General features: G+C 37.9%; 1 long non-coding RNA gene across 1 annotated transcript; it reads left to right on the top strand.

Annotated features, from left to right (window-relative positions):
- The first annotated feature begins 28,774 nt into the window (after positions 1-28,774).
- On the top strand, positions 28,775-59,360 carry LOC136014412 (uncharacterized). The gene is made up of 3 exons (XR_010612684.1): positions 28,775-28,842; positions 57,773-57,854; positions 59,284-59,360. It is a non-coding gene; the product is annotated as an uncharacterized LOC136014412 (long non-coding RNA).
- Positions 59,361-72,089: the final 12,729 nt, after the last annotated feature.

Genomic DNA, 72,089 nt, shown 5'->3' with positions numbered 1-72,089 from the left:
CAAATCCTATCAAAAAAGTAAAAATACAGCTCTTGCTAATGCACGTTTATAAGAAAGGGGGTGATGGTCTCTTCACTGTAGTTTTAGTCCTTTACTTTTAGACTATATCATGAAATTAAGAGCTCGTATGAGATACTAAGAGAATGGCACTCACTCACACCCTTTAACAGGCTTCATACCAAAATGTGTGAAAGTTAGCAAACCATAATTTAAGTCTAAGAACTAGAGCTAATCAATTGTTCAATTGGTATGTCTTTAATTATTGATTTAGTTAATGCTTATTGCTTAATATTAATTAATATTTTAATTTTGTTTAATAATTAATACTCTTTATTAGTAGTTGATACTGACAAATTCAGCCAAAGAGAAGAGACTTCTAAGCTGTGATGCATATTTTATTAAGCCTTTTGTTACATGAGATGGAAACCAAACACACACTTCCCCTTCCCTCCCCACCCCAAGATATTATTTTATTCTGGGATCCATAATGAAGGGCTGATGATATTAAATCATTACTTTCTCTCTATTAAGTCACATATTTTTTCCAATACATGGTGACTTTACTCAGATATTTTCCACATTTCCATTAAAAACATTAATTTTTTCTTTACAGTGATTCTTTTAGGTTCAGCACAATCTTACTGTCCTCTTTCAATAGCAAAGGTAATTTTAGCTTCTGAACAAGATTTTGAACTAATTTTAGCATTAAGTGCTACTAAAATATATGGCCCAATGTTTATCTTGTCTTTTGCAGCATCAGTTTTGTATAATACATATTTTCCTGAAGCTGTTAATCTAATGAGACAATGCCTATTTTGCAATTTTACTCCAACTTTTTGGGAGTGGGAAACTAGTTTAATATAAAAGCTGCATGACTGACAACCAGTGTTATTTTGCTGCTTAGCAAACAATTGGGCCAAAATTTAAAATTAACCCAGGACAAGAGCTTGTCCTTCTGAGTTGTCATTCAGGGTAAGCAATCTGTTGAAAATGAGTTGGTTTTCCTGGCCCAATTCAATCCTATGTATGCGAGCTGTGTATTGTAACTGGTGGGAATCTTAATCCCCTTGCATCAATGAATGAGATCAGGTCACAACCTGGCTGTTATAATTCTTTTCCTGCAACTTGAATATCTTCCTGTAATTATAAAGCAAAAAATGTTAAAGAACTTGAGTACGATTTCCAGCTCTGGGACTTCCGACAAGAGGGATGTGGACCTGTTAGAATGAGTCCAGAGGAGGGGCACAAAGATTATCAGAGGACTGGAGCATCTCTCCTATGAAGACAGGCTGAGAGAGCTGGGCTTGTTCAGCCTGGAGAAGAGAAGGCTCAGGGGAGACCTTATGCCTGCTTTCCAGTACTTAAAGGGGGTCTAGAGGAAATGTGAAGGCAGATAGTGATAAGACAAGGAGTAATTACTTTAAAGTGAAAGATGGTAGGTTTATACTACATATAAGGAAGATATATAATAAGATAAAAATAACATGTATTTTTCACTATGAGGGTGGTGAGAGACTGACAGAGATTGCCCATAGAAGTTATGAATGCTCCATCCCTGGAAATTTTCAAGGCCAGTTTGGATGGGGCTTTGAGCAACCTCATCTAGCGGAACACAGGGGGGTTGGAACTAGATGATTTTTAAGGTCCCTTCCAACCCTAACCATTCTATGATTTTATTAAAGTGAGATATAAATCAAAAGATAAAACTAGTCAGACTAGCTTTTGATTGGTTGGATTGTGGTTTTAAAGCTGTGGTTATCTACAGAAAAAAAAATAAAATTTTCATTCTCTGTTTTTATTTCAAATTTCAGATATCATAAGATTAATATTTGAAATAGTTGTTTCTCTTTTTCTCATGTCTGACTGTACAAACACCAGAGATAGCTTTGCTATTTAAATGCAGTCAGTGTTTATTACTCTATGCATATATTGACAGTAATAATTAATCGTAATATTGAACATCATTAGAAGATTTTGAAAGAATATTAACCCCCCAATGACTAATATTCTTATCCTCTGTATATGGGAATTGGAGGCACAGACGAGAAAAGATTTTGTCCAGAATCTCACAGTAAACCAGTTACAATGAAAACTAGAACATAGTTTCCTTGACTCATATCTCTGTTTTAACCAGGAGGTGACCCTAACCGTGTGAGCAAAGAATATGAAACACACATATCCAAAATATGTATTTTTTTCCAGACAGAATGCTTTGTATACAACTGTTGAATTTAAAAAAGCAACAAGCAAAGTGTTTTCTCTTAATGGATAAATTCACTGTGGATAAGAGTGAGAGCAAAGGTATGGAAAGAGACATGCTTGTTTTAAAGATTTTTCTCTCAATGATGTCTATTATAGTGGTGTAAAACAAAAGAGGCCCCCTATCTTTAACCTTTAACTAATATCTATGTTAGAATACATTACAAGTAGAGTTAGGTGGATGACTACATATATAGCAAGGTAAATTTATTTAGAGCTAAGGTAAGACCTTGTGAAGAATATATTTGGAAATATAATTGTACTGTTTTTAAAATACTATATTCACTCACTGTCTCAAGCCCCAAGCAGCAATGAATTTATTGTTCCTTCACTGGAGACCCATTCATAAGATATATGGTGGCAGAAACATCTTTCAATTTTTCTTCAGAATTGGTCTATAGGGATACAGAACTACGCACATGAAATTTTATTGTTGGTTTTCTTACAGAATTTACCATGTAGTTTCCCCCTAGAGACCAGATAGTGACTCAGTCTGAAAACTCCATAGTTATATGATTAAGCTTCCTTTTTTTAAAAACATCTTTTTCCATATATATTTGTCTTTTATTTTTTTTACCCCAAGAATTATTCTAAGGAATGTTAAGTTACTTGGAGGACTACGGAGCAATAGAGCAAGGTATTCAGAATTTCGGAACAAGCTGTTTGCAGAAATAGGTTGTGATATAGTGGGAAAGTTTCTAATTATTTTAGTGGGCTTTTAAAAGCACATGGCTAAGTTCATAGAATCATAGAAAGATTTGGCTGGGAAAGGACATTTAAAGGCCATCTAGTCCAACTATCCTGCAATTAGCAGGCACATCTTCAACCGGATCATGTTGCTCAAAGCCACGTCTAATCTGACTTTAAATGTTTCCATGGCTGGGGTATCTACCTCCCTGCACAACATGTTTTAAGGTAAGAGTGTTTCAACACCCTTAAAAAAATTTCTTCCGCATATCTAGTCTGAATCTACACTCTTTTAGTTTAAAACCTCTATGCATTGTCCTATTGCTACCATTAAAAAGTCTGTCCCCATCTTTCTGATAATCCCCCTTTAAGTACTTAAAGGTCACCAAAAAGTCTCCCTGGATCCTTCTCTTCTCCAGGCTGAAGAACCTCAACTTGTCAGCCTTTCTTTATAGGAAAGGTGCTCCAGCCCTCAGATCATCTTCATGGCCTCCTTTATTTTTCCATAGAGGCATATGAGAAAGTGGATCTATTCGGATCCACTAAGATCAAATTTAGCCACAGTAACAAGGCTTTGGGTGACTGCTATCATGCATATTAATTAATCTAGGTAAAAGATGATACACTTAAATAAGATCAATGGGTTCAACATGCAACATCAGAAGTGCTTGAAGGTATATTCTGACTAAGCTTGTGAGATCTGTCCCAACATGCTCAATACACAAGTTATGCCATGTAAATTACACATGCTTGGGACCATCTTCTCACACTTAGCTCAGATTCTTACCGTAAGACAATCTTGGCCTCCACAAAAAAGCAGACACGTATGCTAGTGTCTGGCATGGGGATGATCCTTGGGCTCTGAATTGTTTAAGAGAATGCTGGTCGTATGGATCAAAATTTTGTCAGAAAATATTCACACAGTTTTATAGTATAGATGATTTAAGTCTCCCTGTGTGGAAAACAAATGCCTGCTTTCAAGTTAATTCACTAATAAAGACATTTCCAAAGAGATTTCAGCTGCCAGTATGTTCTCAGAGAGAGGTTTATTTGATGGTGAGAGTGTGCACATGGGTATTTCATTAACTTGCTGGAAAGCCATATTCCTGCTTGCCTTGTCATGTAATCATACATTATATTGTTACACATAAGTTTCTGTTCTGCTTTCACTCTCTCTTCTTGTTCCACTGTCAGGCTGTGTATTCTCTTGATACAGCTCTTTTGACACTTATTTCATAAGGGTAGGTGTAAACATTTCTCTTTTTTTGCCCAGTAAAATTGGTTCCCATCTTCCTTGGTCTTCCAAGAGGTAAAAAAAACCCAACAAAACAAAACGAGAAAAAAACCCAATACTATTAAAGAAAGAAAAACAAACAAACAAACAAACAAAAGTAAAAATAAACTATTTCATCTGAAAACAAAATTTGAGGAGTGGAAACAAGTGTAATTGTTACATAATTTTTAGTTAAGAAAGAAATGTTCTGTTAATTTCAGGTTTGAGTGTTGCTTCAGCTAACAGTTTTTAATGTGCTTCATATCTCAGTACTGTTGATTGACCTTGCACTTAGCTTTTTGCAATACAGGGCATCATACCAACTTATTTCAGAAAATAAAAAGAGCAAAAAGAGAAAGAAAGTACCTTTTTATACATGTACAGCAGCACTGAACTTATGACACCATGTCAAACTTAGCCCATGGCTATACTTGAACCATAATTAATCGTAAATGAAATCGCTGACATGAGGAAATGTAATTGCAGAATCTTCTAATTTATCTTGAAGACATTTTAGCTTCTAGGCTAAATTTTCAAAAGTTTCTAAATAAAACAGAATATTATAGATAGAGTTGGATGTGTTGTTCCAGCTGGTGCTGATCTAGGTTAAGAGGTGACTACAGCCTACTGACAGCTCCTCATTATTATCCCACACAAGTGCTGCCTGCTGTAGTTTGACACCTGCACCATCTGAAAGTATAACTACAGAGGTAACTACTTCCCACATCAAGTTCAGCTTTAGCAGTTCTAAAGCAAGTGTCATTTGTTTGCTTGATGCTGTTAGGAAAAAACCAAGGGTGCTGGACACTAGGTAGGATGTGTCTTAAGACCTTATCTGAATGAGGACATTGAACTAGTTTATAATAATGTCTGCTTAGTTAAATTAGTGCAGAAGGCTGTACAGACTTGTTTATTTCAATCTACACCTTTGAAGTGTAGACTCAATGGCTTTGCATCCAAGGTATATATAGGGGACTTATGAAAACGTTTTGATCCAACAGGCTGCTGGATCAAAAGCTCATACACTTTTTTCAAAATACTGATCCAGCATTATTGTAAACTTAAGAGGAATAGGTATCTCTAGAAGGCAAATGATCCCATTCCAAGAAATAAAAAAAAAATATTATTATTTGGAGGTATTATCTTGGAGGTATCCCATATTAGGTGACATGAATTCCACCGTTGAGGTGCTGAAGCTTGATGAATCACCAATTCTTCTCTGGAGGCTTTCAGTAGGATTTAACTTGAATACTCTTCATGAAAACAGAGGAAACTTTTGAGAGGATATTTATACTATAATCCTAAAGTTGAGGTACATTCAAGGCATTTGAATTGGGTGGGCTGGATCTCACCCCTAAATTTACTATTATATGCTCATTAAAATAATACAAGTGTACACATTGATGACAAACAATATTGAATGCATCTCTCAGAATGTTATACAAAAATTCTGAATGCTTACTCTCTACCAACCTAGAAAAAATTTGTATTAAGTGCTAAGCATAGGCTAATAAGAACCTAAAACCAGAAATCCTTCCCTGCAGGAAAGCACCAAACTCTCATTTTTTCAAAGACATAGAAAGGATTCACACAATTTAAGCTAAACTATGATGTTTTGGTATTTCTCATAATTTTTTAAATAGTCAGTTGTAAAGGATTAATCTAGAATGATGTACTTATTCTCTTCATTTTAGTGGAAGAGTCTATAAGCCTCTTTACAAGGCAGCATCTCTTCTTAGCAATGGAAAGTAGCAATTAGTTCCTTGCTGGCGCAGACATAAACAAAGAATTTAACCTCTGTATTTACATAAAGTCACATGCAAAAAAAAGGAACACACAGAGGCACATGTACAGGGGAAAAACATGATAGGTCGATAAGCAATTTTGAGAATCTAAAGAACTTTAAACTTGGCAAAATGAAAGTCTGATGTGCTACGGTTGCTGTTTACAAATACAGAGGGGTAAACATGGGGAAGGAAAACTGAATAGAAGTTCCAGATTGAGTTACGCCAAAGATAGGATGAGCAGAGATCTTCCTACAAGGCAGAGATTTAGTAAGTCTACGCTTGGCATAGGACATCAGCTGCCAGAAGTCAACAGTTAAAGAGTTTTTAGAAGCTACCTTAAATTGCGTACCTGCACAAGACTAGAAGCAAGTAAACACCATCCTGCATCAGTGAGAGATTCCAGCACAGACATATACTTTCCAGAGAAGCAGCATAATCTTAATACAATTGAAGTTGACCTGAGCTCTATTTGCTACATATTGACCCTGAGACAATATGTATTCATCCTAACAGAATTTGAATAGCTTGCCGAACTTGGCCCTAGACTTCTCAGTTTGTGTCACCATCTGGAAGAAGCTGTTTAGAGGGGAAGCCCGCAAAATTGTTCCTCCCCAGTAGAAGGAACAAATGGAGAGTCAGTCATGCTACTGCAGTGATATGATTGCATACAGGCCCTGATTACTCAGACAATATGTTGCTAGATGATAACATGAAAGCCTTATGTAGACAAATACAGTGAAAACACTGCGCTCTTATACTATTTCTACAAGAGATATTATTTTTCACATGAAAATTATAGTAAAAATATAAAAGCACTGTCTTTGCCAGTGGCGTGATATCTTCTTGCTGGGACAAAAAGCCAAAAGAGAAACAAGGTGACAATCCAGCAATTTCTCATAGTGACCTTTGAAACATTAGATATATTGGCACTAATCTGACTGAGACACTTTCATCCATATACAGTACAGCTTTGTTTCACTCTGCCACTCGCGACTAATGGAACTAGCCTACAACTGTGTAAATAAATTACGGAGGTTTAAGGAAAGCCATGCTGCGTTCTAAACCACAGTTTTCATTCTCCTTAATTGAGCTCAGTACCTGGTAGTTCATTTGAAAATAACCCTCTTTCCTGTGCTCTAGAGGCTGATGGCACCTCTTTTTGGCTTTTTTTTTTTTTTTTTTTGCTTGCCCGGGGCACTTGCTGCTGCTTCATTTTAAATTTGCTCACCTGCTGTGAAAAGTCTAAGCAAAATTGTTTAAAAAGTAAGATTCCTGGTTTCAGTGCCATGCAAATGATATCGAAGTCAAACCTTGGATGACCCTGGCTTAAACGCCAAGTCTAACCTTCTCTGGGTGATTCATTAGTGGAATCTCAGAGGCCATGAGCTCTGCTCTCCCCCAGGGGACCACCTGCCTTTGTCCATATGGAGAAAGTCTTTCTGAAGGAAGATCTGTTTAATACCTAGAACAATATAAACTTGACATTGTCTTTAATCACAATCAAGAAGAAGAGTTGATATTGATTAAATACCATTAAATACCATTTCTGTGTAGTTGGTAAGATGATTTCATATTATGAATCATGTCTCAGACAGCCTTCTGCCTGATAAAACGTCTCAAATCATGTCAGTTTTTAAAACTTTTCTCCAGTGGTAAGCTTGCAGTGTTTTATCAAGATGCTTGATTTGTCCAGATGGAGTGCAAGCTCCTTCACAAAACCCATTATAGGTGCAAATATGAGACTAAGTGGGATGGGGGTTGCTAAGAAGGAGCACAACCTGAAGCTGTACTGTTTTGAAAAAAACTACAGTCTATAATTGGAATAGAATGAATTAAATTCATTATGGTGTGAGTCCGTCAATATCAGTGGAGTTATGCATGTAATAACATTATATGAAGAAAACAGTTTGCCTTTCCTTAACACAAGTTATTTATATTTCCCCAATTGTATCTGAATTAAAATCAATGAGGTTTCTATTGAATAACCAAGTAGATTTTCATCCAACATCCTCTTGTACCACAGCCATTTAGAAATTTGTGAGCTCTTTGTAAGTTGTTAAACTCAATGAAAATAATATTAACCATTTTGATTTTTGCACATATATTCTTGAATAAATGAAAAAATGTTAGTGTCTTTCTAATTTTTCAGGGATCCATCCATATATACTTTTATTATTCATAGATTTTTTCCTCATGGCCAAAGGATATCAGAGATATCCAAAATCAGAGTGAGCTGCAACTGAAGTATCCTCTAATGTCATGTTTTATGAAGAAAATCCTGATTGCAAGAAGTATTACGCTATTTTCCCAGAACAAGTAATCTTTTTCAGTCTCTAAAAGAAGTTCAGTTGCTTGCTAAGAAGAATGGTAGTCATGCCACAGTTATTTAAAAACTTGTCTTCACTCCTCTGCCAAGTAAATCAAGCAGTGGTAAGTAATCTAAAAAGGGAAACAAAGAGTTTGTCTGTGTACACTGAAAGTGCTGTGTAAGCATCAAGCTGGCAAATTCTAGTGTCATTAGTCTTTTTCTACAGGGCTTCCTGTCACCATCTCTGTGTTGGTGACACATACTCAAGTCTGCACTGAGAATGAAGAACCACTTCGCATTGTTTTGAAATCTGTCTGGCTTTATGGTTGAAAAAATTCTCCTTTTTACCCTGGCAAATCAAAACAACTGGATGATAACAGATCATACATTTAGCTAGTAGAATGTTTTTTACCCTTCTGCTTCCCAATGTATCATAGTTCAGTTCTTGTCTACTTTAAAAAATATTCACTATAGCTTAATACAAACATGTTAAAGTTTGGCAAGTCTTCAAGCAAGGCTATATGAAAACAAAGGTACATCTGTTTCATTTCCATTTACTGGATGCATACTCTAGTTCATCCCTTTGTGTCCTAAACTTTTTTTTTTAGTTGCTGCTACCTAAAAGTAGTACAAATTGAAGTGCTTAGTATCTAGCTTTTAATGGTCTTTTTATTAGTCAAAAAAGCATGTAAGTACTATGATTATAATGAATTATAAAATGTAGCCTTTTCCCCAGTCCTTCATCAGGCTGCTCTATTCTTTCCAAGAATGATCCATTTTAGTCTCCCATGTGGAAGGGTAATGTAAATATCACAGCAAAAGCAGCAGCACAAAATGTGTTAAAATCCTAGAATGATACCAATGGGTGGATTACCTATGTAAAGTACTAAATTTCTTTATTTGCATTGTGCTGTCAGAGCTCACACCATTCAGGAAAGTTTAATTGAAGATGATTATTGGAACACATGAGCCATAGGATAAAAATTATATTATTCATGATGTCAGATAGGTAACCTGGGCATCTCTGAGTCTTGAAACAAAGTCCATTATTACTCTTACATACTAAGAAATATTCATTAAAATATTTAAAAGCAAAGTAGACAGATTTTAGGAAAAATGGAAACTAATCACACCCTGGTAAAACAAGACCATTCAGTAACTGAAGAAGCTAGAGGAAGTTTTCCTTTCTCAGGAGATATATCCAAGCTTCATTATGGAAAAAAAAAAATAATACATGCTTATCGTCAAGTCTGTCCATTAAACAAAACCATATTGCCTTGGAAACAGAAATATGCATTGGTCATGAGTAAGCCAAAAAAATGAGGTTCTGGGGAGGCAGCACATGTTTCCTCAACCTATCATCAGAATCCCCACTGCATGGCCAGAACAGTGAAAGAATGAAATTAAGTTAAGCAAAGTTATTCCATGCATAAAACTTGAGAATATCAGGCGTTATATTTGATCCTCCACCTCCTGGAAAGATAAACAAACAAAAAATGTAACAATGAGTAAATGCTCAACAACATTTCACAAGATTGTCACTTAATTTTTTTGTGTGAAAATGCTTATCTGTGACATAGATCAGTCAAAGTTAATACAGACAATAAATACAAAGACAAAAAAATCATTTGTCTTATTTCAGTATGTCTTGGTGAGTGCAAAGATCCAAAACATCAGAGAAGATTAAAGGGATTAGCAACAAAACCCTGGTCTCCATTTCTTTGGTAAATTATTCTTTCCTGTGATTTATATTTATACCATGAAACATTTATTTATAAATATCTATAGATATTTGTCAGTGAATATCACTCCTGCTGCAGGAGAAAGTCAAGTTCGAGATCATCTAAGGAACCTCTCAGTGGATAAGGAATTGGCTGGTCAATGGCTCAATATAGAACTAGAGATCAGTGATGAACGGTGTTCCTCAGGGGTCAGTACTGAGGCAAGAGCTGTTTAACATTTCTGATGGCAACATAGAGGGATTGAATGCACACTTAGCAAATTTGCCAATGTCACCAAGCTGTGTGATGCGGTCAACACACTGGAGGGAAGGGATGCCATCCAGAAGGACCTTGACATGCTTGAAGCCTCATGAAGTGCAAGGTCCTACACCTGGGTCGAAGCAATCCCAAATACAACTACTGGCTGGGCAGAGAATGGATTGAGAGCAGCCATGAGGAGAAGGACTTGGGGGTGTTGGTTGATGAGAAGCTCAACATGAGTTGGCAATGTGTGCTTGCAGACCAGAAATCCAACTGTATGCTGTTGCAAATTTACCCTCTTTCAGTTTAAAGCCATGTCCCCTTGTCCTATTGCTACATGCTGTTCTAAAAATTCCCTCTCCAGATTTCTTGTAGGCCCCCTTTACTGCACTGGAAGACTTCTGTAAGGCCTCCCCTGTGCCTTCAGTTGTCCAGGCTAAACAAGCTCAACTCTCTCAGCCTGTCTTCATCAGAAAGGTGCTCCAGCCCTCTCTCTTTGTTAATCAACAAGAAAACTTACAGAAATATAGTTAATGGGACCAGGCTAGATGTTGAATGAAGTAAAACTCATAACACAGGCATATCTTATGCAGTCCAGAACACTGAATCACAAAGAGGTCAGAGAAGCCAAGGACGAAGTTTCCATTCTGCTTAAACTCCACTGTAGTTAACATTGTAATTTAAAATTAAAATATATTCATTTTATTGAAATGTTTTTAAAAAGTGATAGTTCTCTATAATCTTTGCTGCTTTAACCTGGTAAAAGAGAAAGAATAAAATTAACTGAGTAGACCACATTTCATAAAACATATTGTTATTGAATTAGGACATGTATCTATGGTGAGATTCAAGATACCACTTTAAAATGCCATTCTTTGACAGTGAAATGTCGAACTAGCTGCAGCTGGAAAAATGCTTCAATGAAGGTAAGTTATAATGGTTCATTGTGCTTTATGGCATCTCTTTGTAGAACATAATTCCAAAGAAAGAAATCTGTGTGTAAATTGACAAGAATTATAACCTAATATCTGAAGAAGAAAGTTTTTTTTTCTGAAGACCTAGTCTGTACACAGTACACATTTTAACAGGGTTTACTAAAGATTAAGTCTACTCTGGTTCCATAGACTAGACCCAGCCCTTTAGTTTAGCTCCCTCTAAAAGGAATCCAGTTTATGGATTTAATAAAGTGAATCAAAGTATAGATAGTGGAAATTCGCTTCAGAAGCGTACTTCCTATCTAAAATGCTGCATGATATTGATATTCACAGAATCACAGAATCACAGAATCCCAAGGGTTGGAAGGGACCTAAAAAGATCATCTAGTCCAACCCCCCTGCAAGAGCAGGGTAACCTACAGTACATCACACAGGAACTTGTCCAGGCGGGCCTTGAATATCTCCAGTGTAGGAGACTCCACAACCCCCCTGGGCAGCCTGTTCCAGTGCTCTGTCACTCTTACAGTAAAGAAGTTCTTCCTGATGTTAACGTGGAACTTCCTATGCTCCAGTTTACACCCATTGCCCCTTGTCCTATCACTGGATATCACTGAAAAAAGCCTAGCTCCATCATCCTGACACCTACCCTTCACATATTTGTAAACATTGATGAGGTCACCCCTCAGTCTCCTCTTCTCCAAGCTAAAGAGACCCAGCTCCCTCAGCCTCTCCTCATAAGGGAGATGTTCCACTCCCTTAATCATCTTTGTGGCTCTGCGCTGGACTCCTTCAAGCAATTCCCTGTCCTTCTTGAACAGAGGGGCCCAGAACTGGACGCAATATTCCAGATGCGGCCTCACCAAGGCTGAGTAGAGGGGGAGGAGAACCTCTCTTGACCTACTAACCACTCCCTTTCTAATGCACCCTAAGATGCCATTTGCCTTCTTGGCCACAAGAGCACATTGCTGGCTCATGGTCATCCTCCTATCCACCAGGACCCCCAGGTCCCTTTCCCCTTCACTACTTTCCAGCAGGTCAACCCCCAACCTGTACTGGTACATGGGGTTGTTCTTCCCCAGATGCAAGACTCTACACTTGCCCTTGTTAAATTTCATCCAGTTTCTCCCCGCCCAACTCTCCAGCCTGTCCAGGTCTCGCTGAATGGCAGCACAGTCCTCTGGTGTGTCAGCCACTCCTCCCAGTTTTGTGTCATCAGCAAACTTGCTGAGGGTGCACTCAGTTCCCTCATCCAGGTCATTGATGAAAATATTAAACAGCACCGGTCCCAGCACCGACCCCTGAGGAACTCCACTAGTCACAGACCTCCAGCTAGATTCTGCGCCATTGACCACAACTCTCTGCCTTCTTCCTTTCAACCAGTTCTCGATCCACCTCACTACTTGATCGTCAAGCCCACACTTCCTTAGCTTATCTATGAGGATGCTGTGGGAGACAGTATCAAATGCCTTACTGAAATCAAGAAAAACTACATCTACCGCTCTACCATCATCCCTCCACCTAGTCACTTCCTCATAGAAGGCTATAAGGTTGGTCATACATGACTTCCCCCTCATAAAACCATGTTGGCTGTTCTTAATGACCCCCTCATCCTTGATATGCCTAGTGATGGAGTCAAGAATAAGTTGTTCCATCATCTTTCCAGGGATGGAGGTAAGGCTGACCGGTCTATAATTACCCGGGTCCTCCTTCTTGCCCTTCTTATAGATTGGTGTGACCTTTGCCATCCGCCAATCCTCAGGCACCTCGCCCATTTCCCACGACTTACCAAAGATGATGGAAAGTGGCCTAGCAATGACCTCCGCCAGCTCCCTCAGCACCCGTGGGTGCATTCCATCCGGACCCATCGATTTACAGATGTCCAGTTTGCATAGCTGATCCCTAACCCAATCCTCATCTACCAAAGCAAACTCCTCCTTTGTCCTGACTCCTTCTGGGGCTATTTGTGTCTCAAATTATACTAAAAATTGAGAAATGGTAAAACTCATAACTAAAATGTTCTAGTTAAAAGATATTTGAGTGTAGCCTGGCAATGTAGCACCTCATAGGTACTACAAATGTCACTCCACTGTTCTTTGCCCTTTATATGCTATCTATGGACTGTATATGTACTGTATTCTTAGAATAGTCTACATTTTTCATGACACAGACACTAGTGATTAAATTAGCTTGTTTAAGGTGGCAGCTTCTGCAGTTAATAAAGCAGTTAGTAGTACATCAAGTCCAACAGAGTGGGTCATGTTAATGAATCAAAAGAAGAATTTTAAATTCCATCTGATCCAATGTAAAATGCTACTTCTTGTCTTTATTTATATTCTGATGAAATCTTTTTACATGAAAAAATAAGCTTTCATGAAATGCATTTAAAAGAATGTGCATAGTAGCAAACTTATCTTTATATTTTTAATCATGCTTAATTTGTTTCTTATAGATAAGCAACATGATTTTGTCAGTTTAGGAGATAAACAAGTGAAAACTGCTTGCTTTTTGTTCCCTGAATAAGTAATAAGTTCAGTCAATAAGAGCTGACTCATTGTCAGTAACAGTAAAAAGAAGTTGAGTATTGGGGTTTGCTTGAGCATGTTAAAGAAACCCTGGTGTTAGTTGTGCTTTTAAAGGGCATATTTCCTAGGTTTATGTTCACTTTTCTTCAGAATACTAACTTAAACCTAAAGGTTGTCAAAAGAAAAAATTAACAAACTGAAATAATAAATGTGGGTCAGAGGAAGTGGACCCTTTCCTCCAGTTACCTACTGGCACACTCTCACACTGCATCCCACTGCATGCATGCCCCACCATTTGCATTGCAGTGTAAACACACACTTGAAAGTGAGTGTAAAACATCTTTTCTACTCTTCTGCGTTATACCTGAGCCAAGTAAGTGACATGTCACGTGCTGTGAGCTAGTAAGTAGTGCAGGCATTATTGATCTTTGTGAAAGCTGAAACTCATAATGAATCCCACCCACAGTGTGTACGAACCCATCCTGATCCACTGGGGCAGTGTGTGTGATTAAAAGCTAAAATCCATACAAACGAGGATGCACAGACGAATGGCCACAAGACATGCAACCCCAGCAAATTTGAAAATTGGGCCCTTGACTTCTCTATTCCCAGGGCATCCCAGGAGGGTGTCAGCCTCCAGGGCTGGGCACAACACTCATCAGGAAAAAGCAACTTAGCAGAGTACCTTACAGATTGCAAGTAGCTATGGGGAATGCATATTCAACCTAAATATTGGCTACACCTACAGATAGGGAGCTGTGGCAGGTTCACCTCTATTGGTCTTTCAGATTTTGTAACTCCTAACGAAACTTTTATTAAAATAATATAATTAATACACAAAACAGATTGGGTTGTCAAAAATCATTAAACATCTCAAATCAGATTTCTGCGATTAATTATTGCAGCACTGTTTTGATAGGACACCTGTCTTACTTGGGGGCTGTACATTTCTGCGGTGATCTGCAAGAAAGCATACTTTTTTTCCTGATCAAAAAATCATCCATGTAAGACTGGTAAAGCAGTATAAACAGTTGCTAGTTATGATTAGCCTACATACCCCTTGAAGAAATCTAAAGTCAGGTACATCCCTAGGAGCAATGACTGCTGTAAGGTGAATGATACAATAGTTTGGAAAAAGCTAAGTTTAAAATGGTGTTAGGAATACCAGAAGACGAAATGCTCAAGGAAAATCTCTCAGTGTAATGTGGCAGTGAAAATAGAAAATGCTGTTCCTAGGCTACATTACAAAAAAAACCCTAACTCTAAATCAGCCAGGAAAGAGATCAGAAAATTAGTTTCCGACATCTCAAATTAGTTTTCCAACACATTGTATTCTAAAACAAGTCTTGAATCTTTGTTAGTGGAATTAAATTATTTCTTAGACAGAGTATAGATGATGGAAGCTTCCAAGGCTGTTGGACATTGAAGTGAAAGGGAGTTTATCTGAGCTTCCACACTACTGTAATAAATATTTAAATATTCATAAACTGTAGAACAGTATCAACAGAGACAACATAGAACATCTCTTCCATGCTCAGACTGTGTGCCTCATAACTTCTGATAAGTGGGAGCTGTGGTTTCATGTTTCCTTAGGCAGAAGTGACACTGCAGCTAGCTGAGAATTTTTGTTCCTAACACATAGCTAAAAATAGGATGCCACATCCTGTCCTGCCAGTCTAACCCCTAATAAAAATGATCATTATTTTACTTTAAATCCTTGGTGTGTTAAAATTGCGTAGGTGAACTGTTCTAAGACAAGCAAACTCTTTTATTTCCAGTGAACTGAAAATATTTTTGTTTACCTCTGCTCGGAATGTGGTGTCATCATTTGGCCTAAATGAGACTATAACAGGAAAACTTTCTCTCTGGAGCTATTATATGACAGCTCCAAGAGAGATCATTGTTCTTAGAAAGCACATCTTGTGAAAAACTACAAGAATCTACATCAGCAAAGATTATGAGATGACAGATTCAGATTAGTGATTTTTACATGATCCATAAACAATGAGGAGTTAGAGTGCCTTCCAGAAAAGGCTTTAAGAGAATTCAGTGGCTGAAAGAGAAGCTAGAAAACAAAAAAATGTAAATGAATGGAACTATAAAAAAATTACATATTTTTGTCATTCAGGACTGTAACTGCTTTAAAGGGAAAGTGACGCATCCTCTGTCACCTTGGAACTTTGATTCAAAATTGTTCTGTTTCAGTTGCATGTTGCTGTACTTGATACCAACGTTGTTGAAACAGAGAAGTACGTCTCCTGGCCTTAAAACCTGAAATCTAAAATCACTTCAAAATAGCAAGGCATTAATGTTCTTACAGGCCAGGAGGATTTAATTCATATCTAGTTGAAAAAGCTTTTCGGTGTTATAATTTTTATATTTCTAGTATGGAAAATCAAGGTAATGTATCCTCCTTGTTGTGTAAGGAACCATACTGTATGTCATGCTTGCTAGTAGTATTTAGGACCTGCATCAGAACGATTATGATAGATGAAAAATAATGACAAACAAACAGACGCATTCTCTGTCTTAGAGAACTCTCTGTGAGGTACAGACCTTTGAATAAGTTGCAAGTCATTCAACTCACAGACAACACATGAAATTTAAGGAAATGCTTGTCTATCCATCTGGACAAAACAAAACAGTGTTGGCATGCCTTTAATCCTTGGTCCCTTAGAGACAACTTTTTATGATATGCTTTGTGAAAATCTAAATAGTTACAAACTGAAGGCTCTTTCATGTGGTTTACACTGATAAATGTCTTTTGTGGAAATTGATTTATCACCTGCTGAACACTGGAAAAGGTATTGTTTGCTGAGCAAAAAGAAGAATCAAGTCTTCATTTAAAGATTAAGATGGGCTATATTCCTTTTATTTTACACTCTGGGATAGGTGTCTGCAATGCATGCAACATGTTTTGTTAACTGAAAGATTTTTAATCCAGAACATAGCTGCTGCTGAAAAATGCTAAGATTGTAAGCGAAAAAATATCATTTTTATATTACTGGATTCACAGCTAAGAAGGCTGAAGGTGTCCATGTCCGGCTGTAATCTAGAGGCATAAGTATGTAAGGCATGCCACCCTTTTATTTTCAAGTATAGGAACATGAAGGATTTTTCTTTGTAGTGAAAACCACGTGTTCAGAAATACTTAAATTTTTCTTTCCCTTTTTTTCCTTAATAAGATGCCTGTCTTCTGGGACCAAGTTCAGTTGCTGATCTTTCTCTATGAAAGTAATGAATATTTTCTGATAGCAGTGATGTTGACTCACAGCTGATGGAATCTCCAACTCAGCTAAATTGTATCCCATGCTATTTATTTACTGATATTTCTCTTTCAATTATTAATGATCTCACAATTGCACTAAGAAAAACAATTTAAAAAGTGATGGAAGCTCTGCAATCAGAAGTATAACAAATAGTAGGACCAGTGAAAGAAAACATCTCAGCAGGATGGTGTGATGGAGATGAGCATTATTTTTTGTTAATCAAAATCAAATCAAGTTGTGGCTCTGCCAATAACCACTGCCAGTGTCCTGGGGCAGAAGAAAAGAAGCAAATACTGCAGAATTCAGAAGACTGTTTTACTTGCTGTGAACATATCTAATGGACTATTGGAATCTATTTTAAAAATTACAGCCTGCTTTTGACCTTATGAAACCACACTTCTCAATGCTCGAAATTCAATGCAGTTAATTAATTAACTTTGGTGAGTCAGCTGCATAGTAAATGAATACAGATTAGACATTTAAAGAGTATTCTTTAAAAATTCGTTGTACAATGCAAAATGTATCTGGAGTTAGTGGAATGTCCTACAGAATTGAATAGAGATAATATGATGGGGTTTTAGTATAGATAAATGACTCTTATAGTCTACAAAATTTATTATTGTATTCTTTTTGTGTGAGAATTTTTAAACTTGTGTTCAGATTTTTAATTGCAATGTTTTAATTATGATTATGATTTGTATAACTAAAAATACATAATATAGTCAAGTGATTTTAAATAAATATTTGACAATTTATAAATATTAAATAAATATTATAAATAAATAAATAAATAAATAAATAAATAAATAAATAAATAATATTTGACAATTTGCCAAGTGCAAAGTCCTACACCTGGGTCGGAGCAATCCCAGGCACGGCTACAGACTGGGCAAAGAAGAGATTCAGAGCGGCCCTGCAGAGAAGGACTTGGGGGTGCTGGTCGATGAGAAAATGAACATGAGCCAGCAGTGTGCGCTCGCAGCCCAGAAAGCCAACCGTATCCTGGGCTGCATCAAAAGCAGCGTGACCAACAGGTCGAAGGAGGTGATCCTGCCCCTCTACTCTGCTCTTGTGAGACCTCACCTGGAGTATTGTGTGCAGTTCTGGTGTCCTCAACATAAAAAGGACATGGAAGTGCTGGAACAAGTCCAGAGGAGGGCCACGAGGATGATCAGGGGACTGGAGCACCTCCCGTATGAAGACAGGTTGAGGAAGTTGGGGCTGTTCAGCCTGGAGAAGAGAAGGCTGCGTGGGGACCTAATAGCAGCCTTCCAGTACCTGAAGGGGGCCTATAGGGATGCTGGGGAGGGACTCTTCGTTAGGGTCTGTAGTGACAGGACAAGGGGTAACGGGTTAAAACTTAAACAGGGGAAGTTTAAATTGGATATAAGGAGGAAATTCTTTCCTGTTAGGGTGGTGAGACACTGGAATGGGTTGCCCAGGGAGGTTGTGAGTGCTCCATCCCTGGCAGTGTTCAAGGCCAGGTTGGATGAAGCCTTGTGTGGGATGGTTTAGTGTGAGGTGCCCCTGCCCATGGCAGGGGGGTTGCAACTAGATGATCTGGAGGTACTTTCCAACCCTAACTATTCTATGATTCTACGATTCTATACCATTTCATTGCCCCATTTATATGAGAGAATAATCTCAGATATTCCTGTTTGACAAACCAAATTACAGAAAACAATTTAATCTGAGTCTTTTTCAAAATCTTCAAAGTACCTATGTATTCTCAGATAAAATTTGCTTTCACCCATCTGCTTTTTCAAGGTGTTTTCCCATGCAAAGAAATATAAGGTGATAAACCTTTGCACCTGTATGGGCGATGTCAGGAACAGTGAAAGAAATCTCAGGCTAGTCACATAATAATTTCCAGAAGCAGCTTTTCCACTGTTCAATGTTTTAGCTGATTGACGTATTAATGCTTGCATTAAAAAAAAATGTGAGTATAGATTGTAACAAATATTTTTAGCAGTGCATATTTTAGTCCTTAAAACTTCTGTAGATGTATAACATTTTGCCTCATCCTACATTGTAGATCATCACTTTTCCAAGTTTTCTGGCTAAACCACCTGGCTAAATAGCTTAAGTGTTTTGGGAGAAGATATAGACTCTCTCCATTCCCTCCTTAACAGTATCACCAATCTTTTAAACCAAATTGGACCTATTTCAAAACAGTGGTTTGAATGTTGCGCTCTCATTCTTTTCCAGATCAAGAAATACACTCCATTGAAAAAAATATGTTTGTAGAGGGATGAACAAGCTCTGAGTCTTTTGTACCTTTAGAGAGCTCTAAACGTCGAGCTTTTTAACTTAGATAAGTGAGTTGTCTCTTTTTGTCACATTTAAAATGAAATTGTTTGCAAATGGGAACAGAAACATACTTTATTAAATAAGCACAGAGAATATCATCAAGACTGAATCCTTCAGCAGGAAAGTCACTGCAAGAAAGACTGTGTTGTGGACAGGGTTTAAATGCAATCTAGTCATAGAGCTAGTCAGATTTATTAATTGCAAAACATTAGACACATGGGAATCTTTGACTGCAGCAAATCAGGAAGAGATTATCCACAGAGATTAGTGGCTGATTGACTTCTTAACAGAATCAAACTTCAGCATGAGCTCTAGTTTCCAGCTGCCTCTTACTGCAATTCTTTCACCTCCTCAAGCATCTTTTGTTAATTTCCCTAGTATTTCTAGCTTCCATTTACATAAACTATCTTTGCAGTGAATAAAGAGACATTAGCTTTGGCCACTGGGTCCTCATTGCTGATGAGCTGAATGGGCCCATGGTTTCTGAGACTCTGCAGCTCCAGGTGTGTTCAAGTTGCATCTGTGTACCCTGTACAGTGTGGTCAGACATCAGTCCTTTAGTCATTGGAACAAAAGATTAATGAGAAAAACTGACAGACAGAAGTAGACTGTGTGACTACACACTTCATTTTCTTACATAATAAAGCTAACATCTCAGACAGTTAAAGGGTACTTCAAAAAATAGCAGCTGACATGCACAATTTGAGAACTGCATTTTTACTCAAGGTCATCTAAATTTCACAGAAGTCCCTACAAGGTTTCTGTTTTGGGTCAGGGACTAAACTATTTCTAGGAATGTGCTCTAAGGTTTTTACGGATGTTATAGAATTTCGCAGTGTTAGTACTGCTTCACTTTCAGTTATGGCGGTTTGCTAGAGTGCGAAAATTACCAGCCCTTAGTAATGCTTGACCTGTGTAAGAGCAGATTTTATATATCTTAAAGAATTTCTGGTTTCTATTTCCAGAACTGCTATTATTATTACTATTGAAAATATGGCAGGGATAGTCTGTATACTGTTGGCTGAAAAATATATCATGTATATTAGCAGACTTTGGGCTATTGAAACTTTGTAAGAGTGAGATTAATCATAGAATAGCCAGGGTTGGAAAGGACCTCAAGATCATGTAGTTCCAACCCCCCTGCCATGGGCAGGGGCACCTCACACTAAACCATCCCACACAAGGCTTCATCCAACCTGGCCTTGAACACCGCCAGGGATGGAGCACTCGCAACCCCCCTGGGCAACCCATTCCAGTGTCTCACCACTCTAACAGGAAAGAATTTCCTCCTTATATCCAATTTAAACTTCCCCTGTTTAAGTTTTAACCCGTTACCCCTTGTCCTGTCACTACAGTCCCTGACGAAGAGTCCCTCCCCAGCACCCCTATAGGCCCCCTTCAGGTACTGGAAGGCTGCTATTAGGTCCCCACACAGCCTTCTCTTCTCCAGGCAGAACAGCCCCAACTTCCTCAGCCTGTCTTCATACGGGAGGTGCTTCAGTCCCCTGATCATCCTCGTGGCCCTCCTCTGGACTTGTTCCAGCAGTTCCATGTTCTTTTTATGTTGAGGACACCAGAACTGCACACAATACTCCAGGTGAGGTCTAACTAGGATGAGGCAGGTAGGAGTCTAAGGAACGTTATTTTGCACTGAGTCATTAATAAGACCTTTTAGTCCCAATAAGAATGCTACAACATGCATTTAGAAGAAACAACTGTGCATCATTCTGTTATTCAGATTATTACACAAATATGTGTAGTGATAATCACTGTTTTGTTAAATTTAGTGAAAAAGAGTCTGGATTACTTATTTCATCCTTAGCAATCACAGGAAAATCACAGACAGAGGTATTTCCTGTACTGAATGAAAAGCAGTTATTGTTACCTTTAGGAGACTATGCATGAGTATGTCTATAGCTATAAATTTTCTTGGCAACATTTTAAAATAGAGAAACAAGCCCCCTAAAGTTTATATGCTTCCTGACATATACAAGTTTTATTCTTTGATGTGAGCTTTTAAAGGCCTATTAAAAGTACATAGTTAAGAGAAAAAATTAATGGAATTGTAAAAATTGAAGAGGTAACCACAAGAGTGAACTGCTGGAACAGAAGCAGTCTGGTGAAGGTGATCACCCTTCCAGGATTTCATTATTAGCAGAATTATTGTCATGGTGCCTGCTGTGGTTTTAAGAAAACCAAATTATATCCCTGTATGTTTCCACCATGAAAGACAACATTAAAATCCATGATGGGATGCACATAAATAGAAATGCATAGACTTAACAAAGGTAATCTTTCCCAAATTACCTCCAGTGTTGTATTCCATATTTTGGAATAAGTTTTGTCCAGATTTACCACCTCATAGATGATAGTAATCTGGTGCAACAAAAGGGGGACTAATGCTAACCATAGATCAGGTCAAGTCCAAAAACTGAAATTCTTCAGTCTATTTGGACAATCTTTTCCAGGGCTGCATTTTCTCCCCTGAGGTTTAGTTTGAACCTTCCAAGCTGTTATTTGTGTCTGTTGCTCCTTGCTGTATTTTTTGCCACTTCTGAAAAGAATTTTCCTCTGTTTTCTGCTTGGCAGGTAGGGGGCTGGTTGTTTGCTTTTTTGATTCTGCTTTTTATAAAGCAAAAATTTAGCAAGTTCTCTGTTTTAAAATGGTTTATTCTCTTATTTTGATCTTGATTGTATGGTAGCTGTAGCCAATGAAAAATAATATGGTTCTTTACCTTGAAACATTAAATAACATGTTCAGTGCACAATCTATACTAATATACTAAATGAGATAGATTCCCTATCACTGGAACTAATAGCAAAGACTGGCTACCTTAGTGTCTTAGTGTATAATAAAGGGTGGCCTCAACTAGATGGCATACTGGGAAACATTCTAATCTGTAATCTGTCTGGGCTGCACCTAAACAGAACTCGAGAAATTTTTGATAATGCTACTAAGCCCAACACACCTAAGGTCACCGTTTACCTTTGTAGGAGATATAGAAAAAAAAAAATGGCCAGCCCTAAAATTAATTTTGAAGGCTCTGTTTGGCACCAGTTGGTTTATTTACAGAGATACGCAAAGAAATTTTTTCAGTTGTTTCTGAAAACTATTTACTTATGGCAGCCAGAAAGAGAGAATGGAGGATAAAGGCTTTGTGTGTGAATTAATGCTGTTAACAATGGTCATCAATCTCTATTTGTGAAATAACGCACTTCAGAGGAAGAGTCTCAGATTCTCAGGATAAGAATCAGAAATATTTCGTTCATTTCTCAATTTTGTCATTGACTTTCAAGAAGCCACTTCATGATTCCATACTTCAGTTGCCACACCTGTAAAGTGCAGTTATTGCTTCTGCTCTTTAATTTCAAGACCTATGGAACTCTCACAACACTAAGTGATAAAACTCTCAAAGACACCAACAGGAACACAAATGCTGTTATATACTAAACATTTGTGAAATGTCAACAGAAAGACACAGAAACCCATAAATCTGGTAGCAGTTTTATTTTTACCATTACCTGAATAAACAACAACAATAATATTGTTTGCAATGACCGCGGGTGATTTTTCAAACGGATGTTTTATTATGATAGCGTAGCATCTCAATCTCTAAGGAAGGGAAGAAAACCTGGTTTAGAAAAGACAAAATGTGTGTGCCAATGCAACATCAGAAGAAAATTAAACCCTTCTCAAGAGAGAAGAGCAACAATAGAAAACACACCAGCATGTAAGGAAAAGGAAAAATTTTCCTTCCAAACAAATAGGAGCTGAGAACACGGGAAAAAAATTCCCTCATCATACTGACTAGGATATTGCCAAAGAATTTCAAGTAGCCAGACCTTGAAAACCATCCTCAGTGGGTGTCCTTTCTACCTTGGTTACTGCTGTGTAGCAGCAATGAAAAGCAGACCTAGGATCATGGGGTATTCCTTACCATCTGCATGAAATGCATGTGCAGGGGAAGGTTGCTAAGAAGGTTTCTTATTCTGATGACTTTTGTGAAATGCGACTAGTTCCCAAATTGTGTGCTTAGATCAAAAAATGTGCCTGGGATACTATTTTGTCTAATGAGAGTTTATAGGATGCTTTTATTTTCTGAAGAGGAACATGGGGAATTAAGATTAGCCAAATAATTTATATTTTGAAGAGCAAAAACTCTGATCCTGAACCTTAATTTTACACCAAATTTTATGGCTTCCACTTTGTGTCGTGTTCGTTTTTCTGGTAATTGAACACAATTTCTCTTCCCTAAAGTCTACCAAGAAGGGGAAAATGGAAGACTCAGGGAGTTACAGACCAGTCAGTCTCACCTCTGTGCCTGGCAAAATCTTGGAGCAGATTCTCCTGGAAGGCATGCTAAGGCACATGAAAAACAACAAGGTGCTTGGTGACAGCCAGCATGGTTTCACGAAGGCGAAATCCTGCCTGACCAATTTGGTGGCCTTCCATGATGAGGTTACAGAACTGACGGACAAGGGTAGAGCAGTTGATGTCATCTACCTGGACTTGTGCAAAGCATTCAACACTGTAACACACACCATCTTTGTCTCTAAATTGGAAAGACATCAATTTGATGGATGGAGCACTCAGTGGATAAAGAACTGGCTGGATGGCCGCACACAAAGAATTGTGGTCAATGGCTCGATGTCCGGCTGGAGACCGGTAACGAGCGGTGTCCCTCAGGGATCGGTGTTGGGAGTTCAAGGCCAGGTTGGATGAAGCCTTGTGTGGGATGGTTTAGTGTGAGGTGTCCCTGCCCATGGCAGGGGGATTGGAACTAGAGGATCTTGAGGTCCTTTCCAACCCTAACTATTCTATGATTCTATGATTTCTGAGTCAGAGTGCAGCAGGAGAGGCAAATGCAGGAAAATGTAGAATTGTAAGAGTCTGGTTACAACTGTCTGCTCTGAGATTAGACTTTGGATGGTGACTTAGCTCTACAAAGTATTTAGGTTTGATTTTTCTTGGAGTCCTAATAACATTTTTACTCCACTAATTAATACAAAGCAGAAACCAGTCTATGTGTTGACATTCTAGTTCTGGTATTGACAGTTAAGTCATTCTAGTCAGTGGAATAATCCCTTTTCTGAGGTTGGAAATATGTATTTTTTAATGATTCAGCCTAGAACTTGAATGTTGGGTATCAAACAGGCAGTTATTAAGAAATTTTTTATTTCATGTCTGCGTAAGAGGAAAACAGCTTCTGTTGTTGAATAATCACCGAATCATGTCATAACAGTATCATTTCTAGGTGTGTTTGACAGAACAAGCCAGGCACCTCATCTTGAATATTTATTTACTATAAGAAAGTAAAGCATAAACTGTTCAAGGGAAGACCCTCTTCTAAAAAATGAAGATAGTGTTGTAGACACATTGAATAATTTAAGAATTAGATTATAATACTTGTATCAGTAACATTAGTGCTAACTTGATTTCTTGCTTATATATGATGTGTCTTCCAAACGTAGCCTGTTTGAAAGAACCCTAGTTTGGGTCCTGTGTGACAAGTGTGACAGCAGCTAATATCTAACATTCAAGCCTCGTAATACAGCTTTCATTACTTGGCAATCACTCAAAAAAAATAGAAATATCAGATGAATTCATGTAAGGTTGACACATACTGAGGTTTTAATTTATATAGGAATGGAGCTCTTTTCTAGCTAGAGGGTTGTCACCACAAGACTTTAAACGGCAAACCCTGTGCCATAGCTGTGTTGGATGTGTAGGTAGACAGGTATTGGGAAGATAGATGCAAGTATGTTCTACACACAAAACCATCTCTCATATGTAAATATTTCTACAAGTAAATATTTAAAAATATAAAAAATAAATGGGTGCATAAGTATTCACACTTCTCTCATTACTGGAGGAACTTAGTATTTTTAGTTTGATATAAAGCTCTGCTGAACTTTGTCTCTGACTGAAGAAAACAAAACAAATGAAGCAAGGAAAAATGTAAGACAATGACCTCAAGGAAAAAATGTGATACAATCCTGATGTTATGTAACATATTCTCTAGTCAAAATTTTACTTTAGGTTGAGTTTTTAGATAGGCATCAGGAATATCTAGTAATATATCTGCTTTTATATTATAACTACCTCGTGACAGCAAGGAATGCAATGTTTAAGAGACAAATTTTACTTTCTAACTACACCAGTTCATGGAGTCATCTTTGTCTTTTCTTCTTCTAATAATTTGTGCTAAGAAATCAACTCAAGTATCACAAGAAAACAAAATTTTTATATACTGATATGCTACAAAGGTGCAGGTGATAGGATAAACTGTGCCATACTGGAGACCATCCAACTTCAGTAGTATCAGTATTTAAGAATGAAAAATCAGCTTATGTAAGAGATCTCTGAGGTCTTCAGTGTTTTTTAAAGGCCTCTGCACTTCCACGTCTACTAATTCAAAGACATTGCCAATGGCACTCTGAAAAACAGCGCTTAGCCTGTAATCACAATTTCAGTGAGGAAAACAACAACAAAAAAAACCCCCAAAAACACTGAGCAGATCAGCTGTAAAGGAAAAGGGAAAAAAACCTAACTCCAAACCTAAGAAAAACATTATAAGCCAGAAACTTTCCCAGCACAGATCATTACATGACGTTTCAGGGGAAATATCATTCTTAAATATTTTTACAATGCCTTCACAAATTCTTCTGTAAAATATTTTTTTTCTTTTGTGAAAAAGGTAATTCAGTCACCTTACTGGAAGTAAGTATCTGACTGCTCATGCCCTAGGGGTTTGAAAAACTGGAACAATAGAAACAGAGGGCTGTTTTCTTCCTATTTCTTTTTTTTAACTCACCTGTCTTGCAGCCAAAAAGAAAGGAATACCTAGATCTCTCATTTCTTCTTCTTCTTCAAAACCTTTTTGGTCAAAGGTTAAGGCTGTGTGGGTACAGATTTTACATTGGGTTTTGCGGGGTGTTTTTTGTCCCTCATAAAAAATTTTATAGTATCATTATTACATTCTCCATTTCAGTCTTAGTTGTTCAGCAAATGTGACTTGGGTGCAGTCTTCATTATATTTGTAGTCTTTTACATGATTTGTGATAAGAAAATATTGTTGCAGAAAATATGCTGTGATTTGTGCTGAAGGTCTGAGCATTTCTTGTGAATAATTTCTTGCAAAACTGGCAAGCATTTACAATAGCGATGATTTTCCCTTTAGTTCATGAGTCCCAGACTGTGGTCAGGTCTAAAGTCCTGGTCTAACCTGGCATATGACTGAGGGTATGGCTACATCTTTCACAGCCTCCTAGTTACAGAAGAAGAGACCATTTGAAAAAGAAAGGATGTGAAGCAAGAGTTTGTACCTGCAGTTCCCAAATCCAGTGGCCATGTGGTCACACATTTCCCCAGCTCCAATCAGAATTAAAAAATTTATATGACAGTGGAATGCTTCCAGTAGGCATGATCAGAAGAGAAAATAAAGCTTGGCAATTTCCTTCACGGATACTATGTTCCCATAAAATGCATTGTTTTTCAAAAATCTACATCTGCTAATAAAAGCCTGTAGTTTGGGTTTGTTGTTTTTTGGGTTTTTTTGTAATTTTTTTTGTATTTTTTTTTTCCAGATCTAATATTGTTGTGTCATGCTATAGCTACTACCTCTGAAATTGTTGTGTTGCAGAACTCATGAGCATAGTCTATATTAGACACAGAAGTACCATCAAGAATCTCATGAGAGTGATCTGGCATGCTGAAGCAATGAGACATAAGTGGAAACAGAAACTTCAATCGCCTATATCAAAACCCTGGGGTGTTGTGAGGCAAAGCACAGCTAAGCCATGCCTCCAACACCTCAGGTCTCAGGAGTATGTTATGCAATTATCTCACGGCAGCCACCCCTTTAGGGCTCTCTCTCTGCTACTGGGAAACACTTTGATGGTGGGTGGAAAAAGATATTTTTGGAAGTGGAGGAGGAAGTTGTTTAGATGAGAGAATTACTGTAATCAGTGCATCATGTTGCTAAGCTGGAAAGGAAAGACAAAACATTATTCCAACTTTGCTGGCTTCTGTGGCTGTTAAGAAAAATCAACACTTCAGCCTGGTAATTTCTCCAACATTTCAGCAAAACTCAGACTAAATTTTCTTTTAGAAGGCTAAAAATGGTTAGGTGTCATAAGTAACTGAACAAGCTGCTGTACGAAGTAAGCTGTGGAAATGATCACCCACCAAGTTTTCCTACACTCTCACCCTGCTACAACTGTGATGTAACTTGGTCTTCTATCCCCAGTACAGTACGTTCTTTATTATGAAACATTTACTGCTGTAAGATGACATTATATTTTACCCTAGTAACAGCACTTGTTACCCACATCTTAACATCAACATTTAGTCTTGCTGTGGCAGTGTGATAAAATTACGAAAGCCCACACACATTTCAGGCAAAGGGCATATAATAAAAACTGAGGCAGAACAGGTTGGGATTAAAACAAATGAACATTGGAGTTCAGCCTCCCCTTAATCGTGAGGAGAAGCAGATGGTGGGAGCTGCTCACTGCTTCTGCAAAGCTTCTGAGCAATGCCACTGTAAAATACCCAGCGTGTAGACTACACCTAGGCACTCATACAAGAAGCCAGATTTGAAGGCAATGTCCCAGCCACTTATGTAATGGTAGCCCTTAGCCTAGTCCAACAACAAGTGAAAAGCTATGTTTCTTCCCTCGCCACGTGGAGCAGAGTTGCTAGAAGACAAAGCACGCCCTCAGCTCAGATGCTTCAGCATAAAGTCCAGTGTCATGGCCTAAATACAATTCTATTGATGGATAAAATTCAGACTTTTTACTGAGGTAAGGTGAAGTATAGACATTGTCTCTTTCAGAGACTTTATCTGCTTTAAAATTTAACTTTAAATCACCTCTGAAGATTATTCAAATAGTTTAGCAGCCATTGCACTAAGTTCCATAGCTGGGCTAGCTATGAAAGATGATTGCAATGTTTCATATTCTTAGATTATCCACCTTTTTTTTTCCCTCACTTATGTTCATGGCAATGCAATCCATTCTTAGGAAGTCCAGATTTAAATCAAAATTTGGTTTTGTGTTTTCACAATCTATCCATTTATCTTTGGTGATATTCAGCAACAATGAATCTTCTTGATGAAATTTAGATTATTGCTTTGGAGATGAACTATTGAAATACTCTGCTTATTTCTCCAAGATTGGCTGGATACACTGTTGCTGGCTGTCCTGGGTTCAGCAGTAGCAGGCATTTTGCTCCTTCTTAGTAGCTAGTGCAGTGCTATGTTTTAATTTTTTTGGCCTGGGAACACTGTAGATAACACCTATGCTTTTAGTTGCTGCTCAGATATTTGGTCTGACCAAGGACTTTCTGAACCTCATGCTCTGCCAGGGAGGAGGGGAAGCTGGGAGGAAGCAGAGACAGGACACCTGACCCAAGCTAGCCAAAGAGGTATTCCATACCACAGCACGTCATGCTCAGGATGTAACTGGGAGTGACCCGCAAGAGCGGAGGGGACTGCAGGGTTGGACGAGGTATCGGTCAGTGCTCGGCTGGGGGGAGTGGGGGGAGTTGGGGGAGTTATCGGTCGGCTGGTGTTGAGGTGTTGTATTCTCTTCCCTTGTTATTTCCTTTATCATTATTATTATTGGTGGTAGCAGCAGTGATTTGTGTTATACCTTAGTTACTAAACTGTTCTTATCTCAACCCATGGGAGTTGCATTCTTTTCAATTCTCCTCTCCGTCCCTCCGGGAGTAGGGGGAGGGAAAGAAGGGGGGAGTGAGAAAGCGACTGCATGATTTATGGATGACTTTTGTTTAAACCACAATGCATCATCAAAGAAGCCAATGTTTGTTCCAAGTAAAGCAATATCTCAGCTGATGAACAAAACTTGAGAACTCTCTAGGAAAATACTGTTGCTTAGTGCACCATACTTTATTCTTTGAGATATATTTTGCTAGTGAACCACTGTGAACAGAAAATTATGTGTAAAGTTGTCCCCATCCTCAGAGCTGGCTTTCAGTATGTTATTTCCTTTATCATTATTTCCTTTATCATTATTATTATTGGTGGTAGCAGTAGTGATTTGTGTTATACCTTAGTTACTAAACTGCTCTTATCTCAATGCATGGGAGTTGCATTCTTTTCGATTCTCCTCTCCGTCCCTCCGGGAGTAGAGGAAGGGAAGGGCGGGGGGCGGGGAGAAGTGAGTGGACGAGCTGTGTGGATCGGTTTAAACCATGACAGTTCTTTTTTTTTGGCGCCCAACATGGGGCATGAAGTGTTGGGATAACGACAGAAATGATTGGATTAATAGTCGTCACAGTGCTGATTTATTGGCTCTCAAAGTTGTTTCTCTTGCTCTCGCAGTTTCAGAATGCTGTACCGGTATTTGCCGTGTTGGTGTTTATCAAGTGTGGGGCTTGCGCTAAGGTTTTTGTTTCACTGTACTTTATGGCAATGGCTTGTAATACGGTTGGGCTCCAGCAGCAGGGAGAGATGGACGTGGCCGTGGACTTGTACCTGGCCGTCCCGCTGCTCTTCACCGCAATGGCCCTTGTCCTCGCCTCCGTCTTCGTGAGGCCGCGGGGAGCCGAGGGGGAGCGGCCCCGGGAGCCGGCGGCGGCCGAAGCGGCCCGGGAGAGCGGCCCCGGGGACCAGGCGGCGGCGGGAGCGGAGCCGGAGGCCGGGAAGGAGGCGGCTGCCGAGCAGCGGGAGGAGGCGGCGGAGGAGCCGAGCCCCGCGGAGGAGCCGAGCCCTGCGGCCGAGCCCAGCCCCGCGGCGGCCGAGAGCATCCCCCGGCAGCCGCCCGCCGAGCCCCAGGAGGATGCAGGAGCCCAGGCAGCATTTCCCAGCAGGGCAGAGGAGGAAGAGCTGCACCCGGGAAAAGAGAAGCTGGTGGTGGGAGAGCCGGCAGGCACAGCAGCTGCACCAGCCCCAGGGACGAGTACAGCAGCGTCATTGGAGAGTTCTGAAGGGTTTGAATGGCCTTTGGGTACCCTTGGGACCTGCCTGCTGGTTGTGATGGGGATCAGCATGTTGGCACACACACAGAGGGTGTTCTACCCACGGCCATTTTGTCTGATCTCAGAAGTTAAGCACAGTCAGGTTTGGGTCTTGTCTGTGGTTAGACCACAATATGGGAGGACCAGGAGATCTTCCCCAAGGCTGGACAGTCATGAGTGGCAGTGTGTGTGGGACAGTATGAGCGAGTATCTGGTCCACTGGGCCCCTCCAGTGCTTTGGAAACATTGGAGATGGAAGTCAGCTGTATGGACTCCCCAGCAACAAGCTGCAGAAACTGCTGAAGGGGACAGTGAATTATTTTGAGCCTGGTGGTCCCATGGCACTTCAGGCCATCAGGGCAGAGATGCAACATAGAGATGGACTCATGATCGAGGGGTGGACTTAGCAATGGACACTATTGCCCAGGTTATTCACGAGTGTGAACACTGCACACAGCCTCTCCTGCTCTGAGAGACTTTTACAAGAGATAGAGCCTGACATCATGGACCAGATGGACTCAGCAGCTTTATAGGGACTGGTCGGTGCTCTAAGAGAAGAGTGCACTGAGATAAGAGTGATGGTATATTGAAAATGTGGGATCTGAGCATGACGTGAATGGTATGGAATAAGGGGTGGATACTGTCCTGGGTTCAGCAGTAGCAGTCATTTTTCTCCTTAGTAGCTAGTGCAGGGCTATGTTTTAATTTTTTTGGCCTGGGAACAATGTTGATAACACCAATGTTTTTAGTTGCTGCTCAAATGTTTGGTCTGGCCAAGGACTTTCTGAGCCTCATGCTCTGCCAGGGAGGAGGGGAAGCTGGGAGGAAACAGAGACAGGACACCTGACCCAAGCTAGTCAAAGAGGTATTCCATACCACAGCACGTCATGCACGTCAGGATGTAACGGGGAGTTACTCGGAAGGGCTGGGAGGACTGCAGGGTTGGATGAGGTATCGGTCGGTGCTCAGATGGGGGGAGGGGGGCGAGTTATCGGTTGGCTGGTGTTGAGGCGTTGTATTCTTTCCCCTTGTTATTTCCTTTATCATTATTATTATTGGTGGTAGCAGTAGTGGTTTGTGTTATACCTTAGTTACTAAACTGTTCTTATCTCAACCCATGGGAGTTGCATTCTTTTCGATTCTCCTCTCCGTCCCTCCGGGAGTAGAGGAAGAGAAGGATGGGGGGAAGGAGTGGACGAGCTGTGTGGGTCGGTTTAAACCATGACACTGGCCTCTAGCTAAAACAAGCAAAAAAATCTCAGAGATACTGAGCTTTAGAGAAGTTTTAGTCAGCAAAGATTCTAACAGGCCATTTCTCATTCACTTGAGTATTCTCTTCTTTTAAAGTGATTTTAACCTTTGGGATCCAGTGACAATCTGTAAATTACATGCTGATGCAGTACCCTTAGCTACAACCCAGGAGAGTTTCTGAATCTGAACAGAAATCTAAACTTCCTTTCCACACAGTTACAGAGTATACAGCTTCAAATTCCTGTTACGATTCAAAACCCTGTTAGAGCATAGGGCAGCCATGAGGAATGCAGGAGGCCCCTTGTTATCATGGCACTAACTACGATATACACTACATAGAAGCTCTTGACATTCTTTTTTGTCATTTCCATGCTCAATAATAATGCATGATGAGATTTGGACTGGCACAAGTATATTGTCTGTCAAAGGCTCTTCAAGATTTTATTTGGCTGTTAGTCAGCTCACATTACTCCAGGCTGTTTGATAAACAGAGCACAAAGCAGCTTAACACTGTTGCTATTAATGTTCAAACTGCACTGAAAACACTTCATTAAACAGCCTACTGCAGTGTAATTGTTTAATAATATTTTGATTAGGTTGTTTTGTAGACAATCCTTGCTGTAAAACTTTTTTTTTTTTCTGTCAAGTGACTTTGGGAAAAGGCAATACCAAAATGCTCAGGAAAGTTTAATAAAATAAAAGAGTCAGAAAAGCTCAATAATTTGTTCTTATTTTTTGTTATATTCTTTTTTTTTTTTTATATATTGGTAATTTTTCTCCACAGTATATACGAAACTTGTTAAGCATTAGTTGCTGTTAGGGATTATATATTCTAAGTCATTATAAAGTAAGTGCAAACATGGACTTCAAACAAAGACAGCATATCATCCAACTGATCTCTTCAGGAATCTTGATCCAAATTGATTGTCCTTCAAAGAACAATGTGTAGAGCATTTGCCAATGTCTTCAGGCCTGGCAGATTCTCATAAGAATTATGACTTTCTTCATGCTCTTAAAACAGGACAGGGCTTTGGTTTTCCCTTTGAATACATATTGGTAGATATTGACATAACAATAACAAGAATACCCCAAAAGAGTTGTTGTTGTTAGCAGTTTCTCAGAACCCACACGAAAAAATTATTCAAGCCTGTAACAGAACACACTCTGAGATGATCAGAAATTTATTTTAGAAAAGAGACCTCAAAATCTTGATTTGGTTAGTCTAGGAGAGGATGTAAGAGAATGTGACTACCTCATGTAGAGTACACAAAAGATAAAAAACAGACAAACCAGGCTGGCATAGAAACAAATTCATATACACTGGGAAGCAATGGGCTGAGAATAAGAATATTTTTGAACTTAAGTAAAGTGTAGATTTGGGGTAAACATCCATTAAATCCAGCAGAGACAAATAAACCAACCTGCCTTTCAAGAGTTGTGAATTTAATGAGGCAGTTACATGACATGGTGTCTGTGACAATGGAGCAATGAATATGATGACTTAAAATGCTCTTTTCTATCCTGTATTTCAACAAAAGAGACCAAAGCATGTTCAAAGGGTACTAACTGCTGAGATAACAAGACTTTGCATATGAAGTATTAGAACCAATTATCAGGAAACTGTACATCCCTTCTATTCCCAGAAGCATTTTATCAAGATCACAGATGAAATATAATTGTAAAAAAAAACGTAAGCATCTCACATTGCTATGTTGTTCTATGCCTATTACAGAGTTAGAGACCTTTGGTTTCTGTGATTGACACTTGTCTCCTTTTAAGAAATTAACTTTATAAACAATGATTTAAAAATAAGTAAAAGCGTATTCTGTTCCATGGGTAGACATATCAAAAAATATTCCTTCTATTAAGTAAATATGTTCTTAATATTACTGCACTAGCTTGCTTCCTGCAGTATCTGGGAACATATTGAAAGTAGTGGAGATTGAAGTGCCAAGAGACTTCCAACTGTCTTCTCTCTGGCTCTAGCAGGGCTTCAGCTGCTGACTAGCCAACTCAAACACTAGACTGGCAGCAGGCAACTAGTCAGTGTAGTTGGCTTTGACGTTTTATCTGTCTGATCATATGACGTTTCATTAACTTTGTGTTGGCATAGTCTAATGGAAAGGCCCCTAATGTGATACGACAGAATTATTATTCAGAAGCATTAAAGGAGACATCCTTTTGCACTGTTCAAACTGTAGTACATCAACAGCAATTGCCATTTATATTTGCAAAATGGGACTTTTAAGTGGAAGCCACATGATAATTTCATTGGATTTTACTCTATAGTAAAATTTCACCACAATGTTTTATTTGTCACCTCTGCAAAATCATGCCAAGACCTAGTTTCTCCCTGAAGGTACCTGTGAAGAAAGTATCTTGTCCAGTGTTGTTCCCACTTTTGCCAGTTTTGGCTGGCAGATACGGAAAATATATTCTTTTCATGTGGCATCTTTTCCTCTTCTGCCTGTATTCACAGTCAGAAGAGGACTCATAAGGACAAATATACTACTCTGTAAAACCAAGTTTTCTGAGAGTGCTGATATTTTATTCTGAAACAACAATTAATATAAATATTATGCAATACTGCATAAACAGAAAATTCAAATTATCTTAAGTAGTCGCTCTTTGTAAGTTCTCAGATACCATTGAAACAATTCATATTGAAAAAGTAGCCAGAGTTGACTGGGAGAAACATCATCATTAGCTGACAAAGGGACAGCTCTTGGGGGCAGAATAACTCTATAAACTCAGAGGTTGCACTCTCTCAGGTCAATATTGAGACCTTTAAGGGCTACTAAATTCTACCAAGTGGAAGCCTAAAGACACATTATAAATAAGTATTAATATATATAAGTATCAATATAGGGAAAAAATGTTCCATCAAACCTCTAACTTCATAAATTTTCAGTTTCATTTATTTTATTAAGAAATTTAATCATTAAGCTAATCATTCAAGAGATAAGCCATATTGTTGGAGTTCTTTGCTATAATACAAACTCTTCTTCGATCCACCAAATTTATGAAAATGGGAAGAATTTTAGTAAGTAAAAGATGTGGTAATTGCTTAATTGGCCATTGTCAAAATAATTTGGTTTAATAAATATGCATATTTTAAAAGTATTTATAAAAGGAAGGAAAAAAGACCCTTCATTTGAATACAGAATTTGGGGTGGGTATGTGAGGACTTGCCTACCTCACTGTTTATAGAAAATATAAAGTAAGTATCCTGTGTAAGACAGGGGAAGTAAAATTTCAATCAGCGTAGAGCTCCCAAAAAGCATAATCAAAAGTCCACATTTAGGCTCACTCTTAAACACATGTCTGCTAGTCCAAAAGGTTCTAAAACATGAGCAGTATGAAAATGTACATTTTGTGTTTCTGTAATCTGGGAAAGGGGAGACAGAAAGAAGACTCAATGCCATTGTGCAAGTACGAAAAATAGTACTGAAAATGGTACTGAAAGCTGTACTAGAAGCTACCATTCACCAGTCTTCCACTGGGTTGGAAATAAGGCTGGTGCTGGATTTATACATTGTTAAGGAGCAATTTGGCCAAATACTAGAAAAATTGCTTCTTACTATGAAAATATTTAATAAATGAAACAATTGCCAATTAAATCTGTAGAATTTCTGTTCCTGGCTCATTTTTTTAAGGAATAAGTTCCCTAAGCATTTCTTAGAAATTGCAGTAAAGTGACAAATAAATGAGTGATGTATATTATATAGATTGAAACTCAGAATTTGGGGGGTTGATTGTTTTTTGTTATCTTATTTAAGGTAAATTCTTACTGAAGTTAAAAGTATTTTAAAGATATACTGCATGGTTTTGCTCACACATATGTATGTTTCTAGGTTAAATTACACAGTTAAATTACTCATAAAATGGAAAGAAACACATTTCTTTTATTCACTATTTACTAAAATAAAATTACTTCCTTGTTTTCTTATTTTTCAATTAGACATCCTTTTAGACACCCAGTGTTTGCTGGTAGAATTTTAGAGGTGCTATGCTTGTTGCCACTGAGCTTGCTCATAGTAATCTCAGATTGCTCCACTCAATTTTAGACCTATTTCTGAGAAAGATTAAAGAAAAGTTTATTGATTAGTTTCCCAATGCAGATTTCTAGCACATAGAGTGGAAATAGCCTTTTCTGTTACTCACCTGTTCAAAAAGTATGTCTATCCTGTTGGAATTCTGCAGGGCTGGGGCAGGTGAGTGTCTTGACTGAGTTTGGTTTTTTTGTAATTTTATTCTGGGCACTATAATTTTTGGTAGTTTCAATTTGCTCAGTAATGTTTACTCTGACCAAGGACTTTCTGAGTCTCATGCTCTGCCAGGGAGGAGAGGAAGCCGGGAGGAAGCAGAGACAGGACACCTGACCCAAACTAACCAAAGAGGTATTCCATACCACAGCACGTCATGCCCAGTATATAAACTGGGAGCAGTTACCTGGAAGGGTTAGATCACTGCTTGGTCAGGCTGGGTATCGGTCAGTGGGTGGTGAACGGTTATATTCTCTTCCCTTGTTATTTCCCTTATCATTATTATTATTGGTGGTAGCAGTAGAGGTTTTGTGTTATACCTTTGGTCTGTTATCTACAGCAGGAGTAGCCTGCTTCTTTAAACAGAAGTTATCACCTCATGAAAGCTTATCTACTTCCAGCATTCAATCTACTGATCTTTGCTTTTGTTCAATTGTACTTTTACATTTTACTCACCAAAAAATGGTGAGTGTATGTGTACAGTGTACGTTGTCATCTTCTCTTGTTTTCATCATTACTTTGACTTGATTCTTTTTTTTTCACTTCTCACAGTTTGTCATGATATTTATCCTAACCTAGTTATGCCATATGCCACTATATGTAAACAAAACACATATTTTAAGAACATTCACATATTTTCCCATTTAAAGGGTATTAATTTCCCTGAATATACATAAAACTTCCTTTGCTCATAACCTTGCTTTTCTGTTTCAAAGAGAGTATATCTCCCACTTTCATATTGTAGATGGATTTGCAAGGAGAGAGTCATTCAAAAACTTTCAGCTACTTGAGGAATATTCTGACAGTAGTGATGATAAACTGGGACAAGTAGCAAGGTTTAAGCTTCCTTGTCTTGGAACATGGTAGCAATAAAGTACAAATTCTGTCATCTATATTCTTTTACATACCATTTTCTTTCTGTTGCAGCATCCAGCTCGCAGCTAATTTCCCCTTGCATTCATGACATGGTTCTGCTGTCAGATTTGGCAATGTCTACCTGGATCACCCCATAATCCATTTTCCCTCTTCTTCTTAAATCAGGAGTGTGATTTTGAGGGGAGTCTCTCAGTCATACTCACTGAGAGTGCTCTGTTTTTCATTCTGGAGAGATCTCAAAGAGCATGAATTGATTTTCTTTTAATAAATTATGCGTCTCTAATGCCACCAGTGGGTATTTGGTTAAAATGAAAAGTAACAAAATGAAGGTAAAGGAAAGGGAAGAGGGAAAAGGGAAGGGAAAAGGGAAAGAAAAAGGAAAAGAGAAAGGAAAAGTGAAAGAAAAAGGGAAAGAAAAAGAAAAAGGGAAAGGGAAAGGGAAAGGAAAAAGAGAAAGGGAAAGGGAAAGGAAAAGAGAAAGGGAAAGGGAAAGGAAAAGAGAAAGGGAAAGGGAAACAAAAAGGGAAAGGGAAAAAGGAAAGGAAAAGGAAAAGGGGAAGAGAAAAGGAAAGGAAAAGGAAACGGGAAAGTGAAAGGGAAAAGGAAAGGGAAAGGGAAAGGGAAAGGGAAAAGGAAAGGGAAAGGGAAAAGGAAAGGGAAAAGGAAAGGGAAAGGGGAAAGAACGTAAATCTTGAAATGCAGCTAATGTGGATATGAGAACTTAGTACAAAGCACTTTGTTTAGCAACTCTTATTGTTATGTACGTCATGAATTAAACATGGTCTTAACGTCAATGCATCTTCAATGTTCACTGAATCTTCTATGCTGTCAGATGAAGCTGAAATTTATGGTGTGGAATGATTTTATTTTATAAAGGTATTTTCTCATTTTACTGGGGAGGAATTCGCAGAGATTTGCTGGGCAAATTTCAATCATATTGAGGACAACACACCTTAAGGAAAAACAGGCCTGAACATAGACCGGTTGCTTTTCAGATCTGCTTTTCTTTCAAACTCTTTCATTTTACATCGTATTGCTCTTTAAGAAGCTCAAATCATATATGTGATGTGATTGTTCCTGCAGGTGAAAAAAATGCAGCTGCTAAATAGAGGATAAGCATTGTATGAGCTTAGATAAAAGCAGAACAAGCAACAACAAAACAATAATTCTGCCTTAAGAGAGACAGGCTACCTTAAAACACAAGACTTAAAATAGTGATCCTGAAGAAAATGTATAGAAAAAATAACAATCACACCAGAAAATATGACAATGAAAGATTTGTGATTCCCTTAAACAATATTTGAAGATCAAAAGTACTGAGGAAAAAGCCTCATTTTTTTTCATTATATTGTCATGATATTTTTTCAGGGGAGTAAATACTAACAAATGAGATACACCTACCTGCAGCAAGTTCATATCAGGACCTGTTCATAACTGGAAACAACAGCAGGACACATTCAGCATTACCGCAGGACAGAAGCATTTAGGTTCGCATATTTATGTGCCATTTGCTATCTTTTTTGGCTGAACTTCATGCAATATTGCTCAGAGAAAATGCTGCACTTAGGCTTACCTTCGTCACCTTCACTACTGAGGATTACAAATCCAGTGTGGATTTTCCAGAGAGATTTTCAAGATGAAGTTTGAGCATTATCAAATCTATTAAGTCCTCTGTTTTATAGGTCTCATGTTTGAGTTTTATGATTTGACCTGTCATATTTTGACATAGTGCCAAGAAGCCAGGTGCTGAAATGTCTAGGAATCCACCACATATTGGGACAGATCCCACATTCTCAGACAGTTAGACAAAATATAATATTATAATTTAAATATTATGAAATATGTCTATATGTCAGTCAAATGGTTAATATACCTTTCTTTTTATTTTCCCTTTGATTTTAATATAATGACCTTAGTGACGAAATAACATTACTAGATTCTCAGATTTCTCTATTACTGAATCAGTAAATTGTTTTTCATGATGCCTTCACAATTTAGCAGTAACGGAGTTTGTGCCCAAATAAGGACTTGCAGAATTCAGTCTGAATAAAAAAAGTATGAAAGGAATAAAGAGTGAAAGATTTTGAAAAGAAACCTAAGAGAGATAGCAGATCAATTGGACCTGAATTTCAATTTCTCTTGGATTTGGGCACTTAATTCCCTAAAATTGCTTCTGAAAAGCCTAGCCTTAGACATTTCCATGATCAAACCCATAGTAAAAGTTTCTGTTTTGTAACTTTGATTACAGTAACATTTAGATAATAAAGAAGCAAACTTGAAGAAAATATATTTGCAGGAATTTTTCATGTGGGTTTAGTACACATATGAGGGATTTCAGATTTTCTTAGCTGCAGAAGCTAAGTAGGTATTTTCACTAGCAGTATGGGATTAATCCAAGCCCCAACGAAATGAGCAGAAAAAGTGGGTTTTGCACATGCTATAATCATCAAATTGTATTAAAGTGAGGAAATCGATTACAAATCATACAAACAAACAAAAACCACCACAATGAAATAAAAAAAAAAAAAAAAGTTTTAAAAATATTTCTGTCTTAACTTTCTATTTCTTGCTTATCATTTACTTGTGGAAATTCCCAAAAGATTGTCACTGTCCCACACATCCTTGTGTCTAAACTGGAGAGATGTAAATTTGATGGATGGACCACTCGGTGGATAAAGAACTGGCTGGATGGTTGCATGCAAAGAGTTGTGGTCAATGCCTTAATACCCAGTTGGAGACAGGTAATGAGTGGTGTCCCCCAGGGATCAGTGTTGGAACAATTTTGTTCAACATCTTTGTTGGTGACATGGACAGTGGGATTGAATGCACCCTCAGCAAGTTTGCCGATGACACCAAGCTGTGTGGTTCGGTTGATACACTGAAGGGAAGGAATGCCATCCAGAGGGACCTTAACACACCTGAGAGGTGGGCCAATGTCCACCTCATTAAGTTCAACAAGACCAAGTGCAAGGTCCTATACCTGGGTTGGAGCAATCCCAGGCACAGCTACAGGATGGGCAGAGAAGAGAGTCAGAGCGACCCTGCAGAGAAGGACTTGGGGGTGTTGGTCTATGAGAAACTTAATATGAGCCGGCAGCCTTACACACTTGCAGCCCAGAAAGCCAGCTCTATAGTGGGCTGCATCAAAAGGAGCATGACTAGCAGGTTGAAGGAGGTGATTCTGCCCCTCTACTCTGCTCTTGTGAGACCCCACTTGGAGTATTGTGTACAGTTCTAGTGTCCTCAGCATAAAAAGGACATGGAACTGCTGGAACAAGTCCAGAGGAGGGCTACGAGGATGATCAGGGGACTGGCGCACCTCCCGCATGAAGATAGGCTGAGAAAGTTGGGGCTGTTCTGCCTGGAGAAGTCTGCTTGGAGACCTCATAGCAGCCTTCCAGTATCTGAAGGGGGCCTATATGGATGTTGGGGAGGGACTCTTCATTAAGGACTGTAGCGATAGGACAAGGGGTAACAGGTTAAACCTTAAAAAGGGGAAGTTTAGATTGGATATAAGGAGGAAGTTCTTTACTGTGAGGGTAGTGAGGCACTTGAACAGGTTGCCTAAACAAGTGGCAAATGCTCCATCCCTAGCAGTGTTCAAGGCTAGGTTGGGTAGAGTCTTGGGTGACATTAGTGTGTCTTTAGTGTCTTGAGTGTCTTCAGTGTGTTGTGTCCCTGCCCATGGCAGTGAGGTTGGAACTAGATGATCTTAAGGTCGTTTCCAACCCTAAATATTCTATGATTCATATAAAAATAAATGGTGCATTTAATCCCTGGTGCCAGATCAATAGAGTGCCAAATAAGGGGACATTTTAAAAACATCATTCATATATATGTTCTACTTTAGAAAAGAAAAATCAAACACACAAAAAACCAAAAAAACCCCGAAGAAATATTCCAGAAATCTGAAAATTACTTTTAAAAATTATTTAAAACACATATGACCGCTACTATTAGTTCATTCTAAAATAAGAGAATTTGCTTTGATTTGGTATATCACAAAATGCATTAAATACCAGAAGACAAATCATAGCAAGATTTGTGAGCAAAGTTCACAACAGGCTGCTACTGATTTGGTTAGGATGGAATTATCATGCTAATCACAACTGAGAACTTCCTGACCTTAAAAATACAGTCACAAATTTTGTTGCATCAATCAGCATGACAAGTCTATTACTCTCTGATGAATAACTGATTATGCCAGTAACTGTGTTCACCGCACTAGGCTGAACATTCATTGGTTGATGGTCCTGAATCACGACAGAATCTGCTTTAAGCTATATTTTCCAGGAGGCTATACTTCCCAAAAGAAGTGAAAGGACAGAAAAAAGAAATTGGAAAAATACAGAATGCAAAATTTTGATGAAACTGTTTTACCGCCTCTCCTGATTTACTCCTCTGTCACATAAAGGAGGAAGTTACCATCAAGTTACCATCAAGTTATTTTGCCTTTTCCTAGGTTAAATTTGCAGATTTTTCATGAAATAAAATTATTTGAGAAGATTTGTTTGAAAGTGTGTGAACACACAGCTGGTCTACAACAAAGTTGAGTTAAATATAAAATGAAAAACCACTGATGAACTGTACTAAAATGCAAATTTGGTGCAATTAATGAAATCTATCATGTGGTGAACAACTTCTTGCAAAAATAAAATTGCAAATACATTTGTGAGTATTAGCTTGAAATCTTCATACTTGGTTGCTCCCTATTTCTGGATATCTAAGCAAAGTGCTGTTATCTGACTGCAATAGTACTTCCCATATAGTTAGGTGTAAATGATATGTATATCTTAATTTTCAAATTAATCTACTTTCTGGATACCCATACAAAAATGTAAAAATACAATCTTGCAGTAAGAATAACAAAATGAAATAATAATAACGTGGTTGAACTAACCAAAAAAATCCAAGTCAAAAGAAGAAAAATTTAGAAATTTTCTGGTAGAGATTAGTACCCACAGAAAGTTTCAGATTGCAAATATTTTTCTTCATTGGCACAAATCCAGAAACTTCAGTTCTTTTATATGAACTGATGTAAAGTAAACTGACTTATGCACTCTTTCTCAGTAATTAGCTTGGTCATGAGAATAAAGAAAAAGTTCTGTAACTTCTGATAGGTTGGGAACTTCAGACTTGTTCTTCACTACTGTAAATGAGAACTCTGACTAGTTCAGCTCCCAGGTATTCTGAGACATCACGAGCAATCCCATCTTGTTTAACTCTTGCAATATCTCCTAATGTAGGTGGCTCTTGGCAGCTTATACTCTCAGTGTCTGAGCAACACTTTCTTTCTGGGTTGTATAGAAAAAGCTATTCCCTGCAGTACTTCAATAGTATCCCAGAAGGCTCTGAAAGATTCGCAAACTTTCTATGATCTTAACTGCTCCACAAAATATCCAACATATTAATTGATTTTAAGAAAATATGAGTCCCCTGCTCTGCAGCGCAATATTTACATTACTATCAATTTAATCTAAAAAACTTCACATGCATAAAATAATATTGACATTGTAGGGTAAGAATCTGGAGCTAAGTGCCACTAATGTGGATGTGGCAAACTGTCACATTTGGTTTTCAAAGGGAATATGATGACAAAGTTAAGCTTAATTAATAGGTAAATCTTAACCATAATAGCAGACAAGCTACCAAACAGGAGAAGAATAGTGCTTAGGAAGGGGAGAATTACTGTATGTTGCTTTTATACACAAAGTATAAGTTATATATCATATAAAGACTCTTCTCAGTCAGTGGTCTCCTTTGCTTTGCTGATCTCAAGGAAATCGCATAAATATTATTTTCTCAAAGTTGGAAACAATCTTTTCTACTAGGTCTTTTAGTTTAAGAGAGCCTGCTGCACCTCATACAATTTTGGAAAGGCTGGAAGCAGATATACTTACAAACACAAACCCAAATGATAAAATGCTAGGTCAAGAATCCCCTCTACATTAATATCTGAGATGGAAAGAATGAAAATGATTTAATTTTTATAGTATCATTTTTCTTAGATTCTTAAAGCTCTTTGCAGAAGACCCTATTCAACTCCTATAGGTTGAAGGACTTCAATCAGTAACAGGTCTTCAGTAATATTTACAGGTTAAGTTAAATGTTTTTGTGAGAGTATGTTTGAAAACAAAGAAAGCAAAGGTAAAGGTAAAGGTAAAGCTATCAGGTTTTAAACTCTACGAATGAACTATCTGAAAGCTATTATTCCCTTCTATGTTTTTGGCTGTTTCTAGTTATTACTGGCTTGTAAAATTCTGATAGCTGTCACCGACAGACTGTCATTGCTCATCAGGTTTTCTGTTCTTACTGCTGTTTTCAAGACAATTTAGAAAAAATGAGTTTGAGGACAAAAAGAGCTAGCTCCCTGGAACTAAAACTTACATATGTTTCTTTTTAGAAATGCAGATATTGAAAGCAGTATGAAGGTAAAGGAACACTTTTCTATATCCTTGTTATTTAAGTACATAGTAAGGTTTATGTTGGAGTATCAAATCTGTTTGTTCATTGAGTCTATACATGACTTATGTATGGTATGTGTAAGTCACACAAGTGATGTATGGAATTATACCTGAAAGGCAGAGCTGTGAAATTGAGATCTTTCTGTGGTCAGGTTTTGCGAGAACTCTGCTAACTCTAATTTCTTTGTGAAGCAATTCTAACCATGCTCTAGCCCACAGCTAAATAAAGGACAAGCTAAGAATTAAGAAAAAGGACATAAGACAGGACCTTCATTTCAGAGTCTAATTCTAATTTCAAAAATGTCAAAGTAAATGGAAAGCAATTTTTATTTGAATAGAACCATGGCCTTGGTTAAAGATTTTGTAAAGCAAAGGTAGGAGCTGAATGCCAAATAACCAGGTGAGGACAATATGGAAAAAAAAAAAAAAAGCCAACAATTCGTATTAGTAGATGTTACTACAATTTGCTACATACTCTTTTTAGTGTTAGGTTATGCTTTTGTCACAAGTGTTTAATGAGCTTTCTAGGACACAATCTGTAGCTGTGTCAGGTCAGACTAAATGACCAAAGTGATCTCTTTTGACACTAAGATCTATGTTTGATAAACCTATCCTGTTGCTATTAGATACTCTCAAAGACGGTTTGAAATGTACTCCAAAGTATTTTATGAGCAAGAAAAATCAGACAACAAAGTTAATTCAGAATGGTTCACCACCAACACAGAGCCTCAAGGGGGCAGATATATTAAGTGCCTAGCTACTTTGTCCTCTGCCACAGGCCCCAAAGCGATACTCATTCACAGCAAGACACATCATGAGCTTATTCGCTGACATGTAAAATGCCAGAATTTTAAAATTAATGGAGGACTTCAAATTAAATAATGCACAACTTAGATCATGGTTTGAGAACTCAGGCCACAGTAAGAATCTTCAGCTAAGACTCAGAAGATATGATATAAAGTAATAGCTGAAGAGAAATTAGAAGAAATAGAAGCCATACTGATTGTTAGGGTATTCTTCATGGAATGATAAAACAGAAAGGTTTAATTTTCAGAACTTCTTCTATTTCACTGGGGATATTTTTAAAAGAAACATATGACTATCATCATTTGGACTAACTTTATTGTCTATCCCCCTGTTCAGGAAAAGGAACATGAAGAACTGAAAATGGTTGTGGTAAGTAATTTATAGAGAAATCCTGCAAATGCATCATTGCTGGATGATTGAATCCAAGACACTATATATCAGTCAGATATATAGTCTCCAGGCCGTCCATCTGGGTGGGAAGGCCTCACATATGTCAGTGTTTAATAGTAAAGGTAAATAAAGGGTATAGAAAAATCAAATAAATTTTCTATTGAGTGATTTCCAGCTGTATGAGAAGCTGACAAAGGATGTCAGATTCTTATGGAAGTAAAGGGTCATAGATTAATTGGATCAATCACAAGCACTTACATTTTCAGAGGATTTCTTGCTAAGTAGCAGTCAGCTTTGTGATATGCTCATTCACATTGAAAAGTTCTGTTTTCAGAGTGAAATTTAGTATGTTATCTCAATTGAGACAAGGTCTTGTGACTGAAATCAGTGCTAAGTAGAGCTCTGGATATTATTTGATTAAATTTTTGATTTCTAAAGAAAGGTCAGGTATACAAATGCGATTGGAAAAACTGTTTAAAAACCACCAAGGAACAATAGCAGTTTGGATTTTTAACCTATTTCTTATTTTAAAGTAAAATCAAATATTTCTTTTTGAATAACATTTTCTTTTTTTTTTTTACTTTTCTTTTTTTCAGTCATTTTGTAGTATTCTTTTGAAGCAACAAAAAGAAATACTAATCAATTTTTCTTAAATTATTTTATGATCAATACTTTTGAAATTCATTTAAAAAAATAGTTATAGAAGCCTCTCACATGTCTTCAGTTCCCATAACAAATATTTACTTTTTTTAGATATTATTATAGCTTTTTTTTTCAGAAGAGTTGAAGTCACAGCAAATTAATAATGATCAAATTATAAGATTTGTGCTAGAGGAAGGATCAGATACCTCTGAGGTAAGAGCTGCCTAATATCCATGTTTATACAATGATCAAGAATATTTTATATGTTCAGGAACCACAATAAAAATATTAATTTCTTGACATAAACTTCCCTTACCACAAATTACTGGTCTTCAGCTCAACATTTGGAAGTCTATAGCTAGAATGAACACTATGTTTCAGCAATTGTTTTCAAAACAATTCTGTCATTGATTATGTCTTTATTAAACAACACAAGGGTGTCTTAATTGGTTGTTTTAGAGACAGACCCTCCCAAGTCAGTTTGTCTCCACTGACAGAAATATACTGGCAGCTATACTGAGTCACTGGAAAATAATAACAACACTGCTGCAATTTATTTTTTTAATGCAGTTTTTTAATTAATTGGAAAATGAAAGGAGAATAATGCAGCATGAGATGAAAACCCTTTCATCCTTGCTTAAAATAAATAAGTGATGTGGATGTTGTACTGCTGGCACTTTGGCTATTTTCCATTGCAAGCTGACTAAACATTTCTTCTATCAGTACTTTAATGGAAATTCAAGGGTGTGCTAGAAATTCATAGTTAAGATCACTGGGCAATAAGATTTTTGCTGAAAATAAAAATAAGGATAGTTGATATTCTTCAGCAGTCAGATGTAACTAATTCACATTGAGAAACCTAATAGCACTGCAATATTTCGAAGTCTGAGCAAGTGTCCCAGTTTAAGTATGTGATATATAGATACAGTGGGGAGCTCCCAATTGCACAAGAAAGCCTGATTTCTTCTGCTTTGGGCTGCTTTCACCCCAGTGTGCAGGCAGCTGGATTGTGGGTAAGATTTAAAGCATTAATTCCACATTAAAAGAATAATGCATTGAGAACAATATAGATACAGACTGTTTTACTGCTGAAGAACAAATCTTTCTGTTTGTATTGACCACTGGAAGTACAAAATAAATACAAAATAAACTGAAAAAAAACCAACCAAAAAAACAACCCACAAACCCAGTCCCTGGTGGCATTCATTGTTGTTTTTAAACTCCTTAGAAACTGCATTTCTTCAGAACAAACACAAACAAGTTTTCATATTGTGTGATGTGAAAGACAAAACTACGTAGTCTGATTAAATTAATGTTTAAAACCTGTTGAGCTTTGTTTTACAAATGTAGATCTGCTTGGGAAACACAAGGGACTAAGTACACACCTGCAAGAATGAATCAGTGTGCTGTGTGTATTTGTAGATAGTTATTTGACACGTTGCCTCATTGAGATATAAATTAGACAGATAATCCAATTAGATATTCTTTTTTCACACATAGTAATAAAAGCTGTTCTTTTTTCTTTGCACCTGGCTGTGAGTTGTTTCAGTAACCATGAGGACTAGAACCTTAATTTTTGCACAAAAGCGTAGATTAAGACCTAAAATGTCAACTTCAAGACCTATATTAAAAAAAAAAAATAAAAAAAAAAAAAAGAGCAGAAGCAAAAAACAAACCTACATAAGACCTGTGAAAGAAACAAAGCACAAAGAGCAACCTCCTTACTCTATTGGAATGTATGAGAGACTTCATAACTGGAAATCTTCCAAGAACAGAGGGAAGATGCAGACAGGAAGTGTAGCATCATCAAGATTGCCATTGTTTGCTCTTAGTAAATTATTGCTAAAGTAATTGTTTTTAACATTGGTTGCTATTTTAATATGTGAGAGCTTTAACTCATACTACCTGTGAAGAAACTGTTCCAACTACACTATAGTGTATAATGCAAGATGGTATGCAGAAACACAAGCTCTCTCTAGTTTAATTAAACCTTCAGAAGCAAGCTGGGATGATATAGATAACTGGCGTCATGCAGAGTTGAGTGGTTCTCAAGGTTTGTACATGGTGCAACATGTAATGCAAGGATGTTTAATGGGGCAGCTGAACATTAATCTCAATGTCTTTGTGGGTGTGCCTGCCTAAATCCTTTAGTCTGAATTAAAACTGTTATGAAGTGAATCTAACAGTTATTTCCAGTGTCCTGTTCTTTGGTGCAGATTTTTTTTTTTTTTTATGTAAGTAATTATAGCCTTTTTTTTACTCATTTATGCATTTTCTATGTCCCCCTGTATTTTCCTTTGTATCTCTGCTGCATTTTACCACACCATAGCATAAGAATGTTTCACGGTCATTAATAAATATTTACTTACTTAGATTTTTATTCCACCATTGCCAGTAGTCCAATTTAAGAAAACCTTTCTTTTGAGTTCACTGCAGCTAATTTGTCGTGATGTTGTGAGCCATTGGACAGTTTCTGCTGATCTTTTGGTGGGTCATCCTTTCCTGTGTGGGCCAACACTGAGACATACTCTAAGGATTCCTGATTGGAAACATTTTCATTTGGTGATTAATTCCCTAGTTAAAACCTGAAGTTATAATGCATTAAAAATAACAGTGAAATATGTAAAAAATAATTTTTAATGTAGTTCAGCATTTTCAGAACATTTTACATTTTGGTTTCTCAGCAAAGCGAAGACCTCAGTTCAGAGGTTCAGAAGGAGGAATAAAACCTTTCTTCTCTTACTAATGAGTCCAGTGATGACAAATTCCAGATGATCCAAATTTCATTCCTTGCACATTTGAGCTCATCTCTTTGTTTGCCCTGGAGTATTACACTAGCCACCTTATTATGAGGTGACCTAAAATGGATTGCTCTCAGTATGTTGTTGCTACCTCTTCACAACAAGAACCCTGAACTGGGAGGTTTTTCACTTACTTGAGAAAAAAAATAAAAAATAAAAAAAAAAAAGAAACAAAAGTAGAAAACCAACAGGATTTGGTAAGGGAAATTTTATTATTATCTCTCTTGTGTGTTGCTATTGCAGTTGTCTTATTCATCTGCAAAGCTAAAACAAAGAAAAAAGTAATTTATTTTTTTATAATTTATTCCTAGTCTCTTTTCTGGGCTTTCTTCTCTGAGCTCTACTGCCCTTTGCTTGGGTCTTATCATTGCACAGCACCCTACTGGGGGAGTATTACACAAACAGTCTCTGACATTTGCACCATTGTTCTGTGACACATCAGCATTTATAATATCCATCACAGAATATTTTGTAACCCATGGTGTACTGTGAGCCTGGAGATTATTTTGTGCTGGCAGTTGTTCTTTATCCCTTAACTCCACGATATGCAGGAGATCCCAACAAACTATTGCTCTTCTAAAACTATGTCAGTGTTAAAGCACTTACAATAAACTGAACAGCAAAATGCTATACTAGCTCCAAGTATGCACACCAGGGTTCCCTGAGCAATCAAACTTGCTGAAATTAAAGGTCAAGAGATCAGGACTGTAACTTTAAGCAACCCTGGGGAAGGCAACAATCTTCCACCTTTGTTGTATTATGCAAGCTGCCCATGATCACAGAATGTGAAAAACAGCTATCAGATCACAGGATCTTTTCAGAGATAGAAGCACCTGCAGTTAGGAACAAAAGAATTCACAAAGCCCTCTTTTCATAAGGGAAGCTAGCTGGTAGTTCAGTGTGCTACTTTGGTAAATGCGTGCACAGTAATCTCCAGAAGAAGGCAACATGTTGGATACTGATTTTTTTTTTATTTATTTATTTTCCTGCTTTCAGGTTGTTAGAGGAGGAAATAACAAATCAATTGATAGAAAAAACCCAAAATCCAGGACATTGAAATAATTTTGCACTTTACAATCAGCATTTATTAAAGAGCAGGTGGTAAACTGACTAAAAGTAATGCCAGAGTTAAGTAAAAGGCAAAAAGGTTTTATTATCTAGCATTTTAAAATCGGGTATGAAAAAGTGAAAATATGCCCAAAATGTGTGTTGTGACTTTCCTCATTCTGTCATAGAATAGTTAGGGTTGGAAAGGACCTTAAGATCATCTAGTTCCACCCGCCCTGCTACTGCCAGGAGTGCCTTACACTAGACTATGTCACCCAAGGCTCTGTCCAACCCGGCCTTGAACATTGCCAGGGATGGAGCATTTACCACTTCTTTGGGCAGCCTGTTCCAGTGCCTCACCGCTCTCACAGTAAAGTACTTCTTCCTTACATCTAACCTGAACTTCCCCTGTTGAAGTTTAAACCCACTACTCCTTGTCCTATCCCTACAGTCCCTAATGAAGAGTCCCTCCCAAGCATCCTTGTAGGCCCCCTTCAGATATTATAGAGAACTCACACTGGCTCTTGGGGTTAGTGAGAGCCAGGTATGCACAGCCTGCCTAACTGTACTGAGAGTAACCAACACCAGTTGCTGAGACCCTTAGGCTAAATCTGTGCTGCATATAATGCAGTTGATTCTAAAAGTAACACATGCTCTTGCTCAGTGTTATATTATTGTCTACATTATCAATTTGGTTTGAATCAGAACTGCAGTTTTCACTCTATCCTGATAATCCTACTTACTGCTTGTTAGTGCATATATAAATTAGTATGAGCTCAGAGATCAAGACCTGGCTTCCTTTCTGAAGAAAATAAACAAGAACCAGAATATGTGCTCCACTAGTGCACCTAAATGCTCTCTGTCTGATAATAGGCATCAGTCCCTGGAAACAGACTGGAGTAAAATGAAGTTAAATTCACCCAAGTGTGTATATCATGCATACCAAATCTCCGGCACTAACTGCTTTGTTACTTGCTTGTTTTGCACTGTTAATGTGGACACGTTTGTTTTCACTATTTCTCTATGCGGTCTGCAGCGTCCAGTGTTTCTCCTTACAAACTGAGGGCAGGTGAAGCTCACACTACCCATGCATCCCATCAGCTTTGTTGCATGATGAAATCAAGAATCATTTATTTATCCACCTGATACCAGGCATATCATCACAGTCAGTGTAAACGGACAGACAGAGGTGCACCAGGCGGAGCAAATCACAAATAGCACACATTCAAACACATGCCCAAAATGCTTCACAGACCCAAGATTTCTCCCTTCATGTTCTCCAAAGACCACTGAAACACTGTTTTCAGTATAGACTTATCTACACTCTTTGAAATTATGTATGACAATGTGTTATGTCTGTGATTGAAATGCAATGCAGAGAACCTCTATTTTGGGCCAAAGGATTTAGCTTATATATAGATACTATTAAATATATATGGTACATAGAGCCTTCACACTGTAGTCATCTTATTATTTTGGTTTTCAAAGAGTATTGTGGTCAAACTGAACATCCAAAACCACCAGAATAAAATTATACTAGAGATTCAGATTTGGAGGAGTTTACTTAATCACAGATTACATAGGAGTAACGGATACAAGTACTGGAGCACACACTGTAGAATTTACTGTATTAAGAAGGTTCCTCGCATGTGGTAACTGAAGAATTATGTAATATATTATTGAGGTCAAAGGTGTGAACCGCAGGTTGATTTCATATGGCAGGCTTTCCCAACACTGAAACAATGCAAGCCTTGTTTACATGTCCTACAAACATATAAAGGCAGTGTTTGTTAAGTGACACCTGAGCAGTTCTTGCATCAAGTGAAACTTAGTACAAAGGTGTTCAGTGTCAAATTATTCCCATGTGTCAACTAGCCCAGGAGATATGGTTTTCCTCCTTTCAGCTATCTATCCCGCTGTCTGCCCATCCAAGACCACAGCCCACATCATTGTGCAGACATCAAAAAAAAGCTGGCAAATAGAACTCACAAATGGAAGAAATAGAAGTTGTTACTGCTTTCAGTGGCTGGTCTGATAAATACCTGGGTATTTTTCTGCTCTTTTTTCATTTACCATCTGCAGGACTGCTATATACAACTTAACTTTTCTCTTTCTAGCCCTACTGTCCAAGAAAAGGCAAGGATATTATTTCACACTATATGGGAGTCACTACTAATCATAGAATCATAGAATAGTTAGGGTTTGAAAGACCTTGAGATCATCTAGTTCCAACTCCCCTGCCATGAGCAGGGACACCTCACACTAAACTATGTCACCCAAGGCTCTGTCCAACCTGGCTTTGAACACCACCAGGGATGGAGCATTCACAACTTCCTTGGGCAACCCATTCCAGTACAGTAAACAACTTCTTCCTTATGGTCTTTTAATTTTTTAAAGTTCATTTTACAAACCTTAGTGTATTTTTAAGACATTTCCAGGATGTTATTTGGGGCATTAAACTTCATGTAATATTTTGCTTTTTGGAATGGATGTTGCTCCTAGGAAAACTGTGAAGGGAAGAGACTAAATAAAATGTCAGTTCCATTTGAGAGGAAATCAGGTCCACTATTTTCACCTAGGAGTAGACCGATCCTCTCCTTGGCTTTGTTTTCCACTCCTGGACTATTATAGCAGCCTTTTAATATTTCCTGATAATATTCTCTGCAGAAGTGAAGAAAAGAACATGGTAGACTAGTGAAAAAAGGAATGATAATAAGATCAAAATCCAGTACAGGAACACAGAAATAAAATGTAAACCAATGCAGTCAAAAAGCCAAATTAGAGCCACACCTAGTAAACCTACACTCCATCACTGCCATACAGAAAGCTTAACACAAAACAGAACTGACAGGTTGAACTACAACTGGCTTTTCCTTTTCCCAAAAATATTGTTTTAGCCACCTAATCTTCAAATTAAATTCCTTTTTTATTAATTTGAATAGATTTTTCAAATATACCACATAGAAGGTGATGTTAATTTCTATGGGAAAAGGAACAATGTACTTGCATTTGCATTTTAGTTGGAGTGAGAGATGCATCACTGAAGGAAGCCTCCTGATTGTCATTACTTGCCATGTTTTAGTTGTCATCACAGTGCAGCCTTGTAGTACAAAAACTGAATTTCATTTCAATCAAACTAAACCAGAAGATGTAATTGTAATACACCTAATATTAATGAGTGTTCAGTTCTCAGGACTATTTCTAGTTCAAAGTAAAACCTTCTGGAATGTGTCTGCTGTGGACAAGACTTTAAGCTTATGCTCCTATGGTGCCTTATTAATTTCTTAATGTACACATCAACATCAAAGCTTTCATAGCACATGTGAGAAAATTGCCCTAATTGATTGGCAGCCTTAGCTATGTAACAGATACAGCTGAACCAGTGTTTCAAGGTCTTTTTCTTATATTCAAGGAAAATAAAATCTACCAGCAGGTACCAAAATGGAAAAGTCATAGAAATGCATATTTTGTCAGGAAATAGCCATTTAAATGTAGAGATTTTTATTTTCCCATCTCAGTTTCAGCTGTTGCCATTCACTGAAGGTTCCTTCCAACACAAACTATTCTGTGATTCTGTCACAAACTACGAGATAATGAGTGGTGTGTAGCATTTGCAAAGTATTTGCTCATTCAGGAAAAAAGAGGAAATTCATAAAATATCTACAAAGGTAAGATAGTTTTGAAGGCATACGAATGAATGCAGAGAATGTAAGCTATTTGCTGGCATGTGGAAAGACTATTGTGGAAAAAAACCAATCTGAGCAAGAATTGTGATATGTACATTCAAATAATAAGTACATCCAAGCTTGAGAGCACTAAAGCCAATTATAAAACTTCATATATCCCTCCAGAACCCATTTTTTATGCTATCAGTCTAAGAACTTGGGAAAAAGTTGCCTAAATATCACATAAAGAAGCTGTAACTAAGTTATCTTTTGCAAGCTATGCACATATGACAGCCAGTTCATAACAAATATCAATGTTTCTAACTCACAAATTTTCTAATCCATTCTTGTTTTTATTAGCCTCCTCTCTATAAAATGTGTGGTACGCAGATTCATACATGTATTTATACCAGTCCGTAATACAACCTGTAAAGTAATGCAAGTATCAACTTAAAATTTCTTCTTGGAAAAGCACAGGAGAAATTTGAAACCCCAAAGAAAAGATAGTTCTGATTATGCTAATAGCAAAACTAACATCCAGACTGTCACTGCAACTTCAGAATCTGGAATATTTGAACAAAAAGTAGCTATGCTGACTGTACTGCTTGGTCTGTATGTTAGGGCCATAATTAACACCATACTTTATTTTCACCCCACACAGTTTCTGAGGCCAAGGAAATGGTCTCATAAAACATTCAGTGTCTGTGTCAACCTAATTAGGTTTCAGACCTGAGAGATAATAAAGCCCTTTCTCAAAATATATATAAAAAAATAAAAAAAATATAGACTAGTGAAACTTTTTCATGTAAATGTGCAGAGCAGTAGTCTTTGCCCACTGGAGATATATATTTTCCTTTGGCACTTCTTGATGATACAGGCAAAAAGACCCGTTTATGTGTCAATAATACTGATCTTGAGTGAGTCACTAAAAATAATCGGAAACCATTCAAAAGGATAACAGGACAACTAAGGCCACAATTTTAGGTGATACTTCCAAGGCGAGAAGAAAATAACAACTCACTACACAGCAAATGCATACATGTAACTTCTTTGTTTGGATAGTAGTATTTTGTATATATGTCAATAGAAGGTTACAGGAATATAGGTAAAAAACAGTAGAGTTAGATTTATGGATAATAAACAAGACCATGAATCAAGAGATCTGGTTTCCATATCTACTTTTTACATACAGTTCTGCCATAACCTTGGGCAAAACATATTCCAACTACACTTGTCTCAGCTTTCCTAGCTATAAAATAGAATTTATATTTCCACACCTCATTGAAATGAGGTCATGGTCATTTTGATTCTGTTTGTTGAACATATTTCAGAAGACAGGCAGCTATATAATTTGTATTATTTCGTAAGGGGAACATGATACTATTGCCCTATGAGAATCTGTGAGGATGAGAAAAGCCACTGTATTGCCTACACCTCTGCTGGATCATTTCTCTTGTTTCAATTCCATTTGAATGAAGCCTCTGTTATTTTCTTTTGATGATATTAATTGATGAAATGTTGAGGACACATTCCACTCAAATAGTGTACCCTGTATAAAATAAGTATGCATCTTTAAATAATTTGTTTCTTTGGCTATTTTCTTTTTCTTTTTTCTTTCCTCCAAATCCCATCAGTTGCCAATGTAGTTACCTAGATAGAAAGCAGTTTAAACTTGACATAAAAAAAACGGGATTCAGATACTCAGACTCTGCATAATTATCCTATCAAGTGCTTTTGCATGATGTATGATTGGCTGTCTCATAGGAACTGTGGATTTAATAGGATTTAAATGTTCTTCATCAGAAGTAAAAGATGAAATGGTTCATGTCTACCCATCAACAATTTACCAAGAACTTCTACTAGGACAAGCAGACTAATACTAAATTCCACCTCACAGTTATTCATAAATTTCTAGGAACTTCTTCAGTCTGTTGTGCATTTCTCAATTCTCTAATGGAAGGGTTTAACCTCAGGTTTTCATTGAGGTCAGTGAATAACACTTCACTGTCTTCATTATCAACTCTCTTCTTGAGCTTAGATCAGCATCAGTCAAAGGCATCAGTACTGTGTATGTAAGCAGAGCTCTTTGTTATGATATTTTGAAGCTTAATGCAATTATCCAAAAGCATGTTTCAGTTCTATCTATTTACATATTACTCTGCTATGGAGTGAAGAGGGTAGCAGAAGGAATCCGTGACAAGATTTAAAAGTTCCATGGCTTTTGCAATCCATTTCTGAAGATTTTGAATTTTCTTGTGTATGTTTCAGAGAACTTGACTCCAATTTCTATAGCATGAGTGATTTAAGTAGCAGGAACAGTTGCATATCAGACAATGTAATGCTTAACACTGCAATGCACAAATATTTTCATAGATCTCACAAAATCCTGAGTGCCCTGTTCTCACCTATTCTGAAACTAGTTCAGATGAGAGTAGCATTAAGAAGCCATTTTAACAAATTAAATAATTTTAAACTTATTTTAAACAAATGCTGAAAAAGTGTTCTAAATGTTTGGCCTCTTCAGGAGCCTGCTTAGTAAGGTTCCATGGGATATAGCCCTGGAGGGCAGGGGGGCCCAAGACTGTTGGTTGATATTCAGGGATCACCTGCTACAAGCTCAGGAGTGCTGCATCCCAACTAGAAGGAAGTGCAGCAGGAGGGCCAGGAGACCTCCTTGGATGGATAAGGAGCTGCTGAGGAAAATTCAAAGGAAAAAAGAGGCTTATAAAAAGTGGAAGCAAGGACAGGTGGCCTGGGTAGAGTACAGGGGATGTTGTCCGGGAAGCTAGGGACCAGGTTAGGAAGACTAAGGCCCAGTTAGAATTAAACCTAGCCAGGGATGTTAAGGATAAGAGGAAGGGATTCTACAGGTACATAGCAAACAAAAAAAATACTAGGGACAACATAGGCCCCCTGAGGAAGCTCTCGGGAGAACTGTCTACACAGGATTTGGAGAAGGCTGAGGTTCTGAATGACTTCTTTGCCTCGGTCTTCACTGGCAAAGGCTCTGACTGCACCACCCAGGTCTTAGAAGGTAGACGCAGGGACTGTGAGAATGAAGACCTTGGGCCCACTGTAGGAGAGGATCTGGTTCGAGACTATCTTAAAAACCTGAACGCACACAAGTCCATGTGACCTGATGGAATCCATCCGCGGGTCCTGAAGGAGCTGGCGAATGAAGTTGCTAAGCCACTGACCATCATATTTGAAAAATCATGGCAGTCAGGTGAAGTTCCCGATGACTGGAAAAAGGGAAATATAACCCCCATTTTCAAGAAGGGGAAAATGGAAGACCCGGGGAATTACAGACCAGTCAGTCTCATTTCTGTGCCTGGCAAAATCTTGGAGCACATTCTCCTGGAAGGCATGCTAAGGAACACGAAAAACAACAAGGTGCTTCGTGACAGCCAGCATGGCTTCACTAAGGGGAAATACTGCCTGACCAATCTGATGGCCTTCTATGATTGGGTTAAGGAACTGATGAACAGGGGTAGAGCAGTTGATGTCATCTACTTGGAGTTGTGCAAAGCATTTGACACTGTCCCACACAACATCTTTCTCTCTAAATTGGAGAGATATCGATTTGATGGATGGACCACTCGGTGGATAAAGACCTGGCTGGATGGCCGCACACAAAGAATTGTGGTCAATGGCTCAATGTCCGGCTGGAGACCGGTAACGAGCGGTGTCCCTCAGGGATCGGTGTTGGGACCGGTCTTGTTTAACATCGTCATCGCTGACATGGACAGTGGGATTGAGTGCACCCTCAGCAAGTTTGCCGATGACACCAAGCTGTGTGGTCCAGTTGACATGCTGGAGGGAAGGGATGTCATCCAGAGGGGCCTTGACACGCTTGTGAGGTGGGCTGATGCCAACCTTATGAAGTTCAACCATGACAAGTGCAAGGTCCTACACCTGGGTTGGAGCAATCCCAGGCACAGCTACAGATTGGGCATAGACGAGTTTCTGCGGAGGAGGACTTGGAGGTGCTGGTCGATGAGAAAATGAACATGAGCCAGCAGTGTGCGCTCGCAGCCCAGAAAGCCAACCATATCCTGGGCTGCATCAAAAGGAGCGTGACCAGCAGGTTGAAGGGGGTGATCCTGCCCCTCTACTCTGCTCTTGTGAGACCTCACCTGGAGTATTGTGTGCAGTTCTGGTGTCCTCAACATAAAAAGGACATGGAACTGCTGGAACAAGTCCAGAGGAGGGCCACGAGGATGATCAGGGGACTGGAGCACCTCCCATATGAAGATAGGCTGAGAAAGTTGGGGCTCTTCAGCCTAGAGAAGAGAAAGCTGTGTGGAGACCTCATAGCAGCCTTCCAGTACCTGAAGGGGGCCTATAGGGATGCTGGGGAGGGACTCTTCATCAGGGACTATAGTGACAGGACAAGGGGTGGCAGATTAAAACTTTAACAAGGGAAGTTTAGATTGGATATAAGGAGGATATTCTTTCCTGTTAGGGTGGTGAGGCACTGGAATCATTTGCCCAGGGAGCTTGTGAGTGCTCCATCCCTTGCAGTGTTCAAGGCCAGGTTGGATGAAGCCTTGGGTGGGATGGTTTAGTGTGAAGTGTCCCTGCCCATGGCAGGGGGGTTGGAACTAGAGGATCTTGAGGTCCTTTCCATCCCTAACTATTCTATGATTCTATGATGTTATGCATCTCTCAAGGAATGATAAGCTGCATAGTCCGTGTTATCCTGGTGTATAAAATAGGGATCGGGCACAACACCTTAAGCTTTGTGTACTTACACAGAAATCTCATCCAGTAACTAGAGTGCTCTGTCTGGATAGCACATATTTATCTGGAAAACAGAGCACAGCCAAACAGGATATACCAAATCTTGCTACACAACACTAAGAAATTTAGCTTCTTACTCTTAGTCTGTGTTCATGTAATAAAGATGAGCTTTGGCAGCCAGTGACATCACCAGCCACAACAGGCACACAACTTGGCTTTCCTTGTGTTTTAGTCCCACAATGGGTGTGCATCTCCTATGCAGCTTGTCATCAAAATTCCACCATCCTCCAGAATCCCCAAAGAGGGACTCTTTTTAGCAGTAGCTGGAAGTTCCTCTCATAGCATGCCAGTATTGCAAAACAGTATCAACAACAAAACCAGTCATCCTAATTTCTGTTTGCTGTTACTTGACATCTGCATCCTCATATGTAAAAACACTAGTAAGCTGTGAGCATGAATAAATTACAACTGCCTACTTAAAATTTATTTGTTTTCCTTCCTGTTTTAGGGCAATAAGTCCATGGAGTTGGCTTCTAAACATACCTAATTTGTCAATATTTTTGTCACAGATGGCTTACCAACAAAAAAAGGTAAGAGCACAATATTATTTTGCAATACGTAACTATGTCAAGCAAAAGACGTGTATATTATAGCAATCCAAGAGTGAAAACATTATACACAGACTTAACTTTGTGATTTGAGCCAAGTTAGTATAAAAATAATTATCATAATGATCTATTGTATATTAGACCAAGTTTTATGGGAGTTGAAGACTATTACTCCAATGGTAATGATCACTGAATTGTACTTCTTTTTGTATTCTTGCACACACAATTACTCTTGTTTCACATCAAATGTCTTTTGAATAGATATTGAAATAGGGTGAAATTCACCTACTATTCTATAAAGAACAAAGTAAACAGATTTTGTGCTGTGAACAGAAGTGAAGAAGGCCTTTGACCAACATCAGTTGAACAGTAGATGTTGTCACTCAGGAGTGTTATGGGTGGAATGCATTCATAACATAGAGAATTGATTTACGTATTTTCTATAATTTTAGCTAGCAATACATACAATCTAGGAACCCTATAGTACCACGTTTCAGGCCCTGGTTTCATTTCTATGTTTGTGTGAAATTACAAAGAAATTAAATGACTGTGAAAGAAAGAAAATCTAAATAATTGCTACTTGTTATATAACAGTCCTCACTCTGTTATTGTGCGTCAAGGGGATAAATATAATCTCATCAAAATCATATAGTTTGCTTGTTTTATTTTGGTCAAATGTAGAGGTTTTCTTCTAATCTAAGACTGGGTTCAAACCAGCCAAGTAAAAATTGCATGAAGATTGTGCAAGCCTCTCCTATTTTTTCAAGTAAATATTGATATAAGAGAGAAATATGTGAAAGTCTGTGAGTTAATAAGTCAGGCTTCTAGAATTTATTTTTATTTATAGCTGTCAAACATGTTCTATGATTTGTATTTTTTTTCAAAAATTCTGAGAATTTGAAAGCTCAATTTAATGGGAAAACTCTGCAGAATCGTTTGTGCTGAGAGAGCTAGATAACATATGAGGTGGCAGAGACAGTAGTCATGACTGAATATGCTGCATAATTCAGAGATGTGTTAATTTCCACAAAAGTTAAAAATGGTTTCCAGTATGCAGGTATACAATAAGACCTTTTTCTTATTAAATAACCTGGTGGGGGGAGTTTGGGGAGGAATTTTTCTGAAGATACATTTTATCATATTTTTATGCTTGTGAGTAGCAACTTAGAGAAGATGCAAACCAAAATGCCTGCTTACATTAATATACTTATGTTAGATATCTCAAAAAAATGCACCTTCTTGATTGATTGCTACTTTACTTAAGGCATTTCCCAGCTTTATGGTATAAAATCACAGCTATGTAAATGGCAGAAGAAAAATTAAGTGCATATAAATTAACTCTTTTTTTCATTTCACACTCACTTTTAATTTCTTTGTGAAGCTTGTTTGTCTCTTTGTTTTTCCCCCTTAGATTTGGCATACCACAGATCTCTGTGATCTTTGCTCAGCTAAAGGTGGTAAAGGAATTGAAGCAAAAATGGTGAGGACAGAATTGCTTGTGGGGCATTTGACACAGCTGCTGCAAATATTACACACTTGAATTATGCTGTGCCCTTTTACATAAAAGAGAATTGCATTTGCCACCATTTGGAGCTGTTCTGCTTTGTTATTCATAAACAAATCATTTTAGTCTTTTTAGCTTTATTCATTTGGGTTTTTAGTTTTGTTTCTTGTCAACAGTTCCCTTAAGGACTTTGATTTTTCAGCTAAAGCACAGTCTTTAAGATTTGTAGGGCTTTATCTGTCTGTAAAAAGAAATGTAAAACATGAATATTAAATTGCCTTTGTATCCTTATGTTCTGATTGTCAGAGACTGACCTTAAGATGTCATATTTCAATCTGTGGGACCATATATGAACTCAACTTGTTTGATTTTGTTTAAATTTTATTTTTAGCTAAAATTATGCTACCCTTACTCAGAATGGGTCATATTCCAGCTTTGTAATGTCATTTAATGTAAAACTGCATGACTTCATGTAGTATCATTTATTTGTGAGTGATAATCAGTTGGAAATTACCTCAGTGCCTCATTGTGACTAAAAAGCTAGTGTTACCCTCAGATGGGTACCCTTAGAGTAGACAGAGTAGAATATGTAGGAATAAGGATTTTATACTATCCTAGGTTGGGCAGTGAAGGAATAATTACATGAATACTGTGTCCTTCCTGAGATTCCAGATTGAAAGTAGATATTGAAAAACCATAGGGAAACAGAAATTTGATAACACAGAGCTCTTCAGTATAGTAAACAAGGCTGTAACTGGAAGTGAATTTAAATAAAATTGGTATTAAAAATATACTAAGACTTATTACCTATTAGAATAATTTATGATCTAATTTTGTTCAACTCTATCTGACCAAAAATTCTTATATCAAACTTGTTTTGGTTTGCTTTTTTTTTTCTACTGACAATTTTAATAAGAATTATTTCATCCAAATTCTAACTAAATGTCTGTCCAGTCCAGCTAGATGATTTTAACTGTTCCTTCTAATCCTATAACGCATGAACTATAAATTAATTTTTTTTTTCAAAATCAGATATGCTTTCTTGAATAGCAATTTGGACTCCTCTCAGCTAACAGACTCTTTAAATGTGCAGAGTACCATTTTTGCATGCATAAGGACGCCTAGAATTCTGTCAAAAATTTGAAAAAGTTACTGTACTTCAAAGCTGAAGCTGATCTGCACTTTCCCAACAACTTTAACACACTTTAAATACACGTGCAAAGCACCTCTACTGTGTGAATGCACTGCTTCTAAGACTTCCAGGACATGTCAGTCTTGTGCTTGTCTCCACCAGCTCAAATCCGCTGTCATTAAGAATCCCAGAATACAGAGAATTCATAAATCCAGCCTTTAATGTTAAAACCTGTGATCCACTATGCAAAGAAATGTAATTTTCAGGTATAATTAAGAACCTAGTTTGTTTATGTTTCCTCTGAAATCACTGGAGGCATGAACTGCCAGAATTCACCAATCTAGTTTTCCTGAATTCCAGACTACTTCATTTGAGTAGCTAAAGTTATATTAAATGTATTTGAGTCTTATTCTATAAATATGTCTGTTGGTTTAAATTAAAGCTTTTCCTCCCTCCATCTCTCCTTTTCCTTTCCTTTCCTTTCCTTTCCTTTCCTTTCCTTTCCTTTCCTTTCCTTTCCTTTCCTTTCCTTTCCTTTCCTTTCCTTTCCTTTCCTTTCCTTTCCTTTCCTTTCCTTTCCTTTCCTTTCCTTTCCTTTCCTTTCCTTTCCTTTCCTTTCTTCCTTCTTCCCTTCCATCCTTCCTTCTCCCCTCCCTTCTTCCCTCCCTCCCTCCCTCCCTTTTTTCCTAGAGCTATTAGGATTGAAAATGATAAAAAAGCAAGGTGTTCCCATCTCATTCTGTGCTGAAACTGGAAAATCATGGTTAGGAAGTGGGAATATCACTGAGATTTTGAGTGCCTTCAGGTTGAACTTGCATCTGATTCCAACATCTGTACTTGGTTTCACTTCAAATGGAACCCCTATTTCACCAATATTTTCAAGAACTCAAAATAGGAAGTTAAATGAATGGTGAAATAAATTAACAAAACACTTATAATGAGGTTTTGTCACCTTTGAGAATAGATCAGACAAATGCAAGCTACCTTTCTTCTTTTCTTTTTCAGTCTGGCAAGCAGCATGGTAATAGTCATTTTCCCATCAGGAAGAAATAAAGTATCCTAAGAGCTGCTACTGGTATCTGTTGTTTTTCCTCATAGTGTCAGTCTGAAGGAATTTTGTCTCTCAGCACAATCTCTCAGCAGGAGTGGGTGGTGGGTGGTGGTAAACAGTCAGACACAAACTGGAAAGAGGCCATCATCTGAGCTAATAACATTGTTCTATGAAAATATTGTCACATATGAATAAGAACATATGGACTATACGGGACATGTCTTGCTGCTGCAGGAGAAGTAAACTGACTAGTATGGGAATTAGCCAGTATTTTGAGTTCCATTCCATGAATACAGTGTGCCTTGCTTCTAACTTTTTCATGCTTTTGCATCAGATGTGGTTCTTTTTTGTGAATTTGGTCTTTCATTCAGTTACAAATGCATGATGTAAAGCTGAATGGTCCTTTCAACTTATTTCTGGCAGTGTTGCAACTGTAAATTTAGTTTATATTTTATATGCCAAAAATTTCCAAAGTATTTAGAGGTATAGGTTGTGGACTTTATTAATATTGCCTTATTATGAATACAAAAATCCCCAACAAACTTTCTCATGAGACTTCCAAAGGTGCTTAAAAAAACAGACTTTCTCAAGAGACTTTCAAAGGTGCTTTCTTAAGAATAGTTTGTGCTTAGGGTTTGGTTTTTTTTTAAGTTTCTAGAATATATGATGTCACCGTTGGAGTACTGTGTGCAGTTCTGGTGTCCTCAAAATAAAAAGAAACATAAAGCTGTTGTAGCAAGTCATCGGGAGGCTGGAGCACCTCCCATATGAAGATAGGCTGAGAAAGTTGGGGTTGTTCAGCCTGGAGAAGAGAAGGCTGCGTGGAGACTTCAGAGCAGCCCTCCAGTATCTGAACTGGGCCTACAAGGATGCTGGGGAGGCATTCTTCATTAGAGACTGTCGTGATAAGACAAAGGGTAATGGGTTGAAACTTAAACAGGGAAAGTTTAGGTTAGATATAAGGAAGAAATTCTTTACTGCAAGGGTGGTGAGGCACTGGTGCAGGCTGCCCAAAGAAGTGGTAAATGCTCCACTCTTGGAAGTGTTCAAGGCCAGGTTGGATGGACATGGTCTAGTGTGAGCTGCTCCTACTCATGGCAGGGTGGTTGGAACTAGATGATCTTAAGGTTCTTTCCAACCCAGACCATTCTATGGTTCTGATTTTTTTTTTTTTTAGAACCTCAGTAACATCTTTATATTTTTTACATACAAGTAGACAACAACAGATCTTGTGTTTGGGCCACAAAAACAAATCCTGTAATGGCTGACAAATTGAGTTTCCAACATTGTTTTCATTACCTTTTCTATCTTTTTTCATCTTAATCATATGAGAAATCTCAAAGGGTGTGTACCTGCCCAGGAGAAACATTATTTCACCTCTAACATTTTGGAAACAACCTTTAAATAATATGTGGACTGTCATGCAATATCTATGTAGAGTTTCATTTTAAGCATGATGAACAGTGGTAGAACATGAAAGACTGATAATGTTTTTACAAGCTATCTGTCATATTTCAACTGATGCTTTCAATCAAATCCCTTGAGGGTACTTAATTCTAGAAATAGCAGCCAAAGCATATATTTCTGTAATCTAAAGTGTTTTTGTAATGGCTAGCCAATGATTCCTACTGTGACTTAGTATAGACATTTGTTTTGAGGAATACGCCATATCTGCACTCTTTAACCATGCCAAAGAGACTGTACAAGGTGATGTGTAGCAACAACGGAAGAAAAAAAAAAAAAAAGTAAGTAAAAGCAAAACACAGTTTTTTTGAAAACAAACCACTGAATTAGTCTTTTCATCTGTAGCCAACATTCAATGTTGCTTTGCACTTCACATACTTTCTACTAAAAGTTTGCCATCAAAATTTTTCCAATTATTATGTTATGACCCCTAGAAGACTTAAGTCTTGATTTCAGTATGCTTCATATTAGGCATTTAATTTGATGAAAAATACTCATAAGGGAGAAAAAGAAAACTCATGACAAAGCCATTAGACAGTATATTTCTTTAAAAGTATGTTCCATTAAAAATCCAATATAAGTTTTCATTTTGAAGGAACAGGTACTCTCGTAAGCAGGAGAATACTCTTAAAACTGAAAAAAATACATATTTGAGACTTACTCTCAAATCTTAGCAAAAAGAATAAGAAACATAAAACTAAAAAAACACAGATTAAACAAAAGATATCAGTTACAAAGTGCAGCAACCTAGCAGTTCTATTTTTACCAAGATTATCCTGACAGAAAAACAAAGGCCTAAGGTCATTTCTCTTGCCAGCCAGCAAGCTTGTGAAGAACTGTGTTCCTAATAGTAATAGTAAATAAAAACGCCCAATGAAATGTTTTTGTATTTTGGCTCACAAAAAATGTGCTCATAATGTTCCATGCAGAAACAATGTCCAGAACTATGTGAATTTATGCTGTCACTAAAAGTTTTCTGTAAAATGGAATTACACACATGTGAAAGCTGTCAGACTAGCAAATACTAAATTTACAGGTGGTTGTGATAATATCCAGAGCTGACTTTTCAAATATTGTAAGTCCATTAAAGTTAACAGATATCCATTTGTTTGTCTGAGGGTCTGGGCCATCCTTTCTTGCTTTCTTTCTTTGTTTGGGTTTTTTTTCTTTTTTTTTTTTTTTTTTTTTATAATTTGGCTTATGTGCCAGAGATAAATATGATTTTAATTTACATAATACTGTGAAGATATTTTTCTAGCTTTTAATATATACTTCTTTTCTGTTAACTCCTACTTTTCATTGCATTTTTTACTTCTGGTCACTTAACTACCAATTTTAAGGAATCAAATGTATGCATTGTATGATTTTAAAATCAATTTTCTGAATAAATTATATGCACAATTTAGTATATATACATACACTCGTTGCCACATATATAGTATTAAATTGCTCATAAGCACTACTTAGCATTTATTTACACTGAATTTTATTTGGCATTTCCCTGTCCAGACTACTTGTATTGTTTTCCGCTTACAACCTCGAAAAAGTAAAGTATCGGGCCTAATCTTGTCTAAGATTTCCATATAAACAGTAAAGAAATTGATTCATCTTTCTGGGAGCTGAAATGGATGGACCTTCCTTCTATAGTACATATCTCTTTCCACACACTGTACTAGAACATTAAATGCCAAGTTTAGTCTGGATATCAAACTTTTAAACAGATAAAGTAAGATTAGATTAATTTCATCCTTAGTATAAGGTCTTTCAAATGTTCATTCTAGGTACATTTATCTTATTCTACTCAAAATCATTTCATTATTGTTTAATCAGAAACCTTTGTGATCTTAGTACCCATTTTCTTTACTAGACTTCTTGCAAATATACTGAAGAACACAAGATGTTTGGAGCAACCCACTGGTAGCTCACTTTTACAGGGAGTAATTAAAATTATTCCTATTTCATTTTCCCTGTAAGTTAAATTGCTAACAAGACCAACTAAAAAATTTTCCCTTCTATCCTGCCATAGTTTCTTTAAAAATTTTCAGTGAGCTTTTCCAACTAATACCTGTTATCTCAACTCTAAACATGCAACATCACCCAGACCATTAGTGTAATTTCTGATTATCTTTCTTAAATATTTTTAACAAATTTATGATGATGTACTTCTGAAAGAGTATTTCTTCTTCTAGATTTCTTGCTTATCCATGCAACTTCTAATTCCATTCTTTATGTTTTATTTATTTGTTCAATGCAGAACATCCTATGTCAAAATATATAGCTTTTTTCACCTTCCATTCCTCCAGCTGTTTTGAAGGCTAGGCTATAGAATAGAACCATAGAATAGTTAGGGTCGGAAAGGACCTCAAGATCATCTAGTTGCAACCCCCCTGCCAACACTAAACCATCCCACCCAAGGCTTCATCCAACCTGGCCTTGAACACTGCCAGGGATGGAGCACTCACAACCTCCCTGGGCAACCCATTCCAGTGCCTCACCACCCTAACAGGAAAGAATTTCCTCCTTATATCCAATCTAAACTTCCCCTGTTAAAGTTTTAATCTGTTACCCCTTGTCCTGTCACTATAGTCCCTGACGAAGAGACCCTCCCCAGCATCCCTATAGGCCCCCTTCAGGTACTGGAAGGCTGCTATGAGGTCTCCACGCAGCCTTCTCTTCTCCAGGCTGAACAGCCCCAACTTCCTCAGCCTATCTTCATATGGGAGGTGCTCCAGTCCCCTGATCATCCTCGTGGTCCTCCTCTGGACTTGTTCCAACAGTTCCATGTCCTTTTTATGTTGAGGACACCAGAACTGCACACAATACTCCAGGTGAGGTCTCACAAGAGCAGAGTAGAGGGGCAGGATCACCTCTTTCAACCTGCTTGTCTTGAGGTCCTTTCCAACCCTAACTATTCTATGTTTCTAACTTGAAAAAACAAGCTTGAGGAAAAACTGGATCAACAAAAACAGAATTGAGGAAAATAAGACTCAGAAAATGTAAGATTAACGAATCTCCAATCAAAAAAGACTATCCTTGAAGCATGTTACATCTGACAACACCTGAATATTCAAATATATTTCTCATGAGTGAGAACATGGTTAAGTATCCTTTTATTGAACTTTCCTCATTATAATCCTTTCTTAATGATAAAAATCACATCCAGATTTCAAAAGACCCCTGCACAGGTAGGGAGACCCTCTTCTGTGCATGCGTATTTAGCAGTTTGATTACATAATCCTTAGGTAAATTAGCTGCCAAGTTGGTAAAAAGTGGGAGGGTTATGAGGAGTTACAAATTCAGATTAGACCATATAAATATGTGAAACTGGGAAGTAAAATGGTGGAAGACTGCATTGTAACTGCTGAGATTGGTCAACGGGCTGAACCTGATCTGGTTTCTTTGAGGTTCTAGAGACACAAATTGACTTAAAATTGGCTTAAAAACTTACTTGAAACCTTTTTCTAACTCGGTAGGTGAATCTGCTACCAGGTACCCTGGATAGGATGGTCAAAACACCCTCTGATATAGAGTGCTGTCTGCTGCAGCATCTGCAGAGGGCTCTGACATGTTAATCAGGCGCAATGGTATTGTCTTTCCTGCAGCTGTAACAAACCCATCAAACTTACAGAGGAAGGGGTGAAATCTTCACCCTTACAGGGAGAAGATAAACCCCTTACTGGGGTAAAAGGCCCCCTTAACATAGCAGTAGCTATTGGTCTTTTCTGTTTTATTCAATTGGAGAAGGCTTCCACTGAGTAGGAAAGCTTTTTTTGCCACTTACGCTTTCTTTACTCTTCTGGTTAGCCATACTCAGCAGATATAAGTGTTTTGATACCCTTCATTTTTTTCTTTTTTTTTTTTTTTTTTTTTTTTTGAAGACTAAAGCCTTAATATACATTCCTCATGCCTCCTGAAGACATTTTATCCCTTTACCAGCTTTTGGGGTAATCTTTTAATTGTGGGTTGTTTTTTTGTTTTTGTTTTTGTTTTTTTTTGGGGGGGTGGTATTTTTTTAATTATATAGGATTTTTCAATTAAAAGAAAAAAATTGTTCCGTTGAATTATGAACTTTTTATTTTTTCTTTTACTTCTCTGAGGTAAAAAATCACCACAGTTGCTATTAAAATAATGGTTTGATCAGTTATTTTGCTTCCTTCAAGAATAAACCAAAAGATTTTGGTTTTGTGATTTGTTAAAGGGAAGTTGCTCCAAAAAAGCATTTGTGTTTAAAGAAATGTAGCATTTTATAGCACAGCGTTCAGCAGTCTGTGTGTGAGGAATTGACTTCTCCCATTATTATTATTAGGGTTATGATTATACCTTTCTTAGTATTTTACAAGCATTTTCAACATCCTGTCTGGGTTGTTGATTTCTGATTTTAAAATCTTCAGATATGGTATTTCAAGCTACTGGGATTGTGTGCTACGTTTGTTGTGGCTAAATTCTCTGTACATTTGATTAAGCTGACTATTTGTAAGAGGCCCGGTGACCATAGACATTTATTTTCTTATTCCATTGATGTTATTGTTTCCTGCCTTAATTCTAGTCAGAATAATTTTGCTGTATCCTGTTACTAAACCTAAAATCCTCTTTCTTATATAAATTTCTCAGGCACCTGGGGAAATTCTGTCTCTGTTTGGCAATGCACGTAAATTCAGTTCTCTCTAGAACCGATCCGTATATTATCAGCCATTATGTGCTCTGCAAATACCAGATCTGTCCCAGCTCTCTCTGGAAGTACGTAACGTAACATAACACAGTGCAATGCAATGCAACACAACACAACACAACACAACACAATGTAACAGAGTATAACAGGGTAGAGTAGAGCACAGTGGAATAGGGTGTGATGGGCAGGAATAGGATGAGATAGGATAGGATACAACTATTTCTATTGCAAGGGACCTACAATGATTATCTATTCCAACTGCCTGACCAATTCAGGACCGACCAAAAGTTAAAGGATGTTGTTAAGGGCATTGTCCAAATGCCTCTTAAACCTGACAGGCTTGGGGCATCAACTACCTCTCTAGGAATCCTGTTTCAGTGTTTGACCACTCTCTTAGTGAATAAATGTTTCCTAAGGTCCAGTCTAAACCTCCTCTGGGGCAGCTTTGAACAGTCCCATGTGTCCTATCACTGGATACCACAGACTATAGCTCACCACCTCTCTCTCTACTTCCCCATCTTCAGAAAGTGGTAGAGAGCAGTGTGGCCAACTCTCATCTTCCTTTTCTCCAAACTGGACAAGCCCAAAGCCTGCAGCTGCTCCTTATAAAGCCCTTCTAGCCCTTTCACTAGCTTTGTTGACCTCTTCTGAACACATTCAAGGACCTTCACACCCTTCTTAAACTCTGCAGACCAGAACAAGAGACAGTCAAGGTGAGGCCACACCAATGCTGAATAGAGTGGGATAATAACCTCCTTTGACCAGCTGGTTATACTGTGTTTGATGCACCCCAGGATGTGATTTGTCCTCCTGGCTGTTGAAGCACACTGCTGACTCCTACCTGAGCCTGCTGCCAACCAGCACCCCTGGATCCTTTTCTGCAGGGCTGCTCTCCAGCCACTCCTCTTCCAGTTTATACTTGTGCCTAACATTACTCCATCACAGGTGCAAAAATCCAGCATTTCAACTTGTTAAATTTCATCCCCCTAATAGTTGCTTAATGCCCTAATGTATCTAGATTACTCTGCAAGGCATCTTGTCCCTCAGGAGAGACAGCAGCACCTCCCAGTTTGGTGTCATCATCAAACTTGCAAGAATCGAGAGATTGTGATTAGAAAAACTATCATTTAGGTGAACTTTGCTTTTTCATCTAAGTGGTTTACTTAATATGTTCACCTTAGATTTAAAATTAAGGTGTAATTTTTATGGATATATAAGCAACCAGAAATATACAATTATATTGATTAATTTTATTTAATTAAGGATAAATCCTTCTCATTTGTGTTACTACTGCTTCCTTAGGAGAGAAGTATGATGTTACTAGGCCGTTAGGATCATGTTGTTTCACAATACAAAAGCCAAAGTTGCCTGCAAATATATTTAAGAAATCACAGTGCAGTGACCACATAAACAGTGGTGGTAGATATTTCTGGAAAGTTATTAAAGAGGAACACCTACAAAAAGCCAATCTGATATTGATTTGTAAAGGAGAAAGACAAGTAGGCAGGAACTGTTAAATTCAATTCCTATTCTATTAAGTAATGGAATACATAGAAAGAAATATACCTATCTTGAGAATAGCATGGTTGCAAGCAGAATAGGTTGTAAGGAATATGAGCCAAACCTCAGGGAAATTGGGGGGAGGGATTTTAATTTTTTTTTACAAAATACTCAATAAAATTATTAAATTGATGTGATATGATGTGTTAAGCTTGAGAACAGCCCTGAGGAGAATTTCACAACAGGTGACAACTTTTTGTCATATTTTAAACTAAACTAGCCAGTGCATTTACTGTAGGGAAATAACCCTAAATTAGTGTGAGAATAGATTCAATGACCCAATTGCAGATGCTCTTCTATGAAAGAAAAAGTTGTGTATTAAGGGCTTAGTTAAACTCCCACTGCAATCAATGGAAAAACTCCAGATGGAGCAGACTCAAATAATCACTTCTCAGTCTCCTGGTAAAAAAAAAAAAAAAAAAAATTAAGTAATATATACTCCAGGTTAAGGTAGATTTGAAGTTCGAGAATTCTATTTTAATTCTTAGTTTTAAAAAATAAAATAAATAAATTATTGCAATAGCAAATTGGTGTGGTTTGTGTACATAGAACATAGAATCATAGAATAGTTAGAGTTAGAAAGGATCTTAAGATCATCTACTCTTGCAGCTCTTGAGGGCATGTAGACAAACATCTATGCATGTCCAGCTGGAGACCAGTAACGAGTGGTTTCCCTCAGGGATCAGTGTTACAACCAGTCTTGTTCAACATCTTTGTTGGTGACATGGACAGTGGCATTGAGTGTGCCTTCAGCAAGTTTGCCGATGACACCAAGCTGTGCGGTTCAGTTGATACACTGGAGGGAAGGAATGCCATCCACAGGGACCTTGACATGCTTCTGTGGTGGGCTGATGCCAATCTTATGAAGTTTAACCATGCCAAGTGCAAGGTCCTGCACCTGGGTCGGAGCATTCCCTGGCACAGCTACAGGTTGGGCAGAGAAGAGATTCAGAGCAGCCCTGCGGAGAAGGACTTGGGGGTGCTGGTCAATGAGGAACTTAACATGAGGCGGCAGTGTGTGCTCACAGTCCGGAAAGCCAACCATATCCTGGGCTGCATCAAAACGTATGTGACTAGCAGGTTGAAGCAGGTGATTCTGCCCCTCTACTCTGCTCTTGTGAGACCTCACCTGGAGTATTGGTGTCCTCAGCATAAAAAGTACATGGAATTATTGGAACAAGTCCAGAGGAGGGCCACTAGGATGATCAGGGGACTGGAGCACCTCCTGCATGAAGATAGATTGAGAAAGTTGGGGCTCTTCAGCCTGGAGAAGAGAAGGCTGCATAGAGACCTCATAGCAGCCTTCCAGTACCTAAAGGGAGGCTATAGGGATGCTGGGGAGGGACTCTTCGTTAGGGACTGTAGTGACAGGACAAGGGTAATGGGTTAAAACTTAAACAGGAGAAGTTTAGATTGGATATAAGGTGGAAGTTCTTTACTGTGAGGGTGGTGAGGCACTGGAATGGGTTGCCCAGGGGGGTTGTGAGTGCTCCATCCATGGCAGTGTTCTAGGCCAGGTTGGACAGAGCCTTGGGTGACAAGGTTTAATGGGAGCTGTCCCTGCCCATGGCAGGGGGGTTGGAACTAAATGATCTTGAGGTCCTTTCCAACCCTAACTATTCTAAGATTCTACGATTCTATGTTTTCCCAAGCTTTCAAAGCTATGGAATTTCTGGGTCTGTTTTGCCGTAGGGACATCCTGAGGACAACTTACATCTCTGACAAGTGCAAGAAAAAGGAAAGTTGGTAAGAGTAATCTAAAGAACTACAGCTCTCAGTGTAAGAGTAAGATGACCAGTTGAACTTTACTTGTCCAGTGGGTGCTCCAAATAATTAAAGTATTTCTATTAACCTAAGCTTTAAAACAACATACTCTTATGAGTGTTTGAGTCCTTTGCTTATTTTAAAATTTTTAGAAGATACTTTGATTTTTGAACTTCAGGACAAGTTCATCTAAACACACTTGATAGTTTCCTTGGTTACAGAATTTTATATGCAACCAGAAAATGGCTGATGGAAAAAGAAAGGGGAAGGTTCTCAAAATTGCAAGATATATTTGTGGTTTAGTGCAAAGAATACAAAGCTACTTTAAAGTAGCCCTTGTGTTTAAAAAGTCAAATAAAGAGTCAAGTTTGTTACTCAAACAGCCTTTTTTTAAAAGAAACTTGAAAGTCTTAAACTGATACAAAATGTAACATCCAGACTAGGCAGAAACAGGACTGTCTGCTTTAGGTACTCAAGCTAGCCACAGTCATCCAGGGTTTATATACAACTTGTGTGAAAAGGGAATGCTGTGGATGCCTCTCCCGTTTAGCTTGTTACTAGCAATAAATTTGCAGAGGCAGTCGGTCTACTTTAAATTTTTACCTTCTCTTCAGAATGTAAATCAAAAGTATTGAAACTTCAGAAGACAAGTTGCCTCTGAAGCATTGTTGAACTCTGCTGCTAGGCAGGAGGGAGGGGCAAGACACAATGTATTCAGTACTGACATTTCTGGTGAAGCCCATAGTAGGTCTTGAGCAACTCACTAAAGTAGCCTGCAATAGAAAAATAACTTTTACAGGGGGGGTAAATGTATTTATTCTAATCTCATATTATTTCTAATGAATTAAGACTAAATCCTCTCATTCTTTTTCATTAAAAACCCAGTGATGAAACATGTCTAATTTTATGTTCATTAATACTAATGATAAACTGCTCATTAATTTCAGTGGTCCACCATCAGGTCCTTCTTTTCTGTTTTTAAACAAGGGGAGAAATAGAATAGTTATTTTAATTACTCAGAAAAAATCTTTTCCTAGAAACATTTTCACTTTTTATTTGTACGACTGTTCTAC

Source organism: Lathamus discolor, chromosome 5, assembly GCF_037157495.1.
Source record: "Lathamus discolor isolate bLatDis1 chromosome 5, bLatDis1.hap1, whole genome shotgun sequence".
Lineage (NCBI taxonomy): Eukaryota > Metazoa > Chordata > Aves > Psittaciformes > Psittacidae > Lathamus > Lathamus discolor.
The sequence above is the reverse complement of the archived record's forward strand: the minus strand, read 5'-3'. Positions and strand labels throughout refer to the sequence as shown.